Here is a 72,089-nt window from a genome sequence, read left to right on the forward strand (position 1 = left end):
GTCACCGGATCATAACAGTACAACTGGCCAACAATGAGTTAAATGCATCTCAGAAGAAGGGAAGAAAGAGCCATTTTTTTTTCTGTAACCTGCTTTGTCATTTCTTTCCTCTTTTTCTCTGGGTGGCTGAGGAGCCTTGTGCTGGCATGGATGTTCAGGGATTAGCTTCTCGTGTAGACCAGCTTGCTGCTAGGGTACAGGGTATTTCTGATTATATTGTTCAGACTCCAGTTTTAGAGCCTAAGATTCCTACTCCTGATTTGTTTTTTGGGGACAGATCCAAATTTTCATATCCATATTTAAGTGTAAAATAAAGAATCAAAATAAAAAATATTGATATACTCACCCTCGGACGCACCCTGGTACTAATCGGCAGGCTTCCTTCCTAAGAATGAGCGCGTGAATGACCTGCGGTGACGTCGCGGCTTGTGATTGGTCGCGAGCGGTCACATGGACAAGCCGCAACGTCATCTAAGGTCCTTCACGCGCTCATTCTTAGGAAGGAAGGCTGCCGGAATGAAGCAGGGCGCGTCCGAGGGTGAGTATATTCCTATTAGGTATATACTCACGGTCGGATGCGCCCTGCTTCTTTCCGGCAGCCTTCCTTCCTAAGAATGAGCGCGTGAAGGACCTTAGATGACGTCGCGGCTTGTCCATGTGACCGCTCGCGACCAATCACAAGCCGCGACGTCACCGCAGGTCATTCACGTGCTCATTCTTAGGAAGGAAGCCTGCTGATTAGTACCAGGGCGCGTCCGAGGGTGAGTATATCAATATTTTTTATTTTGATTCTTTATTTTACACATTAATATGGATCCCAGGGCCTGAAGGAGAGTTTCCTCTCCTTCAGACCCTGGGAACCATAGTATCCCATTGCACTGCATTGGGTTTCGTGTTTCGGTCGACCCCGACTTTTTTATAGGATCGGCCGATTTCACTCGACCCGACTTTTGAGAAAGTCGGGTTTCGTGAAACCCGACCCGATCCTATAAAAATAAAAGTCGCTCAACCCTACTTAGGATTATTATATGATGAACCAAATTCTGTGGATCAAGCGGAGAAGACCTTGTTGGTCCTGTCTCAGGGTCAAGAAGCGGCAGAATTGTATTGTCAGAAATTTAGAAAATGGTCTGTGTTGACTAAATGGAATGATGATGCTTTGGTGGCAATTTTCAGAAAGGGTCTTTCTGAATCCGTTAAAGATGTTATGGTGGGGTTTCCCACGCCTTTCGGTCTGAGTGATTCTATGTCTCTGGCCATTCAGATTGATCGGCGTTTGCGGGAGCGCAGAACTGTGCGCGCTGTGGCGTTGTCCTCAGAGCAGATACTTGAGTCAATGCAGTGTGATAGGATTCTGTCTAGAACTGAACAACAGGGATTCAGACGTCAGAATAGGTTGTGTTTTTATTGTGGCGACGCTTCTCATGTAATTTCAGTCTGCCCTAAGCGTACAAAGAGGATCGCTAGTTCATTTTCCATCAGTACTGTACAACCTAAATTTTTATTATCTCTGTCCTTGATCTGCTCATTGTCATCATTTTCTGTCATGGCGTTTGTGGATTCAGGCGCCTCCTTGAACTTAATGGACTTTGAGTTTGCCAGGCGTTGTGGTTTTCCCTTGCAGTCTTTGCAGAACCCTATTCCTTTAAGGGGGATTGATGCTACACCTTTGGCTAAAAATAAGCCCCAGTTCTGGACACAGGTGACCATGCGCATGGCGCCAGCCCATCAGGAAGATTGTCGATTTCTGGTGTTGCATAATTTACATGATGCTATCGTGCTGGGTTTTCCGTGGTTGCAGGCACATAATCCTGTGTTGGATTGGAAGTCTATGTCTGCGACTAGTTGGGGATGTCAGGGGGTTCATAATAACGTTCCTTTGATGTCAATCTCCTCTTCTTCCACTTCTGAAATTCCAGAGTTTTTCTCTGATTTTCAGGATGTATTCGATGAGCTCAAGTCCAGTTCCCTTCCACCGCATAGGGACTGTGATTGTGCGATTGACTTGATTCCAGGCTGTAAGTTTCCTAAGGGCCGACTTTTCAACCTGTCTGTGCCTGAACATACCGCCATGCGGAGTTATGTTAAGGAGTCTTTGGAGAAAGGACATATTCGGCCATCTTCTTCACCGTTGGGAGCGGGATTTTTTTTTGTTGCTAAGAAGGATGGCTCCTTGAGACCCTGTATTGATTATCGCCTCTTGAATAAGATCACGGTCAAGTTTCAATACCCTTTACCTCTGCTTTCCGATTTGTTTGCTAGGATTAAGGAGGCTAGTTGGTTTACGAAGATTGACCTTCGGGGGGCATATAATCTTGTTCGTATTAAGCAGGGTGATGAATGGAAAACTGCGTTTAATACGCCCGAAGGCCATTTTGAATATCTTGTGATGCCATTTGGGCTCTCTAATGCTCCATCTGTTTTTCAGTCCTTCATGCACGATATCTTCCGGACTTATCTTGATAAATTCATGATTGTATATTTGGATGACATTTTAATTTTTTCCGATGATTGGGAGTCTCATGTGAAACAGGTCAGGATGGTATTTCAGATCCTTCGTGATAATGCTTTGTTTGTGAAGGGGTCTAAGTGTCTCTTTGGAGTGCAGAAGGTTTCTTTTTTGGGCTTCATTTTTTCTCCCTCATCTATAGAGATGGATCCGGTTAAGGTTCAGGCCATTCATGATTGGATTCAACCCACATCTGTGAAGAGCCTTCAGAAATTTTTGGGCTTTGCTAATTTTTATCGCCGTTTCATTGCTAACTTCTCCAGTGTGGTTAAACCCTTGACCGATTTGACGAAGAAAGGCGCTGATGTGACGAATTGGTCCTCTGCGGCTGTCTCTGCCTTTCAGGAGCTTAAACGCCGATTTACTTCTGCTCCGGTGTTGCATCAACCGGATGTTTCACTTCCGTTTCAGGTTGAGGTTGACGCTTCTGAGATTGGGGCAGGGGCCGTTTTGTCTCAGAGGGATCCTCTTGGTTCCTTGATGAAACCGTGTGCCTTCTTTTCCCGTAAGTTTGCGCCCGCTGAACGCAATTATGATGTCGGCAATCGGGAGTTGTTGGCTATGAAGTGGGCATTTGAGGAGGGCGACATTGGCTCGAGGGAGCTAAGCACCGTATTGTGGTCTTGACCGATCATAAAAATCTGATTTACCTCAAGTCTGCCAGGCGGCTGAATCCTAGACAGGCTCGATGGTCCTTGTTTTTTTCCCGTTTTGATTTCGTGGTCTCGTATCTTCCGGGTTCTAAGAATATTAAGGCTGATGCCCTCTCTAGGAGTTTTTTGCCTGATTCTCCTGAGGTCCTTGAACCGGTCGGCATTCTGAAAGAAGGGGTGGTCCTTTCTGCCATTTCTCCTGATTTACGATGGGTTCCTCAGGAATTTCAGGCTGACAAACCTGACCGCTGTCCAGTGGGGAAACTGTTTGTTCCTGATAGATGGACTAGTAGAGTGATTTCTGAGGTTCATTGTTCTGTGTTGGCTGGCCATCCTGGTATTTTTGGTACCAGAGATTTGGTTGGTAGGTCCTTTTGGTGGCCTTCTTTGTCACGTGATGTGCGTGCTTTTGTGCAGTCCTGTGGGACTTGTGCGCGGGCCAAGCCTTGTTGTTCCCGTGCTAGTGGGTTGCTTTTGCCTTTGCCGGTCCCTGAGAGGCCCTGGACGCATATTTCTATGGATTTTATTTCTGATCTTCCGGTTTCCCAGAAGATGTCTGTCATCAGGGTTGTTTGTGACCGGTTCTCTAAGATGGTCCATTTGGTGCCTTTGCCTAAATTGCCTTCCTCTTCTGAATTGGTTCCATTGTTTTTTCAGCATGTGGTTCGTTTGCATGGTATTCCGGAGAATATTGTGTCCGACAGAGGTTCCCAGTTTGTTTCTCGGTTTTGGCGGGCCTTTTGTGCTAAGCTGGGCATTGATTTGTCTTTTTCTTCCGCATTCCATCCTCAGACAAATGGCCAGACCGAGCGAACTAATCAGACTTTAGAAACTTATCTGAGATGCTTTGTGTCTGCTGATCAGGATGATTGGGTGGCTTTCTTGCCATTGGCCGAGTTTGCCCTTAATAATCGGGCTAGTTCAGCTACCTTGGTTTCGCCCTTCTTTTGTAATTTTGGTTTTCATCCTCGTTTTTCTTCGGGGCAGGTTGAGCCTTCTGACTGTCCTGGTGTGTATTCTGTGGTTGACAGGTTGCAGCAGATTTGGGCTCATGTGGTGGACAATTTGGTATTGTCTCAGGAGGAGGCTCAACGTTTTGCTAACCGTCGTCAGTGTGTTGGTCCCCGGCTTCGGGTTGGGGATCTGGTCTGGTTGTCTTCCCGTCATGTTCCTATGAAGGTTTCTTCCCCTAAGTTTAAGCCTCACTTTATTGGTCCTTATAGGATCTCTGAGATTATTAATCCAGTGTCTTTTCGATTGGCCCTTCCGGCTTCTTTTGCTATCCATAATGTCTTCCATAGATCTTTATTGCGGAAATATGTGGTGCCCGTTGTTCCCTCTGTTGATCCTCCGGCCCCTGTGTTGGTTGATGGGGAGTTGGAGTATGTTGTTGAGAAGATTTTGGATTCTCGCTTTTCGAGGCGGAGGCTTCAGTACCTTGTCAAATGGAAGGGTTATGGCCAGGAGGATAATTCTTGGGTTTTTGCCTCTGATGTCCATGCTGCTGATTTGGTCCGTGCCTTTCATCTGGCTCGTTCTGATCGGCCTGGGGGCTCTGGTGAGGGTTCGGTGACCCCTCTTCAAGGGGGGGTACTGTTGTGAATTCTGCTCTTGGGTTCCCTCCGGTGGTTGTTGATAGTAATGCAGTTGTCCCTGGGTTGCAATCCTGGGCAGGTGTCCCTGCTGATTGCAGCTCTGACTGAGATATTTAGGTGTACAGGATTCATTAGCCCTTGCCAGTTGTCCATTGTTCTTGGAGGTTTTGCATCTCTGTCTGGTTCCTCCTGCCCTGCTGCCAAATCAGATAAGATAAGTGTCTGGTTTTGTTTCTGCAGCACACATGCTGTGTGCTTTACAATTCAGTACTATTCAATGTTTTTTCTTGTCCAGCTTAGACTGTGTTTGGATATTTCAGTCAAGTTGGATTCTCAGGAGATGCAGATATACATTCCATGTCTTTAGTTAGATGGTGGAATTTTTGTATTATCTGCTGTGGATATTTTTAGGGTTTTAATACTGATCGCTTAGTATTCTGTCCTATCCTTTCCTATTTAGCTAGCGTGGCCTCTTTTGCTAAATCCTGATTTCTGCCTGTGTGTGTCTTTCCTCTAATACTCACAGTCAATATTTGTGGGGGGCTGCCTATCCTTTGGGGTTCTGCTCTGAGGCAAGATAGAATTCCCATTTCCATCTATAGGGGTATTTAGTCCTCCGGCTGTGTCGAGGTGTCTAGGATGTGTTAGGTACACCCCACGGCTACTTCTAGTTGCGGTGACAGTTTAGGGTTTGCGGTCAGTACAGGTTCCACCTACTCCTGAGAAAGTTTCATGCGGCTCCAAGGTCACCGGATCATAACACCAGAGCCAGCATGGGTTTGCAGAAAACAAGTCATGTCAGACTGATCTAATTTCCTTCAATGATGGAATCACTGACTGGGTGGATCCTGGAAATGCAGTAGATATAGTATATCTCAACTTCATCGTACCAAATCAAATAAGTTAAGGACATTTTAAATCAATATATGAACATATATTCCCTTTAAAAATAACCTTTAATAATCAAATTTCTAAAAAACACCAACCCATTGAATAGTTGGTAAAATACAAAAAATGCAAATAACCATACAATTGCCTACAAAAAAACCCCTCCAATAGGCCTGATAATGCCCCTGCCTGGCTGTGGAGGTTGGCACACTAAAAGACTTTTTTTGGCGCCCTCACTCAACATGGACTATCCCTCATTCCCTTATAACAGCCCTAACAATAAACATTGTGTCCGTAAAGTCATGGTGTATTTTGACCAGTCACTGGAAAGCAACAAAAAAGATAGAAATGTGAAGTCTGCTCCAAATAAAATAAAAACTCTCCCAGTTTCATACCTATTTAGTGCAGTTCGATGTGGGCTCCATTTGTCGCCCTACACACATCCAAACGATAACATAAGCTTGTGGTTGCATGATGTCACAGACCTGGCATTGTATTAATCAGAGTTCAGTTTATCAGGGGTCAATCTGACTGGGGGCTCAGCAACAGCTTAATTGAGTATGTGTTGTTTGATTGGTTCTTGTTATCTCTCCTCATGAACAGGTCTGATATGATTGGGCCAGAGAAAGGGCGCCAAAATGTAAACTATAAAAGTGCACCATGACTTTACGGACACACTGTAGGTGGGAAAACAATATCTTATAGAGCAGAGATGAAAGGGATGTTTTGATATTTAAAAAAAAAACTGCAAGAATTCCATGTAGGTATCATGTAGAGCAAAAACAGATAGTATCAAATCCCATCCAGAATCATGACCAAAACTCCACAGATGCAAGGCATAACATTATACACTTGGCCTGCCAGATAATAATCCAGGCCAAATATTCCCACAGCCAGATAAACATTCAAATTAGTATGTAAAATAAAGCATGGAATATGACTTAGCATGAGTCGGATGCACCCGACGCGTTTCCCCGTTGTCACGGTTCATCAGGAGGTAGCATGGATATTCAAGATGCCGGATGCCATGAGGATAGATGAAAATGGTCATGATTCTGGATGGGTTTTGATACTATTTTTGCTCTACAGGATACCTACAGGGAATTCTTATAGGTTTTTTTAAATATCAAAACATCTTTCTTTCATCTCTGCTCTATAAGATATTGTTTTCCACCTATATTATTAGGGATGTTATAGGGGAGTGAGGGATAGTCTACATTGAGAGGGAAGCCAGAAAACCATCTTTTAGGGTGCCAACCTCCACAGCCAGGCAGGGTCAATATCAGGCCTATTGTAGGGTTTTTTGAAGGCAATTGTATGGTCATTTGCATTTTTGGTATTTTACCAACTATTGACTTGGTTGGTGTTTTTTTTAAAAATTTGATTACTGGATACACGCCTTGTAGCTCGCCTAAGCCCTACGTTGGGGGTTGATAATGGCTCCCTCGCATCGTTGCTGCTGTTGAAAAGTTATTGACTTGAATATCATTTGCATCTTTAATTGCACTACCTCAGTAAAGAATGTTGACCTTGTTGCACTGTATTAAAGGGATAGTGTTTGATATTGTGAGAGAAATTAGTCAGAGTAATAGTTTAAACATCAGATAGTTAATATATGCAGATAATATTGAGCATTGCAGAGAAGTAAGCAGATAGCATTGAATATTAAAGTGAGAATTTTCAGATAGTATTAAATATTATAGTGAAGAGATAGTGAATGAAAATAAAGTTGGTGTTTATTTTGCACTTTGAAGTCTTAAAAAGATAGTATACCCATAAGGGTAGTCGCCGTTACATAGTACAGAAAGTTATTTACCTTATTGTAAATATGTTTGTAACGTTAAAGAATTAATTGCTCCCATAAAGGGAAGCTTAAGTTATATTAATATACCTGTTTATAATGCATATCAAAACTTTGCATGTCTTTTAATACCTGTTAATTGTTCTTTTCTTTTCCCAGTCCGTGAGTACTGAATTTAATGGGGGGAGTGTGAAGCCCCAGGGTACTGGTCGTTACAGTGGCATTGCTTTCCCCATGGGGAGAGTGATGTCACGCTTGGAAGCGATGAAGGATATCTTTCACCAGGTAATCACTACATACAACACGTTCACACTCCAGGCCAGAAGGGAGAGCTCTATACCCAGATTAAGGGTGAACTCCCCTATAAATACATTCTGGTCTGGAGGGAAAGTAGTGAAGGGACCGTGTAGTCCAAGGTACTACAGCTCCTGGAGGAAGAAGGAAACAACACAACAACAGAGAACAACACCAGTGGAGCAAAGCTGAGAAGTGGCTACCTCCCCGGCTAGTGCAGATTCTGATAGCCGGAAGACCGTGGCCATGCTGAACTCTATAGTGGCATAGCTGAAACCAGCAGGACAGCTGGATTATACATCACCTGTCCGCATTGATACCCAGGAGACACAGTGATATCTATAGTGTTCGGGTCGTGATAGAGACCCTGTAAAAAGGCCCAGTTCACCTGTCATACGGGTTGTGTCCTAATCTTTATGGTGGACAGAGAGGAACTGTGGAGGGACCTTATTGGAAGCCTTAGGCAGTAAGGGACTACAAAACCACCGCACTTGTCACAACAAATCCTACCGATTACTCGTTAGTGGCAATCAGACCAGACCCTTCAACGTTTTTGCGATCATAATTAATTTGTCAAGGTTCAATCTAGTGGTGATCCCGTCAGATCTTATAGTCAATGACACCAGGATGTGTGCTTGCTTACACATTTAGATTCATTATTGCTTTTTTGCCTTTTTTTATTCATCATGTATTTCATTTGCGCCTTATTTTTCTTTTCATTTTCACCTTTTTCTAAATCTATTTTATATGCGTTCATCTATTTTTTTATGTTCCCCATTGTGTGCATGGTTTGGGGTTTCCAGATTTTTTTCACCTGATTCATCAATTGCGACTTTCTAAAAAGTTGTAAGATGTGTTGCAAATGTACTCCAGTCACCCCTTTCCCCCTCGGCTTAACTTAGAATATCCCATATATTTTTGTTGCAGTTTTGGTCCATTTTTGCTAAACATGCAACTTTTTGCTCTGGTTAAAGACAAAAATAAAAACCATTTAGGGGTATGTGTCCACGTTCAGGATTGCATCAGGATTTGGTCAGGATTTTCCATCAGTATTTTTAAGCCAAAACCAGGAGTGGAACAATTAGAGGAAAAGTATAATAGAAACATATGCTCCACTTTTGCATTTATCACCCACTCCTGGTTTTGGCTTACAAATACTGATGGAAAATCCTGACCAAATCCTGATGCAATCCTGAACGTGGACACATACCCTTAGACTCTGTATGAAAATCATGACTTACATGCACCATTTTTTAAGAATTTACCGAAAAAACTTTCAACGAACACCACAAGAGAGAAAAGAAAAGTTGCTTCAAAGCAACCTCAAATAATGAATTGGTGCTTTTGTTTTCTAATTCCAAAGCTAATAATGTTAAAAAATAGAAGTCTAAGTACCTGATTCATAATTGCATTTGTTACTTTTTAGCGTGATTTTTGGTGTTTCACCTGTTCAGCATTTGCATATTTTTCTTTAAGCACTTTTTTAACGTCTGTTTTATATTTGTTCACCTGTTTTCGTTTTTTGCTTTTTGCTTTTTTTTTTTATGTTCGTCATTGTGGGCAAAGCTTGAGATTTCCAGATGCTTCCTCCTGATTCACGAATTACAACTTTTTGAAAATTCACAATATTTATTGCAACTGTTCTCTAGTTTTTCACCTGGAGTGATTTTATTCATGCTAGTTATTTTGCCACCATTTTTGTACTATTTTGCTAAATGTGCAACTTGTACCACATGCCAAAAAAGAAAAGTGGTTTAAAAAAACAAAAACTCCTAATGCCGAATAAGTCTTTCATTTATGATCCAAAACTGCAGAAAAACCCTGAATGTGGACACATACCATTAAAGTGGATCTGTCATTAGATTTTACAATTCAAAATCCAAGTACATACAGTTAGGTCCATATATATTTGGACAGAGAAAACATTTTTCTAATTTTGGTTATAGACATTACCACAATGAATTTTAAACAAAACATATCAGATGCAGTTGAAGTTCAGACTTTCAGCTTTCATTTGAGGGTATCCACATTAAAATTGGATGAAGGGTTTTGGAGTTTCAGCTCCTTAACATGTGCCACCCTGTTTTTAAAGGGACCAAAAGTAATTGGACAGATTCAATAATTTTAAATAAAATGTTCATTTTTAGTACTTGGTTGAAAACCCTTTGTTGGCAATGACTGCCTGAAGTCTTGAACTCATGGACATCACCAGACGCTGTGTTTCCTCCTTTTTGATGCTCTGCCAGGCCTTCACTGCGGTGGTTTTCAGTTGCTGTTTGGTTGTGGGCCTTTCTGTCTGACGTTTAGTCTGTAACAAGTGAAATGCATGCTCAATTGGGTTGAGATCAGGTGACTGACTTGGCCATTCCAGAATATTCCACTTCTTTGCTTTAATAAACTCCTGGGTTGCTTTGGCTTTATGTTTTGGGTCATTGTCCATCTGTAGGATGAAACGATGACCAACCAGTTTGGCTGCATTTGGCTGGATCTGAGCACACAGTATGGCTCTGAATACCTCAGAATTCATTCGGCTGCTTCTGTCCTGTGTCACATCATCAATAAACACTAGTGACCCAGTACCACTGGCAGCCATGCATGCCCAAGCCATCACACTGCCTCCGCCGTGTTTTACAGATGATGTGGTATGCTTTGGATCATGAGCTGTACCACGCCTTCGCCATACTTTTCTCTTTCCATCATTCCGGTAGAGGTTGATCTTGGTTTCATCTGTCCAAAGAATGTTCTTCCAGAACTGTACTGGCTTTTTTAGATGTTTTTTAGCAAAGTCCAGTCTAGTCTTTTTGTTCTTGATGCTTATGAGTGGCTTGCACCGTGCAGTGAACCCTCTGTAGTTACTTTCATGCAGTCTTCTCTTTATGGTAGATTTGGATATTGATACGCCGACCTCCTGGAGAGTGTTGTTCACTTCGTTGGCTGTTGTGAAGGGGTTTCTCTTCACCATGGAAATTATTCTGCGATCATCCACCACTGTTGTCTTCTGTGGGCGCCCAGGTATTTTTGCATTGATGGGTTCACCAGTGCTTTCTTTCTTTCTCGGGATGTACCAAACTGTAGATTTTGCCACTCCTAACATTGTAGCAATTTGTCGGATGGGTTTTTTCTGTTTTCGCAGCTTAAGGATGGCTTGTTTCACCTGCATGGAGAGCTCCTTTGACCGCATGTTTACTTCACAGCAAAACCTTCCAAATGCAAGCACCACACCTCAAATCAACTCCAGGCCTTTTATCTGCTTAATTGAGAATGACAAAACGAAGGGATTGCCCACACCTGTCCATGAAATAGCCTTGGAGTCAATTGTCCAATTACTTTTGGTCCCTTTAAAAACAGGGTGGCACATGTTAAGGAGCTGAAACTCCTAAACCCTTCATCCAATTTTAATGTGGATACACTCAAATGAAAGCTGAAAGTCTGAACTTCAGCTGCATCTGAATTGTTTTGCTTAAAATTCACTGTGGTAATGTCTATAACCAAAATTAGAAAAATGTTGTCTCTGTCCAAATATATATGGACCTAACTGTATATTACTAAATAGATCTTAGACATGCTGAAGCTGGCGTACTTACTTTGAATATCCATGTAAGAATTTTTGTAAACGTTTTCTGCCTAAAATATCACAAATTCAGTCTTATCTGAACTCGTAAAATACGTATTTTCATCTGAGGATTATACTAGCATACTGACTTGGATTTTCAAAGAAAGTACACCTGATTCATGAGGTCTACATGATCTATTTAATAAGATATGAAAGTCTGTATTGTAAAATCTGGTGGTAGATCCGCTTTTACCGGTAGTTGTTCACCTGTGCAGCTCAATTCACAGCATTCCAACATTACAGTAAATAATGATGCCATATTCAGTAACAGTAGATAATAAAAATGTTAAAGGGAACCTGGCACGTGAAAAAAACCCACTATTAACCTGCAGAAATGAGATTAATGTGCAGATTGATAGCGTTCTGAACCCGCCCGGCACCTGCATTTAGAGCCCCGCTGCTGGAAGGAAATCAACTTTATTCCCCCCCAGGAGCGTTGTGGTGAAAGTCATAGGGGCGGCGCCAGCATGGGTCCAGTCACCACTCTGTGTAACCATGCCCCTGGCACTGACTGACAGCTGTTCCTAATGCCGAGCGAGCTGTCAGTCAATGCGGGGAGAGCAGTTACACCTGACGCTCTCTATGCACAAAGCGAAGATTGAGCCCACTCCAGTGCTATCGCCATGACTGAAATATGAATTCAGCCAGAGGCAATAAAATTCATTTCCTCCCAGCAGCGAGGGCCTAAGTTCTAGCACCGGCAGGTTCAGATTGCTATTAATCTACAGATTAACCCCATATCTGAAGGTAATAGCATTTTTTTCAGGTGACAGGAAGGACAAGAACTTCATAAATGTGGCAAACAACTGGCGCAAATTTATTGATTAGCCTGCACCAGAGGGTTTCACAGTGATGCCCCCATGCAATAAAATAAGAGACAATGCAGCTTCAAGTGGCCGAGACTTTTTTTTTCCATAGAAAAACAGCTGGTTCTAATCCTGTGGTTTTGCCAAGGCGCGTGGGGCGAATGACCTGACACTGCGGCAGCGCTCTAGTGTTATAGATGTAGGACAAGTATCTGCTGGCTGCAGACTTGGGGGAGATTTGGGGTACGTCTTGTCAGTGCGGTAACATAATAAAGAACTGTGGGCGGTGATTTCTTACTTTAGGCTCCACTATCCGGACACAAATGCTGCTGATCATGAACTTATTATTCCCTATTTGGCTACAAGTCTTGTTATTTGTTACATTGTATCACGTCAGCCAATTGTGTGGGATTCTACATTTGAAGCCACAGTGACACCTGTCAGATTTTTCTGTGGACTGTAACATTCTTGGCAGGCAGCACTGCCCTTTAGGATAAGGCCCAGGCACAATTTACATTGGCATTTATTGCTGCACACAGGGAGACGAGGCCTGAACCTCTCACATCTGGTAAAGTGTTATATGGTAACGATGCTGCGGCCCGGCTGATATTTATAGCTCCAAGCGTCGCTGGGACTGTACGGGACATAAATTTCCTCCATCGTCATTGGACTTGGAGTCAGTGCGGTTTATAGACTTTTTTCCCAAAGCAGAAACCTGATGTTACTGGTTGTTGGTTTATCAATCACGATCAGACCCAAACTTCCTTTTCAAAGCCACAAAAATCCCCCAAACACTCAGAATTGTTAAACCCATTCTTCTTAAGAGGAAGCGGAATTTTACTTTCAGAATGAGTATTTCTCTAAGCCTGGAGCACAGCCGTGGACTGGAAGACATCCACAAGTAGCCTTTTCAGAGAACAAGATGGACTTGAACTCTGTAGTCACCTATTGGATGAAGCAATCTTAAAAGTCAATATCGACCCTTTAACGAGCTTTGCACATGACTTAAGGATGTCAGAACTCTGTTGTCGGGCGTCCCAGGAAAGGGTGTTCTAATGCTAGGGGAGCCCTAGCTCTACCTGTTCCCCGGTTTACTTCTGATGGTGAAGATGCCGGGGCCACATACCTTGCCTTAGCTCCTAAATCCACCCTCAGTCTGTGCCCTTCCTCCACCCAGGTAAGAGGGGAGTAGTAGTGTACAGTGATACACCAACCAGAATAACAAGGTAATACAACAGGGGTAATGAAAAATACCAAACATACAAGTATACACACACAAATAACAGAGGGATGCACCTGGGAGTGGAGGATGGGGTTAAACCAAAGTAGGAGAAGAAAAGGGAATTATCACACACTCAAAACCTAATAACAGTCACAGATAATCTCGCCAAATGCCTTCTCCTATAATAACCAACAACCTCCAGCCATGCAGCAAAAGCTATCTCTGACAATGAATGCTAGCCAGGGCCTAGTTTATATAGGAGATGGGAGTGCCTAACAGTGCACAGCTGAGAGCCTAAATGCTCCAGGAGCTCTCATCTGAGCAGATTAACCCCTGCACTGTCAAAATAAATTTACATGGTTTAAAAGGAAGGTGAAGTGCTTCTAACCAGTGCAGGACTAGGAAGAATCAGACGTTGCAATCTTATGGCTCCTCTCTGTTGTTGTAAACCTGTGAAGGAAGCCAAACTAGATACTCCATTTGCAGACATGTGTTTCAGAGTGTTTGCCCCTCATCAGTGCAAAGCAAGAGATCTGATTTGGCTAGGTTAGAGAACTCTGACAGGGCAATGCTTCACCAATTGTTATGTCTGTCAGAGGACGTGGGATCAAAATGACCTCAGACAGACTGGGCACAAGACACTCCATCTGGCAGATTCCAGAGAAACCCTGGCCTTCACCCTTCAACCCCCATATAGGGATCTGGACTTAAAACAGGGTCTACTGGATTGTTTACATGGAAGAGCTGCTCTCCGGAAAAGCAAATGAGAGGCAAGAGAATTGACCAGAAGCCAGGTCAGAATCAGGAGGTCAGTGTAGGGACAAAATAGCAAATAATGAGAATAGTCAAAGAACAAGTCAAAGTCAAAAGTCTGGACTGTGCACTGGGAGAAATATTAAGGCAAGTTACATAGAAGCAACTCAGAATATACAGGTGCTTCTCACAAAATTAGAATATCATCAAAAAGTTAATTTATTTCAGTTCTTCAATACAAAAACTGAAATTCATATATTATATAGAGTCATTACAAACAGAGCAATTTATCTCAAGTGTTTATTTCTGATAATGTTGATGATTATGGCTTACAGCCAATGAAAACCCAAAAGTCATTATCTCAGTAAATTAGAATACTTTATAACACCAGCTTTAAAAATGAGTTAGAAATCTGAAATGTTGGCCTACTGAAATGTATGTCTCACGCTGCTACAATGCAGGTAGGTGCAGGCTCCACTAGATGGCAGTACAGTGGAAGCAGGACTGAACCTTAACAGAGCAGTAAGGCCATGTGCACACGTTCAGTATTTTTTGCTTTTTTTTCCGCGTTTTTTCGCTATAAAAACGTGATAAAAACGCGAAAAAAACGCGTACATATGCCTCCCATTATTTTCAATGCATTCCGCATATCTTGTGCAAAGTTGCATTTTTTTCCGCGAAAAAATCGCATCGCGGAAAAAAAAGCAACATGTTCATTAAATTTGCGGAATTGCGGGGATTCCGCACAACTAGGAATGCATTGATCTGCTTACTTTCCGCATGTGGCTATGCCCACCATGCGGGAAGTAAGCAGATCATGTGCGGTTGGTACCCAGGGTGGAGGAGAGGAGACTCTCCTCCACGGTCTGGGCACCGTATAATTGGTAAAAAAAATAAGAATTAAAATAAAAAATAGTCATATACTCACCTTTGATGGCCCCCGCAGTCTTCCCGCCTCTCAGGTGCACGCTGCCGCTTCGGTTCCTATAGCTGGTGTGTGTGAAGGACCTGTGATGACGTCGCGGTCACGTGACCGCGACGTTATCGAAGGTCCTGCACACACCATCTATAGGAACGGACGCCGCTGAGGAGATTGGCTGTCTGCAGAAGGTGAGTATAACCATTTTTTAAATTTTTTTAATTATTTTTAACATTCTATCTTTTACTATTGATGCTGCATAGGCTGCATCTATAGTAAAAAGTTGGTCACACTTGTCAAACACTATGTTTGACAAGTGAGACCAACCTGTCAATCAGTTTTCCAAGCGATGCTACAGATCGCTTGGAAAACTTTAGCATTCTGCAAGCTAATTACGCTTGCAAAATGCTAAAAAAAACGAGAAAAAACGCAAAAAGAAATATGCGGATTTCTTGCAGAAAATTTCCGGTTCTCTTCAGGAAATTTCTGCAAGAAATCCTGACGTGTGTACATACCCTAAGGCTACCACAGGTGGCAGCAGAAGAGTAAACAAGCCGGGTCAGATCCTACACTGTAGCGCAGTTCCAAAGGAACAAGCAAACTCATGGTCAGAGATACAAGCCTAGTGAAAACCAGGGAGTCAGAACAGTAAAGGGAAACACTGAGTCACGACGGGAATAGGGGAAAACAGAGAAATGGGTTCAGACAGCAAATGCAGCAGGTCAAATCAGAGCAATCAGAGTCAGCTACAGCAGCACTAGGCGAAAACTAAAACTGACATCGCCTGCAGTAAGCAGCGGCAATAAATAGCCAACCTGAACCCAGACAGAGTCTGAGGCCGGAGACACACTGGTGCGAGAGACGGCCGAGTCTCGCTGGTTAAAAGCAAGCTGTGGCACCTGCATTCTGGAGCTGAGCGTGCAGCTCCATGTATTGCTATGGAGCCGCACGCTCCGCTCCGGAGTGCAGGTGCCACAGCTTGCTTTTAACCAGCGAGACTCGGCCGTCTCTCGCACCAGTGTGTCTCCGGCCTAAGAAAGGTTAACGCTTTACATGACCAGACTAGGAAAAAGGGAAAACAGGACTCAAAACCCAGTCTGGATCATGGCAGTATGTTCAATAAATGCACTCAATACTTGGTTGGTACTTTTGGCAGTGTGGACAGGTGCCAAGTCCTGCTGGAGAATGAAATTGCCATCGTCAAAAAGCTTGTAGGCAGAGGGAAGCATGAAGTGCTCTAAAATTTCCCGGTAGACGACTGTGCTGACTTTGGTTTGGTCTTGATAAAGCACAGTGGACCTACATCAGCCGATGATATGGCTCCCCAAACCACCACTGATGGTGGAAACTTCACACTAGACGTCAAGCAGCTTCGATTGTGGCCTCTCCACTCTTCCTCCAGACTCTGGGACCTTGATTTCCAAATGAAATGCAAAATTTACTTTTATCTGAAAACAACACCTTGGACCACTAAGCAACAGTCCAGTTCTTTTTCTCCTTGGCCCAGGTAAGATGCTTCTGGCATTGGCTATAGGTCATGAGTGGCTTGACACAAGGAATGCAACACTTGTAGCCCATGTGCTGGATATGTCTGTGTGTGGTGGCTCTTGAAGCAATTACTCCAGCAGCAGTCCACGCCTTGTGAATCTCCCCCAAATTTTTAAATGGCCCTTTCTTAACAATCCTTTCAAGGCTGCGGTTATTTCAGTTGCTTGTGCACCTTTTTCTACCACAATTTTTTCCCTTCCACTCAACTTTCCATTAATATGCTTGGATACAGCACTCTGAACAGCCAGCTTCTTTAGCAATGACCTTTTGTGGTCTACCATCCTTGTGGAGTGTCATTGACTGCCTTCTGGACATCTGTCAAGTCAGCAATCTTACCCATGATTGTGGAATTGTGGAGCCTATTGAAACAGAATAAGGGACCCTTTTTACACACTTAGGAAGTCTTTGCAGGTGTTTTTTGTTAATTATTCTAATTTACTGAGATAATGACTTTTGGGTTTTCATTGGCTGTAAGTCATAATCATCAACATTAACATAAATAAACACTTGAAATAGATCACTCTGTTTGTATTAACTGTAGATAATATATGAGTTTGACTTTTTGTATTGAAGAACTGAAATAAATTACCTTTTTGATAAAATTCTAATTTTGTGAAAAGCACCTGTAGCTGGCTGTGGACAGCAGGATTTCAGCATCTTATATAGCTTGCAGCTCCACCTAAACCACACAGCAGTTAACAGTTTAATGTTTTCCAGTATGGATGGGACTACAAGAAGCAGAGGCGAGAAGGGCAGGCGCTGACACAGATGTCACAGGAATATTACGAGCCCCAATATGGGCAGTAATGGAGTAAAGCGCTGCAGAATAGGATGGTGTTATATAAGTAAACAATTTAGGCTACTTTCACACTAGCGTTAACTGCATTACGTCTCAAATCGTCTTTTTTCAGAAAAAACGCATCCAGCAAAAGTTTTTGCTGGATGTGTTTTTTCCCCATAGACTTGTATTGGCGACGTATTGTGACGGATTGGCATACGTCGTGTCCGTCGTACGACGTATGTGTCGAAATTTGGCGACACGTCGTCGGCAAAAAACGTTGATTGTAACGTTTTTTGTCTCCGCCTAAAAAACGTGTCACGACGCATCCTGCGGTATACGTTGTTAGCTACAATGGAAGCCTATGAGCGACGGATGCGTCGGGACACGTCGTACGACGCAATGCAGCGCTGCAATACGTTTTTTTTACACTGAGCATGCTCAGAAGAAGGATTTTGTTGCCAATTGGCCAGACACCCCCAAATCTATATAAACCTGGCCTGGGCCTTCAACCCCACATATGCCAGCAAGACCCAGATAGGAGAAGAGACTGCCAGCAAGAGCCAGCCAGCCACAAGACCCCAGCCAGCAACAGGACCCCAGCCATAAGACCCCAGCCTGACACAGGAGCCAGCCACAGGAGCCAGCCACAGGACTCCAGCCACAAGACTCCAGCCACCATAGAGCCAGTGTGAGTATTGCAATTTTTGTGTGCATCTGTGTGCCTGTGCATTTATGTGTGTATGAGGTACTGACTACAGCAAGAGCTTAAAACCTGAAGAGAACCTGAGGCCTGCCATCGTCCTGCACCAGCCAGTGCCATGCTAGAGTCCAGATCCACCATGATGCCAGCCACTGTGAAGACATGCAGCTCCAGCCAAAGGATTGTCAGCCTTTTTTACGTGTGTGTGTAATGTGTGTGTGTGTGTATGCGTCTTCTGATTGCGTTCACCTTTCTGCCTTTGTTGTACATATGTGTATTTGCATAAAGCTTATGTGCGTGTGTGTGTGTGTCTATTTTTGTATGGCTGTGTGCTTTTGTAAGTATGTCTTCATGTGCCTGCACCTTATTATGCCTTTGCCAATCTTATGCCTGTTCATGTGGGAGGGTATGTGTCCACGTTCAGGATTGCATCAGGATTTGGTCAGGATTTTTCATCAGTATTTGTAAGCCAAAACCAGGAGTGGGTGTAAAATGCTGAAGTGGTGCATGTTTTTTTTATTATACTTTTCCTAATTGTTACACTTCTGGTTTTGGATTACAAAAACTGCTGGAAAATCCTGACCAAATCCTGATACAATCCTGAACGTTGACACATACCAAGCATGTTAGTGCGCATCTTGTTGATTGAATGTGCATTTGTCCATGCCTTAATTGGTTAATTGCCTTTTCCTGATGTATTTACGAAGTATAGTGGTCTGTGCAGCATGTGGTTTAAATGTGTTTTTTTTTTTTTAATCGGATGTATTTTTGCAAAGTCTAGTGGTCTGCAGCTTGTGGTTTGAACGTGTGAGCGTGTTTTTTTTTTTTTTTTTATATTTCAAAGTGTTGATTTTATTATTACTGTTGAAACCATTCGCAGTTGATGTACTTGTATTTAAAATAAAGAGCATTTCTGCTCCTAATTGTGATAAGAAAAAAAAAAAAAAAAGAGAGAAAAAAAAGAAAATAATAAAATGTTTGTTAAAAAAATGTCCGTGGTATCATTTCAGAAAGGGAAATTTAAAACTGGTGTATGTACCAATGGTTACACATGCAATACAGAGTTGGTTGAGGGCTCTTTTTTTAATAAAGGTTACACTTAAAGGTTTTTTGGGGGAGGTGATTTTTGAAAATAAAATGTGGTAAATATATGTTTAGGGCTGTCCCACACGTCCAGATAATTCCGGTACCGGAATAAATCGGTACCGGAGTTATCCGTGTCCGTGTGCCTGGGAACTCACGGAGGCCATACCTGCGGCACACGTGTGCCGCCCGTATGGCGAGTGGGTACCACACGGAGCGTGTGGTACCCACTCTGCATGGTGCTGAAGCTGCGATTCATATCATCCCTGCAGCAACGTTTGCTGCAGGGAAAATATGAAGAATAGTGTTTAAAATAAAGATCCATGTGTCCGCCGCCCCCCCACCCCCTGTGCGCCCCCCCCGCTGGTCAGAAAATACTCACCCGGATCCCCCGTCGGCAGTCGCTCCTTCCTGGTCTGGCCGCGGCTTACTGTATGCGGTCACGTGGGGCCGCTCATTTACACTCATGAATAGGCGGCTCCGCCCCTATTGGAGGTGGAGCCACATATTCATGAGTGTAATCGGCCGCATACAGTAGGAGGCGCGGCCAGACCAGGAAGGAGCGACAGCCGACGGGGGACCCGGATAAGTATTTTCTGACCAGCGGGGGGGGCGCACAGGGGGTGGGGGGGCGGCGGACACATGGATCTTTAGTTTAAACACTATCATTCATATTTTCTCTGTAGCAAACGGTGCTACAGGGAACATATGAATGGCGGCTTCAGCACCATGTGGGGGGGACAGCGCTTACTGTAGCGCTGTCTCCGGCACGCCACACGGACCCCAGACGGAGAATGTCCGTGTGAGGTGCGTGTTTTACACGGACCCATTGACTCTATTGGGTCCGTGTAATCCGTGCGCTCCCACGAACACTGACATGTCTCCGTGTTTGGCACACGGAGACACGGTCCGCACACGGTCCGCACAAAATCAATGACATCTGAACAGATGCATTGATTTTTATGGGTCTACGTGTGTCAGTGTCTCCGGTACGTGAGGAAACTGTCACCTCACGTACCGGAGCCACTGACGTGTGAAACCGGCCTTACATGGTGGGTTCACATTTAAAAATATTTTTTTTGGAACATGGAAATGAATGGTATAACGTGCACCTGTTTTTGGGTTTTGGTGTTCACATTTAATGAACTTTTCTCACATCATTTTAGCAGGGTGTTTATTAAAACATTACCTAGTTCAGGGGGTGGTCTAACTATAAATCCATTATACTTATTATAGATAAACCAGGGACCAGGTCCATAGCAGCCGCCTGTGTTCCATACCAGGACCAGCCCACCAGGCCAGCCCACCAGGACCACAGCCACAAATCTTGAAAAGTAAGTTTTGAAGACCCCATATCTGCTACTTCAATGTGTAGAGCAGATTGCAAGTGTCTTTTTAACTTACAGAGACCCCAGGACCACAACAGTCGCCTGTGTTCCATACCAGGACCAGCCCACCAGGCCAGCCCACCAGGACCACAGCCACAAATCTTGAAAAGTAAGTTTTGAAGACCCCAAATCTGCTACTTCAATGTGTAGAGCAGATTGCAAGTGTCTTTTTAACTTACAGAGACCCCAGGACCACAACAGTCGCCTGTGTTCCATACCAGGACCAGCCCACCAGGCCAGCCCACCAGGACCACAGCCACAAATCTTGAAAAGTAAGTTTTGAAGACCCCAAATCTGCTACTTCAATGTGTAGAGCAGATTGCAAGTGTCTTTTTAACTTACAGAGACCCCAGGACCACAACAGTCGCCTGTGTTCCATACCAGGACCAGCCCACCAGGCCAGCCCACCAGGACCACAGCCACAAATCTTGAAAAGTAAGTTTTGAAGACCCCAAATCTGCTACTTCAATGTGTAGAGCAGATTGCAAGTGTCTTTTTAACTTACAGAGACACCAGGACCACAACAGCCGCCTGTGTTCCATACCAGGACCAGCCCACCAGGACCAGCCCACCAGGACCACAGCCACAAATCTTGAAAAGTAAGTTTTGAAGACCCCAAATCTGCTACTTCAATGTGTAGAGCAGATTGCAAGTGTCTTTTTAACTTACAGAGACACCAGGACCACAGCTGCAGGCTTGCTACATCAACAATGTCCTCTTCTGACAGCCCTCCTCCACAGCAACAGCGTGTATCGGTAAGTTAACACAAAAAATGTTGTTTTTTTTTAGTTTTTTTAATTTACATTATTGTTGATCACTACATGCATAAATTATGTTTCAACAGGAAGCTGAATCAGATGAGGAGCTGTCAGAAGGGGGCGAGACGGGTGGAGAGATGCAAGTGGAGGAGGAACCAAGTGTAAGTAGCGGTGAAACAGTTGCTTCGCACATCACACTGCACCATACCGTACACAAAACAGATTTTCATACATAACTAAACACAGAAAATATATGCCTACATTACTGAGAATTTGTTTCCTTTATTTCAGTCTCCCGCTGCTGCTGCTGCTGCTCCTGCTGCTGCCGCTGAAGGTCCTCCCAGCCGCTCCTAGAGTCGGCGTAATCGTCGCCGCGGTCGGCCATCAGTGAGTTTTTTTTGTTGGGAGGGGGATTCTATTGGTACTTTAGTGTTTCAGTGTACTAATTTGTTTGTTTTTCTTCTTCTTTTTGTTTTGGCACAGGCTTCACAGCGTGCTCCCGCTGAAGGCTATGATGACGACATAGACATCGAATGTCTCATCGAGGAGGTTCGCGAGCGGGAGCCGCTGTGGAACATGGCTGACCGCAAACATGCCGATACTAGTGTCACCCGCCGGCTCTGGGACGAAGTGTGTCGGAACATCTTTCCAAGGTGGGAGGACCTTCATCCACAGCAGCAGAGCAAACTATGTAAGTATTCACTTTTCAGTGATGTTTTGAGCTGACTGTAATGTATTGCATTTACCAATTTTTTTTTTCTTTTCATTCTTGTCTTCACAGGTGGAAAGGTTAGGAAGCGGTGGCGGTCACTGAGGGATCGCTTTAAGAGGGAATTTAACGAGGAGATGCAGGCCCCGAGTGGCTCAGCAGGAAGGAAGAGGAGCAGGTATAAATATGGCACGGCCCTCTCCTTCCTGAGGCAAACCATGCTGAGTAGAGTGTAAGTATTCTACAGCCCACTAATAACCATGTTAACCTGTCTAACTTAGTTTGGTTTCAGTCAGGGCTTTTTCATATCAATATATTAATTGTTTTTGTTTTTTCTTTCACAGCACCTTCTCCAGCCACCGGGCGCCTGCATCTGCCTCGGCGGCCTCTGGAGCGATCCCTCCTGAGTCCGCCACTGAGGGCCACGTCGGTAGGCCCCACACCTCTGACCCCTCCTCTGACCCCTCTGTCCCCTCCACTTCATCCGCCCCAAGCACTGGAGCATTATTGCAGCCTTCATTGCTCACATCTGATGCTGAACAGATAGCGTTTCCTTTACCCCACCCCTCTGATCCTGCCACCTCGAGACCACCATTAGGTTCGTGGCGGCAGCGACAGAGGGGTCAGGAAAAGAGCTATGCTCCTGAGTTCTTACATCTGAATGCATCCTTCCAAAGCTCTTTCAAAATTTTGGGAGAGCAAGTGACTGCTGGTTTCAACATGGTGCAATCACGCATCAGTGAAACAAGCCATGAAACCAGCAGTCGCTTGGATAGGCTGCATTCAGATGTAAGTCAGTCTCCGGCCAATCTTTTTTTTCAATCCATGCTCAGGAGCATGGAGAAGCTTTCTCTTCAGCAACAGATGCGGGTAATGAATACCTGCCATAATGCTCTAATGAAGGCCCTTAATGAAACAGAATCTACCCACACATCCAGTACAATCCCACCCCAGGCCCCATTTCCACACCATGCCCCACCCCAGGCCCCATTTCCACACCATACCCCCCATTACCAAACCCAGCCCCAATACCCACACCAGCCCCATTACCAAACCCAGCCCCAATCCCCACACCAGCCCCATTACCAAACCCAGCCCCAATCCCCACACCAGCACCATTACCAAACCCAGCCACAAACCCCACGCCAGCCCCATTACCCAACCCAGTCCCACTACCCAACCCAGTCCCACTACCCAACCCAGTCACAATACCCAACCCAGTCCCAACACCCAACCCAGTCCCCATACCCATCCCGGCCCCCAAACCAAATTCCTTCCCCACTGTTTTCTTCCTTGCCCAGCTTACCTTCCCCAGTAAGTATTCCCCCTACCCCAACACCACCCCCCTCTGGTCAGCCTCCTGGTTTTACCCCCCCTTCCACTGCACCCCAAACAATTAGGTTTTCCCCACCTATCGACGTGGTCCAACCTTCCAGCCCCTCCTCCCCTCGTATCTCCACCCCACACTTTCAAGATTTATAAATGTCTGTTTATGTTAAAAAGTTATTTTCTAACAAAAACTTTGAAAATTTTTTTAGAAAAAGTTTGAACATAAAAAATATATATGTTTTTTGGTAAACAAAAAAATTTTTGAAAAAAAGAGTTCAAATAAAATTCAGTCTGATTAAAATTCTACTCTGTGTGTGTGTGGATTTATTAAGGTCATATGGTAACTAATAACAAAGGTAAAATAAAAATAAACACCAGACGTGTGAAAGGTATAACATATTGGTTTTACTAGCAAGAAAACCACGCTTTTGTAATTTTTTTTTTTTTTTTCTGAAGAAACACATTTTTTACATAAACAAAACACATGGAAAACAGGTTACACAATCATGTCTTGCCATGGGATCCGCCCGACAGGTGACACAAAATAATCCGCAAACTGGTCCCTCATCCTTGTAACAGAACCTGTAGAGCGAACCGAGCTGCTGCGGTAGTCCCACAAGGTTGTCTCCAACTCTTCGTCATCCAAGGAAACGGGCTCCTTTGAAAGGACAAAGTTGTGGAGCACCACACAGGCTTTAACTACCTCGTCTATAGTTGTGGTTTTCAGTTTGATAGCCGTCAGCAGAACTCGCCACTTCGCCGTCAATATGCCAAAAGAACACTCCACTACTCTTCGTGCCCTAGTAAGCCGGTAATTAAATACCCGCTTGGTATGGGTTAAGTTCCGGCTACTATACGGTTTCAGTAGGTGCGGCGACAGTTGAAAGGCTTCATCACCTACACAAACATATTCCATGGCTGGTTCACTTGTTCCTGGCAGTGGTCTGGCTGACGGGAAATCGTAGCTCTCTCCATAAAGGCAACGACCCATTGGAGAGTTTTTAAGAACTTGCGAATCGTTGGACCGTCCATATGCTCCTATGTCCACGGCAAGGAACTTGCAGTTGGCGTCTGCAATAGCCATAAGGACGATGGAGAAATACTTCTTGTAATTATAGTACTCCGATCCTGTTCCTGCCGGTTTCGCAATCCATATGTGTTTCCCGTCAACTGCACCAACACAATTTGGGAAATTGCAAATTTGCTGAAACTGTTCTGCACTTCGCAACCAGATTTCCATGGATGGTTGGGGGATATACTCTGGCTGTAAAATGGTCCAAATAGCCCGACATGTGTCCTTCACTATTCCGGAAATAGTGGAAATGCCCAGCCTGAATTGGTAATGGAGCGTAGTCATAGATTCACCCGTAGCTAGGAAACTTTAAAAAAAATAAATAAATAAATGTTAGAAAAAATTGCACAGACCAACAAGTCTCAATAAATGGCACTGTGAAATTTTTTTTAAGGACGGGACACACAATAAAACCTGCATGAAACCGGTGTAAAAAAGCAGTGGAATGTCCGCAAAGAAAACCAAAATTACATGCTGCAGAAAATAGTGCGCAGTATGTCAGCGCAGTATTGTCTGCAGCATGTAATATAACATTAAAAATGACCAATGACAGAAAAACAAGCAGTTGCATGTCAACAAACCACCCCCCCCAAAAAAAAAAAACTGCAGAAAATGCAACGCAATATTTCAGCACAGTATTTTCGGCAGTCTGTTATAGAGCATTCAATCTCAGCAATAACATTAAAAAAAAGCAGTGGAATGTCCGCAAAGAAAACCAAAACTACATGCTGCAGAAAATAGTGCGCAATATGTCAGCGCAGTATTGTCTGTAGCATGTAATATAACATTAAATATGAGCAATGACATAAAAAAAAGAGGCTTACCGCAGGGTCACCATCAGCCGCTCCGCCGGTGTGATGGCAAGCCTCATCCTTGTGTCCTGTCTTCGGATGACATCCTCCATTTTTGCAAGCAAAAAGTCAAAATTTTCCATCCTCATCCGCACGTAATTGTAGAATTTGTGTGGATTGTGCCGCAACTCCAGGTACAGAGTGGACTGGACACCCCGGGTCATCCATAGTTCATTAATCGGATGTATCCAGAGTCGCCTCCGTCTCCGTTGCTGCAGAAGCATCCTACGTCTTTCCGCTGCCGCCTCCTTCTCCCGCACTATGATATCCAGGCGATTCATCTCAAAGATAACGTCGGTAACCAAACTCGCAATCCTCACAAGAACACCTTCCATCGCTGCCACAAAACTAAAACCCTCAAAGATGGGCTGTAAAAACAGTACTATATAGTTTTCCATATTTTCCAGTAGCCAATCAAATTTGGGAGCCTCCCATTTTAAAAACGGATCCGTCGGAAAAACGGATGCAACGGATGGTAAAAACGGATGCAACGTATGCAACGCATCCAGTATTTTCGACGGAAACGTTTAGCGGATTTGCAACGGATCCGTCGAAATGCTGTATGCATGGCATACGTTTGTCACCGTTTTTCACTTTTTTGACGCATCCGTTTTTTCGGCAAAAAAGACGTTTTGAGACGGTTTGCAGTTAACGCTAGTGTGAAAGTAGCCTTATAGAGAAAAATATATAATGAAAGAATGACAGCACTGCAGAATTACATCCAATGGTGGATAATGCATCATCACACGTAATCGATATACCATAGGTACTCTGGAGGGTAAGTCGCATCATTATAGTGATTGAGAAATTGAGAGTGTTCTGCTGCATCCAGCAACACATTTGCATGTCATAATAATGGCACTAACAATTTGACACAAAGCAACTCAGCAGCTCCTAGAGACCATGGATGGACAGCGCTGCTTGGAACATATAGCCACACTTACTGTTCCAAACCAAACTGACAGTAAGTATGTATGGAGGCAATGAATGGCAATTCTATCATTTTTCTCCAAAAGATACACGGTCCCCCCCAGATTTCATGAACTTGTACCGTTGTTTTACCCTCTCTGTTGGGAGTTTGGGATCTGAAAGAGGCACAATTCTACATATATTGTACATTCACACTGAAGGCATCAAAACTATGAATTAACACATGTGGAATTATATACTTAACAAAAAGTGTGAAACAATTGAAATTATGTCTTATATTCCAAGTTCTTCAAAGTAGCCACCTTTTGCTTTGATGACTTCTTTGCACACTCTTGGCATTCTCTTGATGAGCTTCAAGAGGTAGTCACCAGGAATGGTCTTCAATTCACAGGTGTGCCCTGTCAGGTTTAATAAGTGGGATTTCTTGCCTTATAAATGGGGTTGGGACCATCAGTTGTGTTGTGCAGAAGTCTGGTGGATACACAGCTGATAGTCCTACTGAATAGACTGTTAGAATTTGTATTATGGCAAGAAAAAAGCAGCTAAGTAAAGAAAAACGAGTGGCCATCATTACTTTAAGAAATTAAGGTCAGTCAGTCCGAAAAATTGGGCAAACTTTAAAAATGTCCCCAAGTACAGTGGCAAAAACCATGAAGCACTACAAAGAAACTGGCTCACATGAGGACTGCCCCAGGAAATGAAGACCAAGAGTCACCTCTGCTTCTGAGAATAAGTTTATCCAAGTCACCAGCCTCAGAAATCGCAGGTTAACAGCAGCTCAGATTAGAGACCAGGTCAATGCCACACAGAGTTCTAGCAGCAGACACATCTCTACAACCACTGTTAAGAGGAGACTTTGTGCAGCAGGCCTTCATGGTAAAATAGCTGCTAGGAAACCACTGCTAAGGATAGGCAACAAGCAAAAGAGACTTGTTTGGGCTAAAGAACACAAGGAATGGTCATTAGACCAGTGGAAATTTCAGTTGTTTCACACTTTTTTGTTAAGTATATAATTCCACATGTGTTAATTCATAGTTTTGATGCCTTCAGTGTGAATGTACAATATTCATAGTCATGAAAATACAGAAAAATCTTAAAATGAGAAGGTGTGTCCAAACGTTTGGTCTATATATATATATATATATATATATATATATATATATATATATATATATATATATATATATTAGTATGTAAAATCTTGATCAATTTTTTAAAAATTGCTAATCTCAATAGTCTCCTTCTCCTTTGGCAGGATTCTAGTCGATCAAGGCACAGAAATGCAGCAGTAGGGCACAAAGAGACTTCAAAGAAGAAGCAACAGCAGAGAGGTTGCACAGGGACAGCAGAGACATCGCAGAGGGGCAGCAACAAAGTTACTGCCTCTCTTTGTGGATGTCATTTCTATCAGTTTACATCACATTTTGAAAAAAGAATATTTTCCATGTTTGAATGAAATCAGTGCACATTTTACAGCGGAGCCATTGGAAATATTTCGGAAATATTCCCCAGCGCATCTGCAGTTGGCAGCGCTTGTATCCAGAAATGCTTCCACGTCTTGATCCGCAGCCAATATCAAGTCAAGGCAGAGGAGATTAAGGTTGCAACGAGCCACCTGCTCAGTCCACTCGCTTAGTCCCTAATATAAACACACTTTGTTAGAGTCCTGCACGGTTTGTGTTGCATATCAATTTCAGCTTGGAATAAGTGGTAGCATTTAAGTATTAGGTAACAAAGGAAGTGCTTAACCCCCAGCTCCAGCGCCCGGATACCACGTCCATACAGGCTGTTATAAATGAGCAGCCTCCTCTATTGTTCTCAGATCACTGGCTTGATCGGGGTTTCTGCCAGTCGCCCCACATTTCTTAGCTCACAAATGGGACTTTAATGACCTTAAAAACATCTCATTAATTTCACAAGAATTCATGTTGGAGGCCCCAACAAATTATCAAGTCTCTGAATAAGCTAAACTAAATGCTCCATCCTAAGGGCACAAATTAGCTTTTTCTTAGATTATGGCGGTAGGTTGTAGGGGCAGCAATACGTTTTTGGACATTTTAGCAATAAAAAAAAACCATTAGGAAAGAGTCAAAGGGCCGTATAGATCGCACTAGGAAAGCAACGCAACGTTCGGATGAGTTGGCGGCTCTCCTGACCCAAGCAGAAAAAAGAAAAAAGAAATGGAGGGCACCATCACATTATCACTAACTGGGATCCACCCGGAGTATGTCATAACCGAGTAATGTCAAAGGAAGAGAAGAGACATACACATATCCAGGGATCACCAAGAAAAAATATATATAATAATAGAATAATAAATTTTATTATGATCAAACAAGGCACAACAAACAATTAAAAACATTTAAAAACCAAAAGTGGTACATACCCCAAAAGAGGGGACCCAAGCGTGACAGCATGTATTTCCACAAATAGAGAACAAGACCAGCACATCCAAGCTAGTGTGGACAGGCACCAACCAAAAAAACATATAAGTTGAAAAACGATAAAAGTTGCACCATTATTTACCAAGAATGATCACTCTAGAACTTTGAAAATACATTACTGCCATAGGAAATAGGAAAAAGTGCTGTATAATGTACACATGAAATATTTATCTGCAAAAATTGCTATGAAAAAAGGAAGGTACTTCGCACATAAATTGGCCAATGTATGTGAGCCCAATTGCCATGTCAAGGCGTCCTTCACAATTGGGTTCCTGTCCTATTTTCACCTCTCCTGATCAAAAAAGCCTACAATTTATGGGTCAGGAGTGGACCAGCTAACTACTTAACCCCTTAACGACCTTTGACGCATACGCTGCGTCATGAAAGTCGGTGCCAAAGCGACCTATGACGCAACGTATGCGTCATGGAATGATCGCGTCCCTGCAGATCGGGTGAAGGGGTTAACTCCGAATTTACCCGATCTGCAGAGACAGGGGGAGTGGTGCTTCAGCCCAGGGGGGGTGGCTTCACCCCCCCGTGGCTACGATCGCTCTGATTGGCTGTTGAAAGTGAAACTGCCAATCAGAGCGATTTGTAATATTTCACCTAAAAAACTGGTGAAATATTACAATCCAGCCATGGCCGATGCTGCAATATCATCGGCCATGGCTGGAAATACTCAAGTGCCCCCCCCCCACACCCACCGATCGCCCCCCCAGTCCTCCGTTATGGGGTCCGGTCCCCTCCGTCCGCCTGCCGGCTCCCCCGTCCTCCTGTCCGCTCCCTCCTTGCTCAGATCCCCCCCCCCTGTGCTCCGATCACCCCCCCTGTGCTCCGATCCACCCCCCCACCACCCCTTCATACTTACCGATCCTCCCGGTGTCCGGCCGTCTCCTCGCTGGGCGCCGCCATCTTGGAAAATGGCGGGCGCATGCTCAGTGCGCCCGCCGAATCTGCCAGTCGGCAGATTCCTTACAAGTACATTTTGATCGCTGTGGTAGGTTCTATCACAGCGATCAAAATAAAAAAAATAATAAATAACCCCCCCCCCTTTATCACCCCCATAGGGACAATAATAAAATAAAGAAAAATTTTTTTTTCTTTTTCCACTAGGGTTAGGGTTAGAACTAGGGTTAGAACTAGGGGTAGGGTTAGGGGTAGGGTTAGGGTTAGGGTTAGGGTTACGGGAAGGGTTAGGGGTAGGGTTATGGCATGTGCACACAGAGCGGATCGGCCGCGGATCCGCAGCGGATCCGCAGCGGATCGGCTGCGGATCCACAGCGGATCGGCCGCGGATCCGCAGCGGATCGGCCGCGGATCCGCAGCGGATCGGCCGCGGATCCGCAGCGGATCGGCCGCGGATCGGCCGCGGATCCGCAGCGGATTGGCCGCGGATCCGCAGTGGATTGGCCACGGATCCGCAGTTTTCCATCAGGTTTACAGTACCATGTACACCTAAGGAAAACCAAATCCGCTGTGCCCATGGTGCGGAAAATTCCGTGCAGAAACGCTGCGTTGTATTTTCCGCAGAATGTCAATTCTTTGTGCGGATTCCGCAGCGTTTTACACCTGTTCCTCAATAGGAATCCGCAGGTGAAATCCGCACAAAAAAACACTGGAAATCTGCTGTAAATCCGCAGGTAAAACGCAGTGCCTTTTACCTGCAGATTTTTCAAAAATCGTGCGGAAAAATCTCACACGAATCCGCAACGTGGGCACATAGCCTTAGGGTTAGGGTTGGAATTAGAGTTAGGGTTGGAATTAGGGCTAGGGTTTGAAATAGGGTTAAGATTAGGCTTGTGGTTAGGGTTACGGATAGGGTTAGGGGTGTGTTGGGGTTACAGTTGTGGTTAGGGTTGGGATTAGGGTTACGGTTGGGATTAGGGTTAGGATTAGGGTTGGAATTAGGGTTACGGGTGTGTTGCGGTTAGGGTTGTGGTTAGGGGTGTGTTGGGGTTAGGGTTGTGATTAGGGTTATGGCTACAGTTGGGATTAGGATTTGGGGTGTGTTGGGGTTAGTGTTGAAGTTAGAATTGAGGGGTTTCCACTGTTTAGGCACATCAGGGGTCTCCAAACGCAACATGGCGCCACCATTGATTCCAGCCAATCTTGCGTTCAAAAAGTCAAATGGTGCTCCCGCCCTTCCAAGCCCCGACGTGCACCCAAACAGTGGTTTACCCCCACATTTGGGGTACCAGCGTACTCAGGACAAACTGGGCAACAACTGTTGGGGTCCAATTTCTCCTGTTACCCTTGCAAAAATAAAAAATTACTTGCTAAAACATAATTTTTGAGGAAAGAACAATTATTTTTTATTTTCACGGCTCTGCGTTATAAACTTCTGTGAAGCACTTGGGGGTTGAAAGTGCTCACCACACATCTAGATTAGTTCCTTGGGGGTCTAGTTTCCAAAATGGGGTCACTTGTGGGGTGTTTCTACTGTTTAGGCACATCAGGGGCTCTGCAAATGCAATGTGACGCCCGCAGACCATTCCATCAAAGTCTGCATTTCAAATGTCACTACTTCCCTTCCGAGCCCTGACGTGTGCCCAAACAGTGGTTTACCCCCACATATGGGGTATCAGCGTACTCACAACAAACTGGGCAACAAATATTGGGGTCCAAATTCTCCTGTTACCCTTGTGAAAATAAAAAATTGCTTGCTAAAACATCATTTTTGAGGAAAGAAAAATGATTTTTCATTTTCACGGCTCTGCGTTGTAAACTTCTGTGAAGCACTTGGGGATTGAAAGTGCTCACCACACATCTAGATTAGTTCCTTGGGGGGTCTAGTTTCCAAAATGGGGTCACTTGTGGGGGGTTTCTACTGTTTAGGCATATCAGGGGCTCTGCAAACGTAACATGATGCCCGCAGACCATTCCATCAAAGTCTGCATTCCAAAACGTCACTACTTCCCTTCCGAGCCCTGACGTGTGCCCAAACAGTGGTTTACCCCCACATATGGGGTATCAGCGTACTCACAACAAACTGGGCAACAAATATTGGGGTCCAAATTCTCCTGTTACCCTTGTGAAAATAAAAAATTGCTTGCTAAAACATCTTTTTTGAGGAAAGAAAAATGATTTTTTATTTTCACGGCTCTGCGTTGTAAACTTCTGTGAAGCACTTGGGGATTGAAAGTGCTCACCACACATCTAGAGTAGTTCCTTGGGGGGTCTAGTTTTCAAAATGGGGTCACTTGTGGGGGGTTTCTACTGTTTAGGCATATCAGGGGCTCTGCAAACGTAACATGATGCCCGCAGACCATTCCATCAAAGTCTGCATTCCAAAACGTCACTACTTCCCTTCCGAGCCCCGGCATGTGCCCAAACAGTGGTTTACCCCCACATATGGGGTATCAGCGTACTCAGGAGAAACTGGACAACAACTTTTGGGGTCCAATTTCTCCTGTTACTCTTGCAAAAATAAAAAATTCTGGGCTAAAAAAATATTTTTGAGGAAAAGAAACACGTTTATTATTTTCACGGCTCTGCGTTATAAACTTCTGTGAAGCACTTGGGGGTTCAAAGTGCTCACCACACATCTAGATAAGTTCCCTTGGGGGTCTAGTTTCCAAAATGGAGTCACTTGTGGGGAGTTCCTACTGTTTAGGCACATCAGGGGCTCTGCAAACGCAACCTGACGCCCGCAGAGCATTCCATCAAAGTCTGCATTTCAAAACGTCACTACTTCCCTTCCGAACCCCGACGTGTGCCAAAACAATGGTTTACCCCCACATATGGGGTATCAGCGTACTCAGGATAAACTGGACAACAACTTTTGGGGTCCAATTTCTCCTGTTACCCTTGGGAAAATAAAAAATTGTGGGCTAAAAAATCATTTTTGAGAAAAGAAAAATTATTTTTTATTTTCATGGCTCTGCGTTATAAACTTCTGTGAAGCACTTGGGGGTTCAAAGTGCTCACCACACATCTAGATTAGTTCCTTTGGAGGTCTAGTTTCCAAAATGGGGTCACTTGTGCTGGAGCTCCAATGTTTAGGCACACAGGGGCTCTCCAAACGCGACATGGTGTCCGCTAATGATTGGAGCTAATTTTCCATTCAAAAAGCCAAATGGCGTGCCTTCCCTTCCGAGCCCTGCCGTGCGCCCAAACAGTGGTTTACCCCCACATATGGGGTATCATCGTACTCAGGACAAACTGGACAACAACATTTGGGGTCCAATTTCTCCTATTATCCTTGGGAAAATAAAAAATTCTGGGCTAAAAATAATTTTTGAGGAAAGAAAAATTATTTTTTTATTTTCACGGCTCTGCGTTATAAACTTCTGTGAAGCACCTGGGGGTTGTAAGTGCTCACTATGCATCTAGATAAGTTCCTTGGGGGGGTCTAGTTTCCAAAATGGGGTCACTTGTAGGGGAGCTCCAATGTTTAGGCACACAGGGGCTCTCCAAACGCGACATGGTGTCCGCTAACGATTGGAGCTAATTTTCCATTCAAAAAGTCAAATGGCACGCCTCCCCTTCCGAGCCTTGCCGTGCACCCAAACAGTGGTTTACCCCCACATATGAGGTATCGGCATACTCAGGAGAAATTGCCCAACAAATTTTAGGATCCATTTTATCCTGTTGCCCATGTGAAAATGAAAGAATTGAGGCTAAAAGAAATTTTGTGTGAAAAAAAAGTACTTTTTCATTTTTGCGGATCAATTTGTGAAGCACCTGGGGGTTTAAAGTGCTCACTATGCCTCTAGATGAGTTCCTTGGGGGGTCTAGTTTCCAAAATGGGGTCACTTGTGGAGGAGCTCCAATGTTTAGGCACACAGGGGCTTTCCAAACGCGACATGGTGTCCGCTAACGATGGAGATAATTTTTCATTCAAAAAGTCAAATGGCGCTCCTTCCCTTCCGAGCCTTACCATGTGCCCAAACAGTGGTTTACCCCCACATGTGAGGTATTGGTGTACTCAGGAGAAATTGCCCAACAAAATTTAGGATCCATTTTATCCTGTTGCCCATGTGAAAATGAAAAAATTGAGGCTAAAATAATTTTTTTGTGAAAAAAAAGTACTTTTTCATTTTTACGGATCAATTTGTGAAGCACCTGGGGGTTTAAAGTGCTCACTATGCTTCTAGATAAGTTCCTTGGGGGGTCTAGTTTCCAAAATGGGGTCACTTGTGGGGGAGCTCCAATGTTTAGGCACACGGAGGCTCTCCAAACGTGACATGGTGTCCGCTAAAGATTGGAGCCAATTTTTCATTCAAAAAGTCAAATGGCGCTCCTTCCCTTCCGAGCCCTGCCGTGCGCCCAAACAGTGGTTTACCCCCACATATGAGGTATCAGCGTACTCAGGACAAATTGGACAACAACGTCCGTGGTCCAGTTTCTCCTTTTACCGCTGGGAAAATAAAAAAATTGTTGCTAAAAGATCATTTTTGTGACTAAAAAGTTAAATGTTCATTTTTTACTTCCATGTTGCTTCTGCTGCTGTGAAACACCTGAAGGGTTAATAAACTTCTTGAATGTGGTTTTGAGCACCTTGAGGGGTGCAGTTTTTAGAATGGTGTCACTTTTGGGTATTTTCAGCCATATAGAACCCTCAAAATGACTTCAAATGTGAGGTGGTCCCTAAAAAAAATGGTTTTGTAAATTTTGTTGTAAAAATGAGAAATCACTGGTCAAATTTTAACCCTTATAACTTCCTAGCAAAAAAAAAAATTGTTTCCAAAATTGTGCTGATGTAAAGTAGACATGTGGGAAACGTTATTTATTAACTATTTTGTGTCACATAACTCTCTGGTTTAACAGAATAAAAATTCAAAATGTGAAAATTGCGAAATTTTCAAATTTTTTGCCAAATTTCCATTTTTTTCACAAATAAACTCAGAAATTATCGACCTAAATTTACCACTAACATGAAGCCCAATATGTCACGAAAAAACAATCTCAGAATTGCTAGGATCCGTTGAAGCGTTCCTGAGTTATTACCTCATAAAGGGACACTGGTCAGAATTGCAAAAAACGGCAAGGTCATTAAGGCCAAAATAGGCTGGGTCATGAAGGGGTTAAAATCACCTCCATGTATTTCTATGCAGCTGTCACACTCAGTTTGGAAGAGCCGTCAGCCAGTCCAAGCATTGCGTTGCGATTCTTGTTATATTCTGACTCTTCCCTAAGGCAATAAGAAAAAAAATAGATGTAAAAGTGCAGATAAAATTACAGTAGAGTCACAAGGTGCACATGCCATGTATGCAGGTATATGGTTTACACCAGGGGTCTCACATTCGACCAAGCAAATGGGACGCACGTAGAAAATATTTGAAAGTGACTGGCTGCATGGCTTCAGAGATACCATTGTTTTACGACTTATTGATCACTTATTACTCCAATTTTTTTGTGTCATTATAATGAAAAAACTACATTTTTGGTGTTTTCTTTTCTTTACAGTGTATGAGTTATGGTACAATTTCACAGCTTGGACCAATACGGACATAGCAATACCAAACATGTACCTTTTTAATTTTCATTTGTTTTTACATATAATAGTGTTTATTGCCAAAATATTTTTCCATTATTTTTCAGATTTTCTTGTATTTTTTAACATCTTTTTTTACTTAGTCCCTATATAGGACTATACTGTATATATTGACTTATATAACACTATATATATTTACTTGCTTGATCTCTGATCATAATTTAGTAGTGCATAATACTAGATCTGTAAGTTTTACACTGACCCTTTGCCTGTTAGAACCTGTTTATTGCAGGGTCTTACAGGCCATTGTAGCTGGCTGGCCATAACTTGGCCTCGATTTGCCATGGGTGCCAATAGGCTTAAAAAGGGAGCCTTCCATTCCCTAAATAACCATCTTGATGCTTCTGTCAAACTGAAAGAAGTTAAAAGCTATGACATATATTTGACACCTTCTGGTTATGGTGCCATAATTGTATAGTCACTTCCCATTGCACTGTACGACAGGTGTAGAGAAGGAGTTAAAATAAAAATTCTCCTTTCAATTTTCACCTACCACCATCGATTCAGATGCCTCCACTCTGACATGCTGTGCTCTGACACAGCTCCAGTGTGACGTCATTAAAGAAGTTGTCCACTACTTGGACAACTTCTTCTCATATCCGTCGCTTGGCCCCTATAAAATAATAAAGCCTATACTCACCTCCTGTGCCGGCATTGTTCCAGTGGTGTTGGCACTAGTTCTTCCAGGGTTCCTGTGCTATTGTTGTGACATGTGACGCCAGCGCCCAGTCACTGTCTCCACCTTCAGACAAATTGAACATGAAGAGGAAATCTGGGCTGCAGCCTAGTCTTCATCTCCACCTTCAGACAAATTGAACATGAAGAGGAAATCTGGGCTGCAGCCTAGTCTTCATGTCTGAAGGCGGAGACAGCCCTTATTGGGCGCCTGCATCACGTCACAACATTGCATGAGACCCCCAGGGAGAGCGAGTGCTGACCCGCCCTAGCTCGCCCTATTCCCCGGGATAATTCTGAAGGTGAAGATGCCGGGGCCTCCACCCTTGCCTTATCTCCTGAATCAGCCCTCCGTCTGTTCTCCCCTCCAGGGAAGATGGGCACTACTGTGCACCATAGTACATCAACCCCACAAACGAGGCAACACAAAACAAGGGTTAACAGAAAACTCCAGGCATACAAAATATTCACTCACATATAACAAATGAATTCACCAGGAAGTGGAGGTAGAGGAATAAACCAAAATAGAGAAGGATAGGGAATTACCACACTGACAAACCAAGCAACAGTCACAGATAACTCCTCCAACACTCTTTCTCATATGTACACCTCTCCCTCCGAAAGCCATGCAGCAAATGCTAGCTCTGACACGGATTTGCATCAGAGCCCAGATCATAAAGGGGAAAGGAGTGACAAACTAAGTTCAGCTGCGAGCTCAGGGATTTCCAACATGGCAGATCAACCCCTGTTCTTCCAGAAGGAAAAACACCATTAAAATGAAGGAGAAGTGCTTCCTCTCAGTGCCGGAGAAGGAGTAGTCAGACACTGGCTCCACACTGTAGTGGTAACCCTGTGACAATAGGCTTTCTTATATAAATTGGGGCCAAACATTTTGATCAATTGGGGCCAAACATATTGATCAATAGTAGTGGACAACCCCGTCATGGAGCCTCAGCATGCTTCTCCTTCCCAAGGATGTCTCAGGAGCTCTGGATCCCATGGACCACAGATGTCAACCTCAGGGGCTGCATGCAGCCACCGGACTACGTGTTTGAGACCCCTGGCTTACACTGCACTCATACACTAAGCCTCTCTGCTGCATTCATGGCTGACTTGCAGTGATGATCAGTAAGAGATGGGAAATTGTTCTGATTTTTCCTTGTTGTGAAGCAATAAGTGAAAATTATTAATACGAGTCCTTACAGTAGCGAAATTGTCAATCACACGTGGAAAGACAGAAGCAAGAAAAGAACAGAAAAATTCCCAGTAATGGACAATGGGATCCGACTGAATAAACGAAAGATGACATCACTGCATTACATCACACAGTTCCCTCTTCACAATGCGAAGCATTAATTAGGTGCTAATAAGGAATGAAAAAACAAACGCTGAGATATACCATGTATTACAGTCTATATGGACCTCAACATCTCAGGTGACAGAATGATGTCATGGGGCCGATTCATCAAACTGCAAAATAATTGAGTAATAATAAGCAGATTCTGGAAGTTTTACCCCAGTGGCCCTAATGTTTTTAAAACAAAACAATCCTAAACTAATATGAGCAACAAAAGTGCTGTAAATTTAGATAGAAATGTACGCCAACCGATGCCCATGGCTGGTGCACACTATTCATTATAGTGAAAAGCATCTGAAAGAGATGCGCACCTCATGATAAATTTGGTGCGTCTTAAGCTGCACCCACTATTCTGCTCGTAAAGTACATACATTTCATTAGTTATCCTGTACTGATCCTGAGTTACATCCTGTGTTATACTCCAGAGCTGCACTCACTATTCTGCTGGTGCAATCACTGTGTACATACATTACATTAATTATCCTGTACTGATCCTGAGTTACATCCTGTATTATACTCCAGAGCAGCACTCACTATTCTGCTGGTGCAGTCACTGTGTACATACATTACATTACTTATCCTGTACTGATCCTGAGTTACATGCTGTATTATACTCCAGAGCTGCACTCACTATTCTGCTGGTGGAGTCATTGTGTACATATGGAGTGCCCCCATGGGGCTGTGGGGTACTCGGTACCGGGTCCTTCGGTTCACAGGGGGATGTCACGGTGGCTGACCCAGTCCGTGGCCCTGGGACATCCGTGTAAAAGGAAAAGGTCTTTAAAGGGGAAATGTTCGTGACGCCACCTGTGGTATTCGGTCAGGGTGACCGACGCTGCTTTAAGGGGTCTGCTGGAATGATGTTATGGCAGCTAGATGGTATACCTTCCCACAGGTGAAGTATGTCCCCAGGGCTTTCCAGTATGTAGGTGGTGGATGGTGAGAGGCGCAGAGAAGAATGAGGACACAAGGTTGCAGTCTCTTTACCTTTACTGAAGACTTCAGCATCCACAGTCCAGAGCACCGGATCACAGGGCAGGCAGAATCCGGCCAGTTTGGAGGCAAGTCCAGAGTCCCCTTGTCCAGGTGGAAACCAGTAGCCTTCCCTTGCACTGCAGTGTTGTAGTCCCTTACTGCTAAGCTTCTCATATGGTCCTCACAACCGTTGTAGATGTTGTCTTTCTCTCTCCCCCGGATAGGACAAACCCGTATGACAGGTGGCTTGAGGCGGTTTATAGGGACTCTATTATGCCCCAGCCTCTAAGGGGTGCCACCGTGCCTCCAGGGTGTAGGGCGGACAGATAACGTGAAATTAGCTGTCCTGCCGGTCTCTGGAGCAAGGCACAAAGATCATTACTCCCTCGGTGTTCCGGCTACCAGGCTTCTGCTCCTCAGAAGGAGGCAGCCTGTGTAGGGCTGGTCCCCTTCTGATATCCACTCCTTTGCTACGACTTCTTTTGCACGCTCGCTGCAATACAATTCTGCCTTCGATGTCTCTTTCTAAGAGCTGCAGCTCTGAGGGCATGCACAGCTCCGTGTCCTTCTCCTTCGTTCTCTGACAGAATCCCACCCCTGTCAGGGACCAACTACTTGAGCGGAGCTCAGCTGGCAACTAACTAACTTTCCCTACAGTCGACCAGTTTTACCAATGTGGGGAGTGACCTAATAAATAAGAGCAAGAGCTCCCCCTGGTGGCCTGGAGTGTGAAATGTGTTGCATGTTTGTGATACCTGGATGCAGTTATCCTTCTTTGCCTCCAAATGTAACATCACTCTCCCCGAGAGGAAAGCAATAACACTGCGACGACCAGGACCCTGGGGCGCCGCACTTACATTACATTACTTATCCTGTACTGATCCTGAGTTACATCCTGTATTATACCCCAGAGCTGCACTCACTATTCTGCTGGTGGAGTCACTGTGTACATACATTTCATTAGTTATCCTGTACTGATTCTGAGTTACATCCTCTGTTATACTCCAGAGCTGCACTCACTATTCTGCTGGTGGAGTCACTGTGTACATACATTACATTAGTTATCCTATACTGATCCTGAGTTACATCCTGTGTTATACTCCAGAGCTGCACTCACTAGTCTGCTGGTGCAGTCACTGTGTACATACATTATATTACTTATCCTTTACCGATCCTGAGTTACATTCTGAATTAGGTGGTGCAATCAATATTCTGCTGGTACAATAAATGCAAACATACAGTATATTACTTATTTAATTTGATATTCCATAGCTGCTGTTGGAAATAGTCAGAAAGCTTGGCCTGGAGTGTAGATACAAGGAGTGCAGGTGTAGCAGTCAGATCCAGATCCTATTTGCAACAAAAAAGGCACGGTATTGTATAGTGTTGCTACATGTTAGATCTGCATATATATTCCATTTTGTCATATGTCTATTTAAGTAGTGATAGGGTAAGTGTATGACCCTACATCAGACACTAGACGGGGCACCACATTATTCAGGGTGAACCATGTATCCATGGATACACCTAAATAAAATGGTAATGGTTGGTGATATCAACTTCCTGTCTGTAGCACATTAGTATATGGGAGGGGGAAAACTTTTCAAGATGGGTGGTGACCATGGCGGCCATTTTGAAGTCGGCCATTTTGGATCCAACTTTATTTTTCCAATGGGAAGTGGGTCATGTGACACATCAACCTTATTGAAAATTTCACAAGAAAAACAATGGTGTGCTTGGTTTTAACATAACTTTATTCTTTATTCTGCGCTGAATTTGCAGAATGGGCAAAACAAAAATTGGAACAGGACAATCAGTTTACACAGAACATTATGTTCAGTGATGAAGCAAACTTTTTTGGGTGGGCCATTTATATGGACACCTAAATAACATGGGAATGGTGACAGATTTCTTGCATAGGGTGTCTTGCATTGAGATCTGCTGCAATGACCTGGGTACTGTGTTCACCAGACATCAACACAATTTCTATCCGCTCCTCACGTGTTAACCTCTGCGACATGTCAATGGCAGTAAACAAAGAGAAACTTGTAAATAACTCATGAAAGAAGAAAGTTATATTAAAACCAATCACACCATTGTTTTTCTTGTGAAATTTTCAATAAGTTTGATGTCACATGACCCTCTTCCCATTGGAAGAAAATAAAGTTGGATCCAAAATGGATGCCTTCAAAATGTCCGCCATTGTCACCACCCATCTTGAAAAGTTTTCCCCCTCCCACATACTAATGTGACACAAACAGGAAGTTGATATCACCAACCATTCCCATTTTATTAGGTGTATCCATATACATGGCCCACCCTGTACATAGTTATGTAGGAGGGGCTGTCTTCCTGTTTGTAGGCAATAGGGGCCTAGCGCCCCTATTGGGCAGACAGCTCGCAATGTTAAGCCTGATACCCAGCCATTCAGAGTCCAAATGGACAGAAGTACAGCTGAGGCAGCAGCGTTACCGCAGTTTCGGACAGGAGCTTGAGAAGTGGTCCTGGACCAGTACAGGGACACAGGTCGCTCACCATGTGGCAGATCATTACTTGGGCTCGCACAGGGAGGACTCTGTGTTATCGCAAAAGGTGACACGACCCCGTAATGTACTGCAGGACGTAGGAGAAGGCATAGGGAGAGCGGAGAACATGAACTGTATGGAACCTAATGCTGATGATGTCACTGACAAGAATATGCTGCGACAAGCAAATAGTAAAGCTCATCGTTTTAAATTTGAAAAGGACTCTGCCTCTTATTGTACAACAGAAGCAGCGGAACTTCAGCCAGCCCGATGGGACCTAGATGGTGCAGAGGGTGAAGTGAAAGGTATGCTGCAGAAGGGACATTGTATGTAACTGGTGGCCAGGGTCGCGTAACCAGTTATCCTCAGCCACGAATACGGCTATGCCCCTGCCTTTTACACTGCCACAGATTTTTGTATTGGGGCTTTCCCAGCCTCTCTTGTTTTCATTACACAAACTGATAACATATTTTATATGTTGGAACGTGCGGTCCCATGGAGCCTTACACAGCGGTTCAGATACAGGGCAGCTTATGGTTTAAATAAGGTAATGTCGGTTACTTCACTTTGCGTAATAATCACAGCTTTATACCAAGAAAGCAACTACTAAATCCCATATAAACACTATTCACATTGTATCATTAGTACGATTTCTCAGGCCGGGCACAGTCCTAAGTAAATGAAGCTTAATCAGCTTTTTATCATATCTTCAATTCTTCAACATCTTTAAATAGAATTATGTCACCAGGTGTCATGTCCAGTTTTTGCTATTATTTTATTCCCATTGCTCCCAAGTGTTCTTTTTTTTTCTTTTTTTCATACTGTTCCTTTGATATGGGCCTTTTTAGTTAGTGTTAGTCTTTATAGGTTTTTCTTTTATCAAGGGGGCGTGGCTCACAGATCCTCTGGGGCGTGTCTTTAGGATGCTCTGCATTATTACCCTGTGAGCCATGCTGTCTTGTAAACACCATAAAAATTAGCACTAAATAAAAAGGCCTCTCTCTGGAACCATATGATGGATTGTAAATAAGAAAAAATAATCAAGGCAACAGCAGGAATTAATTAAAAGCATAAAAATGTCCACTTCTGACCTGGTGATAGATCCTCTTTAAGGTTTCTGCTTACTACCAATGACTATAATAATTCTTGATCAGATGTAAAGGCTGAAAAATTATCTTGATCCTCTATTTTTCACAGCTGAGTACTTGTTACAATGTGTCAGGGCAGTACTATCAGCCTGGAGACCAGGACATGATTGAGATTAGTGCTGTTGCTCTGTCTAGGGAATTGAGCATTGTCTACACTGATACATTGTGAGACCTCTGCACAGTCTAAGTACTCTTTGGACAGGAAATATAGCAGGCACAGCAATAGGAGGTGTAGAGGTAACATTCCAGCTAAGGACCTGGTGCAACATGGACACCCTGTGACCTAAGGAGATACAATTTTTGTAGTTGTCATAGAAAGGTGCACAAAATTGAAAATAAATAAAAAAGGGGAGCATAATAACTTAACTAGGGTTGATCTCTCCCTAGGATAGCCCTAGATTCACCCTTCCTACCAGTGGAGGTTGGAACCCTAGTTTGTTGACGTAATGGCGCCCCCGCTCAACGTCGGTAGCCCTAAAGGCCCTAGTGCACCCTAAAAATATTACACACTATATTATACAAAGAAAAAACACACATACAAAAACGTTGGACAGTGATAGCCAGTTGAAAATTATCTTGTAGTAGATCTCAGGAGAGATACTGCAAAAAATCGCAGAGTCACATAAGTAACCTGTTTAAATATTAGGGCCAAAATCTGTAGTCACATTAGTGATCGTTTTTAGGCTACAGTTCAGAAAATAATATACTCAGGTCAATATCCCTATTGCACAATGCCTATAAGGTTTATATACTGTAATCCTGTGACATGCACGTCCATAGTCTAGTGACATATACACCAATAGTAGATGCATGACCAAAAAATAACAAATGCAGGGATCAATATCTCTATTGCACAATGTCCATATGTTCATGTAATCTTATGTCATATACATCAATAACGAATGCATGACCAAAAATGACAAACAACAGGTACTATCAAACTGAACATAGTTCAGATCTCCCACAAATAAATAAGTGGTCTCATTTCTCTCCTGATTAGACAGACCAGCACATCAATGGTTATACAGTCAAAAAAAGTTTCCACATAGTCGTGGGACTTATCAGCCATTGTTCAGCTCCCTCTATTTCCCAACGCTTTTCCCCCTTAGATGTAAGGGTTCATCAGGGGATTTAGGGTTGTGGGCTTCAATGTCCCCTCTGGCCATGGTCAGTGCTGTGTGCGTCAGCGGTAGTCACTGAGGCTGCGCAGACTCCCCGCCTGATGCGGTGAACTTGACAGCGTGGGAAAATGTTCAGAAACCTTCCCACGCTAATGAATTCATGTCCATTCAGGCGGGGAGACTGCGCAGGCAGCTTTTCATTAATTCCTCCATGGTTTACAGCCCGGCCGGTAGCTTTAGCACTGCTCCCGGTTGTAAACTATTTAACCCCTTCCCGACCTTTGACGCCACGTAAGCGTCATGAAAGTCGGTGCCAATCCGACCTGTGACGCCTATGTGGCGTCATGGAATGATCGCGTCCCTGCAGATCGGGTGAAAGGGTTAACTCCAATTTCACCCGATCTGCAGGGACAGGGGGAGTGGTACTTCAGCCCAGGGGGGGTGGCTTCACCCCCCCCCATGGCTACGATCGCTCTGATTGGCTGTTGAAAGTGAAACAGCCAATCAGAGCGATTTGTAATATTTCACTATGAAAACTGGTGAAATATTACAATCCAGCCATGGCCGATGCTGCAATATCATCGGCCATGGCTGGAAACAATGGTCTGCACCCCCCACCGCCACCGATCACCTCCCCAGTCTTCCATCCTGTTCTCCGCTCCCCTCCGTCGTCCTGTCCGCTCCCCCGTCCTCCTGTCCGCTCCCCCCGTGCTCCGATCCCACCCCCCTGCTCCGATCACCCCCCGTGCTCCGATCCCCCTCCCTCATACTTACCGACCTTCCCGGTGTGGCCGTCCGTCTTCTCCATGGGCACCGCCATCTTCCAAAATGGCAGGAAGTGCGCCCGCCGAATCTGCCGGCCGGCAGATTCGTTCCAGCTACATTTTGATCACAGTGATCAAAATTAAAAAAAAGTAAATGACACCCCCTTTATCACCCCCATACGTAGGGACAATAATAAAATAAAGAAAATATTTTTTTTTTCCACTAGGGTTAGAACTAGGGTTAGAACTAGGGGTAGGGATAGGGGTAGGGTTAGGGGTAGGGTTAGGGTTAGGGTTAGAGTTAGGGGTAGGGTTAGGGGTAGGGTTAGGGTTAGAACTAGGGTTAGTGTTAGATTTAGGCTATGTGCACCCGGTGCGGATTTGGCTGCGGATCCGCAGCGGATTGGCCGCTGCGGATTCGTAGCAGTGCTCCATCAGGTTTACAGTACCATCCGCTGTGCCCATGGTGTGGAAAATACCACGCGGAAATGCTGCGTTGTATTTTCCGCAGCATGTTAATTCTTTGTGCGGATTCCGCAGCGTTTTACACCTGTTCCTCAATAGGAATCCGCAGGTGAAATCTGCATAAAAAACACTGGAAATCCGCGGTAAATCCGCAGGTAAAGCGCAGTGCCTTTTACCTGCGGATTTTTAAAAAATGGTGCGGAAAAATCTCACACGAATCCGCAACGTGGGCACATAGCCTTAGGGTTGGAATTAGAGTTAGGGTTGGAATTAGGGCTAGGGTTGAAAATAGGGTTAAGAATAGGCTTGTCGTTAGGGTTATGGTTAGGGGTGTGTTGGGGTTAAAGTTGTGGTTAGGGCTGGGGTTAGGGTTGGGATTAGGGTTAGGATTAGGGTTAGGGTTGGGATTAGGGTTAGGGTTGTGGTTAGGAGTGTGTTGGGGTTAGGGTTGTGATTAGGGTTATGGCTAGAGTTGGGATTAGGGTTAGGGGTGTGTTGGGGTTAGTGTTGGAGTTAGAATTGAGGGGTTTCCACTGTTTAGGCACATCAGGGGTCTCCAAACGCAACATGGCGCCACCATTGATTCCAGCCAATCTTGCGTTCAAAAAGTCAAATGGTGCTCCCTCCCTTCCGAGCCCTGACGTGCGCCCAAACAGTGGTTTACCCCCACATATGGGGTACCAACATACTCAGGACAAGCTGGGCAACAACTATTGGGGTCCAATTTCTCCTGTTACCCTTGCAAAAATAAAAAATTGCTTGCTAATACATAATTTTTGAGAAAAGAAAAATTATTTTTTATTTTCACGGCTCTGCGTTATAAACTTCTGTGAAGCACTTGGGGGTTCAAAGTGCTCACCACACATCTAGATAAGTTCCTTGGGGGGTCTAGTTTCCAAAATGGGGTCACTTGTGGGGGGTTTCTACTGTTTAGGCATATCAGGGGCTCTGCAAACGTAACATGATGCCCGCAGACCATTCCATCAAAGTCTGCATTCCAAAACGTCACTACTTCCCTTCCGAGCCCTGGCATGTGCCCAAACAGTGGTTTAACCCCACACATGGGGTATCAGCGTACTCAGGAGAAACTGGACAACAACAACTGTTGGGGTCAAATTTCTCCTGTTACCCTTGGGAAAATTAAAAAATTCTGGGCTAAATAAATATTTTTGAGGAAAGAAAACACATTTATTATTTTCACGGCTCTGCATTATAAATTTCTGTGAAGCACTTGGGGTTCAAAGTGCTCACCACACATCTAGATAAGTTCCTTTGGGGGTCTAGTTTCCAAAATGGGGTCACTTGTGGGGAGGTTCTACTGTTTAGGCACATCAGGGGCTCTGCAAATGCAACGTGACGCCCGCAGAGCATTCCATCAAAGTCTGCATTTCAAAACGTCACTACTTCTCTTCTGAACCCTGATGTGTGCCCAAACAGTGGTTTACCCCCACATATGGGGTATCAGCATACTCAGGAGAAACTGGACAACAACTTTTGGGGTCCAATTTCTCCTGTTACCCTTGGGAAAATAAAAAATTGTGGGCTAAAAATTATTTTTTATTTTCATGGCTCTGCATTTTAAACTTCTGTGAAGCACTTGGGGGTTCAAAGTGCTCACCACACATCTAGATTAGTTCCTTGGGAGGTCTAGTTTGCAAAATGGGGTCACTTGTGGAGGAGCTCCAATGTTTAGGCACACAGGGGCTCTCCAAACATGACATGGTGTCCGGTAATGATTGGAGCTAATTTTCTATTCAAAAAGCCAAATGGCGTGCCTTCCCTTCCGAGCCTTGCCGTGCACCCAAACAGTGGTTTACCCCCACATATGAGGTATCGGCAGAAATTGCCCAACAAATTTTAGGATCCATTTTATCCTGTTGCCCATATGAAAATGAAAAAATTGAGGCTAAAAGAATTTTTGTGTGAAAAAAGTACTTTTTCATTTGTGAAGCACCTGAGGGTTTAAAGTGCTCACTATGCATCTAGATAAGTTCCTTGGGGGGTCTAGTTTCCAAAATGGGGTCACTTGTGGTCCAGCAAGAGCCTGCCAGCTAGAGCCTAGCCTGCCTTCCAGCAAGAGCCTGCCTGCCATCTAGAGCCTGCCTGCCAGCTAGAGCCTAGCCTGCCTTCCAGCAAGAGCCTGCCTGCCAGCTAGAGCCTGCCTTCCAGCAAGAGCCTGCCTGCCTGCAAGAGCCTGCCTGCCATCAGCCATGTCTTCTTCTGGGAGCCCTCCCTCTCGTCGGTAGCGCACTGAGGTAAATATATATGTTTTTTATATAATTTTTTTCTCTCTCGCTATCTCTCACGTGCTCTCGCTCTCTCTCGTGCTCTCGTTCTCTCTCTGTCTCAATCCAAGTGAAGCCCTTGTACTTCTGTAAAAAAAAGCAAAATAAAAAAGCAACAATATCCCACACCTGTCCACTGTACAGTCAAGTCCCACGCTGAAATCCATCTCAAGGGGTTAAATAGTTTACAACCCGGAGCGGTGCTAATGCTACCAGCTGGGCTGTAAACCACAGAGGAATGAATGAAAAGCTGCCTGCGCAGCCTCCCCACCTGAATGGACATGAATTCATTAGCGTGGGAAGGTTTCTGAACATTTTCCCACGCTGTCAAGTTCACCGCATCAGGCGGGGACTCTGCACAGCCTCAGTGACTACCGCTGACGCACACAGCACTGACCATGGCCAGAGGGGACATTGAAGCCCACAACCCTAAATCCCCTCTCACGCACTCGCTCTCTCTTTGTCTAGCTTTCTCTCTGTCTCGCTCTCTCTCTCGTCTAGCTCTCTCTCTCTGTCTAGCTCTCTCTCTCTGTCTATATATATTAATGTATTTCTATTAATGTATTTCACCATCTTTAATTTTTGTAGGAAGCTGCTGCAGCAGAAGAGATGCTTCCAGAAGAAGACCGAAGGGGTGGAGAAAGACCTGGAGCGGGATCACAATTGGTATGTTTCTTTCATGCATCGCTGAACCACAAACCACACACTACACCCAACACATAAAAACAAAAGATCCTTACAGAAAGAACAATGGACACAACACATAGAAACAGATCATTGGACACATCACACAACATAAACAGAATGATCATTATAGATACCAAAATGTACACAACACATAAAAAGGCTAACTACAAGCACATAATTTTTATGTTATTTTTCTTTTAGAGTTTGGATTCTGGTGCTCGATCCAGAGGTCCTCCGAGTGGCTCCCAGGGTCGTCGGCGTGAGAGTCGTGGCGGCCGTCATCGTATAAGCAGCATTTTTTTGGGGGGGAATTTTCTTTATGTTGTTTTGAATCTAATTTTATTTTTCTTTGGCCTTTTTTATAATAGGCTTCACAGCATGTTCCTGATTCAGACGGTGAGGAGGTTGGCCTCAATTATTGACCTTCTCATCGATCTGATCCGAGACAGGGAGCCGCTGTGGAACATGGGTGACCGCCGCCATGCTGATGTCATAGTGACCCATCAACTCTGGGAGCAAGTATGCCAACAGCTAGTAGAGAACTGGGAGGACCTCGATGTTTGGGCCCAGAATCAAGAACGTAAGTATACACAGTTCAGTTATGTTGATGCATTCTAAGTATTGTATCTTAACCAATTTGTGTTTCTCCTTTTTTTACAGGTGAGAGGATTGTGAAGCGTTAGCGGTCTATCAGGGATCGCTTTAAGAAGGAGTTCAACAAAGCGATGCGGGCCCTGAGTAGTTCTGGAGGATGCAGGAGCAGATACAAATATGCCCAAGCCCTGTCGTTCCTCAGCTCACGATGGTGACCCGAAGGTAAATATTACCCACCACATGTAATAACCAATGTTTTACATGTCTAACCTTCTTTTGCTGTTTCAGCCAAGGCCATGCAATATCAGTATATTACTTACATTTTTTTCTCTTTGTTCCACAGCACTGTCGGGAGCACTCGGGAGCCTGCAGCTGAGTCGAACCCTTCTGGGGCGATCCCTCAGGAGTCCGCTGAGGGACACTTTGACAGTCCTGGCCCCTCTGCACCTTCCCACTCTGCACCTTCCCAGCCTTCCCACCCATCTGATCCCTTGGACCCATCCACCAGCGCTGGAGCATACTGGCCGGTTCCATTGCATGAATCTGCTGGTGAGGATGTAATAGAGTGCAGGGTTGCGTATGTCACCACGGAACAGACAGACCAACTGTTGAAGGGGATTTATTAACAGGGGTAAAATTCTCCTCGCAGGGAGTAAACGGGGTTAATAGAGTAAAGTAAAACAGTAAACAGTTAAGCGGAATCAAAGGGTTAACGAGTGTTCTTGTAACTTATCAGCCCAGGGAGATCCTGACTGGAGGGTCCTTTTCCCAATGTGGATACAGTCACCAGCAGGGCTTGAGATCCTGAAGTCTCTTCTGTGTCTCTTGGAAAGTCCGGGGTTAAGTCTCTCTGCAATCTGTTCTTCGCAAAGTGAAACTGAAACCAGGAAATAGCACAGTCTCCGTCGCTGCTGCAAGAGCCTCTATGCACCAGGCTGACAGTCTCCCTGTATTAACGCTGTGACACACACTCTGGGTAGCTACTTATCACACTCAGGGATTCTTTGCTTGTCACTGCGGTCACCAGGGATTCTTTGCTTGTCACTGCGGTCACCAGGGCTGCACAGTCACTGTCTCTGATTCTGGAGGCTTCCAAATCTACACCCTCACATCCAGCCTTCACTCTGGTGGGTATCTCAGCCTCAGTGCCCTCACGGGGAGCACTACTTTTAGGGGAGCGCGGCGCTGCAGCCTGCCCTCTCTTTGGCACGCTGCTTTCTCTCTGCTCTCCCGCTCTTTTCTGACCACACCTCTCTTTTCCCAGCAGTCCCCTGGTCCCCTCTATTTTATTTGTTGTTTATTGTTTATTATTTGTTGCCTCTGTCCAGGGCAGAAAGTCTTCCCCCCAGCAACCCAGCTGTCTGACCAAGTGGTTCCAGGCAAGGAGCAGGGAAAGCAACCTCCTTACAAGGATATAGCTTTTCCTGTACCCCACCCCTCTGCTGCTGCCACCTCTAGTACACCTATGGCTTCGGGGTGCCAGTGGCAGAGGGGTCAGGTACAGAGCTATGCGCCCGAGTTCTTGTACCTGAATGCATCCTTCCAGAACTGTCTCATCCGAGCAAATGGCTGCAGGTTTCAATTTAATAAATAAAAGCATACCCGAGTTGCATACACTTCTGCTAACGATGCGTTCAGAGGCAAGTCAGTCACCGAACCACACTTTTTTCCGGTCGGTACTCGAGCAAATGGAGAAGCTATCTACTGATCAGCAGATGCAAGTAATGGAAGCCTGCCAGTCTACTCTAACGCTCATTGCCTCCAAAGCCACCACACTTGCCACCCCTCCTGCACCTGCCCCCCTTCAGCCACTGTCCTGTTGTGAATTTATCTTTTTGGCTCCCTCTAGTGGTTACTAGTGATTTGACTCTGGGAATGTCTGCCTTCCCTTGTATGCTCACCTGGGTCGTTAGGTCAGGGGTGTTGCTATATAAGCTCCCTGGACCTTCAGTTCAATGCCTGGCAACGTTGTAATCAGAGCTAATCTGTTGTGCTCTTGTCTACTGATCCTGGTTCCTGCTAAATTAAGCTAAGTCTGCTTTCTTGCTTTTTGCTATTTGTTTTTGTTTGCATTTTTGTCCAGCTTGTACATAATCTGTATCCTATCCTTGCTGGAAGCTCTAGGGAGGCTGGAGTTCTCCCCCCGGGCCGTTAGACGGTTCGGGGGTTCTTGAATCTCCAGTGTGGATTTTTGTAGGGTTTTTGTTGACCATATAAGTTATCTTACTACATTCTGCTATTAGTAAGTGGGCCTCTCTTTGCTAAACCTAGTTCATCTCTGTGTTTGTCATTTCCTCTTACCTCACCGTTATTATTTGTGGGGGGCTTGTATCCTACTTTTGGGGTCTATTCTCTGGAGGCAAGAGAGGTCTTTGTTTTCCTCTTCTAGGGGTAGTTAGTCCTCCGGCTGGCGCGAGACATCTAGCGACCAACGTAGGCATGTTCCCCGGCTACTTCTAGTGTTGGCGTTAGGAGTAGATATATGGTCAACCCAGTTACCACTGCCCTATGAGCTGGATTTTTGTACGTCGCAGACTTACTTGTTCCTCTGAGACCCTCGCCATTGGGGTCATAACAGTTTGCCAGGCCAGTATTAAATGTTAAATGCATTGCAGAAGCGGGATTATAAGAAAGAAAGTTCTGAGTTTTTTTTTCTCTCTCTCATTTTTTTTTTTTCTTTTCCCCTTTACCTCTGAGTGGCTTGTGTTTGCTGCAGACATGAATGTCCAGACCTTGATTACAAGTGTGGACCAGCTTGCTGCTCGTGTGCAGGGCATACAAGATTGTGTTATCAGAAATCCTATGTCAGCCAGCCTAAGGGTACCGTCACACATTGAAATTTTCATCGCTGCGACGGCACGATTCGTGACGTCGCAGCGTCGTATAATCATCGCTCCAGCGTCGTAGACTGCGGTCACACGTTGCAATCACGGCGCTGGAGCGATGCCGAAGTCCCCGGGTAACCAGGGTAAACATCGGGTAACTAAGCGCAGGGCCGCGCTTAGTAACCCGATGTTTACCCTGGTTACCAGCGTAAACGTAAAAAAACAAACAGTACATACTCACCCGTCGGTGTCCTTCAGGTCCCTTGCCGTCTGCTTCCTGCTCTGAGTGCAGCCGTACAGTGAGAGCAGATCGCAGCACCGCTGCGCTCTGCTCTCACTTTCCGGCCGGCACTCAGAGCAGGAAGCAGACAGCAAGGGACCTGAAGGACACCGACGGGTGAGTATGCACGGTTTGTTTTTTTACATTTACGCTTGTAACCAGGGTAAACATCGGGTTACTAAGCGCGGCCCTGCGCTTAGTTACCCGATGTTTACCCTGGTTACAAGCGAAGACATCGCTGGATCGCTGTCACACACAACGATCCAGCGATGTCAGCGGGTGATCAAGCGACGAAAGAAAGTTCCAAACGATCTGCTACGACGTACGATTCTCAGCAGGGTGTCTGATCGCAGTAGCGTGTCAGACACAGCGATATCGTAACGATATCGCTAGAACGTCACGAATCGTAACGTCGTAGCGATGGAAATTTCAATGTGTGACGGTACCCTAAGATACCGATTCCTGAACCGTTTTCCGGAGACCGATTTAAATTTAGAAATTTCAGGAATAATTGTAAATTGTTTTTGTCCCTGAGACCCTGTTCATCTGGAGACTCCGCTCAGCAAGTAAAAATTGTTATTTCTTTTTTACGGGGCGACCCTCAGGATTGGGCCTTCTCGCTGGCGCCAGGAGATCCGGCATTGGCTGACATTGATGCGTTTTTTCTGGTGCTCGGTTTGCTTTATGAGGAACCCAATCTTGAGATTCAGGCAGAAAAAGCCTTGCTGGCGATGTCTCAGAGCCAGGACGAGGCTGAAGTGTATTGCCAAAAATTTCGGAAATGGTCCGTGCTGACCCAGTGGAACGAGTGTGCATTGGCTGCAAATTTTAGAAATGGCCTTTCTGAAGCCATTAAGAATGTGATGGTGGGTTTTCCCATTCCCACAGGTCTGAATGATTCTATGGCCCTGGCTATTCAAATCGACCGGCGGTTGCGGGAGCGCAAAACCGCAAATTCCCTCATGGTGTTGTCTGAACAGGCACCTGATTTAATGCAATGTGATAGAATCCTGACTAGAAATGAGCGGAAAATTCATAGACGCCAGAATGGCTTGTGTTACTACTGTGGTGATTCTACACATGTTATCTCAGCATGCTCTAAACGTCTTACTAAGGTTGTTAGTCCGGTCGCCATTGGTAATTTGCAACCTAAATTTATTCTATCTGTAACTTTGATTTGCTCACTGTCATCGTATCCTGTCATGGCGTTTGTGGACTCAGGTGCTGCCCTGAGCCTTATGGATCTGTCATTTGCCAAGCGCTGCGGATTTGTTCTTGAGCCATTGGAAAATCCTATCCCTCTTAGGGGTATTGATTCTACGCCATTGGCAAAAAATAAACCGCAGTTTTGGACACAGGTTACCATGTGCATGACTCCTGAACTTCGGGAGGTAATACGTTTTCTTGTTCTGCATAAAATGCATGATTTGGTTGTTTTGGGTTTGCCATGGTTACAGACCCATAATCCAGTCTTGGACTGGAAGGCTATGTCAGTGTCAAGTTGGGGCTGCCATGGAATTCATAGAGATTCCCTGCCCTTGTCTATTGCTTCTTCTACGCCTTCGGAAGTTCCGGCGTATGTGTCTGATTATCAGGATGTCTTCAGCGAGTCTAAGTCCAGTGCACTGCCTCCTCATAGGGAATGTGACTGTGCAATAGATTTGATTCCTGGCAGTAAGTTTCCTAAGGGGAGACTGCTTAATCTGTCGGTACCTGAACATACCGCGATGCGTTCATATATCAAGGAGTCTCTTGAGAAGGGGCATATCCGTCCTTCTTCTTCCCCTCTTGGTGCGGGATTCTTTTTTGTGGCCAAAAAGGACGGATCTTTGAGGCCTTGTATTGACTATCGGCTTTTAAATAAGATCACTGTCAAATTTCAGTATCCTTTGCCGCTGTTGTCAGATTTGTTTGCCCGGATTAAAGGTGCCAAGTGGTTCACCAAGATAGACCTTCGTGGTGCGTACAACCTTGTGCGCATTAGGCAGGGCGATGAATGGAAAACCGCATTCAATACGCCCGAAGGTAATTTTGAGTACTTGGTGATGCCATTTGGGCTCTCTAATGCACCTTCAGTTTTTCAGTCCTTCATGCATGACATTTTCCGGAAGTATCTGGATAAATTTTTGATTGTTTATCTGGATGATATTCTGGTTTTTTCTGATGATTGGGACTCGCATGTGGAGCAGGTCAGGATGGTTTTTGAGATTCTGCGTGAAAATTCTTTGTTTGTAAAAGGCTCAAAGTGTCTCTTTGGTGTACAGAAGGTTCCCTTTTTGGGGTTCATTTTTTCCCCTTCTGCTGTGGAGATGGATCCAGTCAAGGTCCAAGCTATTCATGATTGGACTCAACCCTCGTCAGTTAAGAGTCTTCAGAAGTTCTTGGGTTTTGCTAACTTCTACCGTCGTTTTATCGCAAATTTCTCTAGCGTTGTTAAACCGCTGACGGATATGACCAAGAAAGGCTCTGATGTAGCTAACTGGGCTCCTGCTGCCGTGGAGGCTTTCCAGGAGTTTAAACGCCGGTTTACTTCGGCGCCTGTTTTGTGCCAGCCTGACGTCTCACTTCCCTTTCAGGTTGAGGTGGATGCTTCGGAGATTGGGGCAGGGGCCGTTTTGTCGCAGAGAGGCCCTGGTTGCTCTACTATGAGACCTTGTGCCTTTTTCTCGAGGAAGTTTTCGCCGGCAGAGCGAAATTATGATGTGGGCAATCGGGAGTTGTTGGCCATGAAGTGGGCATTTGAGGAGTGGCATCATTGGCTCGAGGGTGCTAAGCATCGTGTGGTGGTCTTGACTGATCACAAAAATCTGATGTATCTCGAGTCTGCTAAACGCCTGAATCCTAGACAGGCCCGCTGGTCATTGTTTTTCTCCCGTTTTGACTTTGTGGTCTCGTATTTACCAGGTTCTAAGAATGTGAAGGCCGATGCTCTGTCTAGGAGCTTTGTGCCTGATGCTCCTGGAGTCGCTGAACCTGTGGGTATTCTTAAGGAAGGAGTTATCGTGTCTGCTATTTCTCCAGATCTGCGACGTGTGTTACAGAGATTTCAGGCTGGTAGGCCTGACTCTTGTCCACCTGACAGATTGTTTGTGCCTGCTAGATGGACCAGCAGAGTCATTTCCGAGGTTCATTCCTCGGTGTTGGCAGGGCACCCGGGAATTTTTGGCACCAGAGATCTGGTGGCCAGGTCCTTTTGGTGGCCTTCCTTGTCAAGGGATGTGCGGTCATTTGTGCAGTCCTGTGGTACTTGTGCTCGAGCTAAGCCTTGCTGCTCTCGTGCCAGCGGGTTGCTCTTGCCCTTGCCTGTCCCGAAGAGACCTTGGACACACATCTCTATGGATTTCATTTCTGATCTTCCGGTGTCTCAGGGCATGTCTGTCATCTGGGTGATATGTGATCGTTTCTCCAAGATGGTCCATTTGGTTCCTTTGCCTAAGCTGCCCTCCTCTTCTGATCTGGTTCCTGTGTTCTTCCAGAACGTGGTTCGTTTGCACGGCATTCCTGAGAATATTGTGTCGGACAGAGGATCCCAGTTTGTTTCCAGGTTCTGGCGATCCTTTTGTGGTAGGATGGGCATTGAGTTGTCGTTTTCATCCGCTTTCCATCCCCAGACTAACGGACAAACGGAGCGAACTAATCAGACTCTGGAGGCTTATTTGAGGTGTTTTGTCTCTTCTGATCAGGATGATTGGGTGACCTTCTTGCCGTTGGCTGAATTTGCCCTTAATAATCGGGCTAGTTCCGCCACCTTGGTTTCGCCATTTTTCTGCAACTCTGGTTTCCATCCTCGTTTTTCCTCGGGACATGTGGAGCCTTCTGACTGTCCTGGGGTGGATTCCGTGGTGGATAGGTTGCAGCGGATCTGGAGTCATGTGGTGGACAACTTGAAGTTGTCACAGGAGAAGGCTCAGCGTTTTGCCAACCGCCGCCGCGGTGTGGGTCCCCGACTTCGCGTTGGGGATTTGGTGTGGCTGTCTTCTCGATTTGTTCCTATGAAGGTCTCCTCTCCCAAATTTAAGCCTCGCTTCATTGGTCCTTACAAGATATTGGAAATCCTTAATCCTGTATCCTTTCGCCTGGATCTTCCGGTGTCGTTTGCCATCCACAACGTATTTCATAGGTCCTTGTTGCGGCGGTACGTTGTGCCTGTGGTTCCTTCTGCTGAGCCTCCTGCTCCGGTGTTGGTTGAGGGCGAGTTGGAGTACATGGTGGAGAAGATCTTAGATTCTCGTCTCTCCAGGCGGAGGCTTCAGTACCTGGTCAAGTGGAAGGGCTATGGTCAGGAGGATAATTCCTGGGTGGTCGCCTCTGATGTGCATGCGGCCGATTTGGTTCGTGCCTTTCACACCGCTCATCCTGATCGCCCTGGTGGTCTTGGTGAGGGTTCGGTGACCCCTCACTAAGGGGGGGGGGTACTGTTGTGAATTTATCTTTTTGGCTCCCTCTAGTGGTTACTAGTGATTTGACTCTGGGAATGTCTGCCTTCCCTTGTATGCTCACCTGGGTCGTTAGGTCAGGGGTGTTGCTATATAAGCTCCCTGGACCTTCAGTTCAATGCCTGGCAATGTTGTAATCAGAGCTAATCTGTTGTGCTCTTGTCTACTGATCCTGGTTCCTGCTAAATTAAGCTAAGTCTGCTTTCTTGCTTTTCGCTATTTGTTTTTGTTTGCATTTTTGTCCAGCTTGTACATAATCTGTATCCTATCCTTGCTGGAAGCTCTAGGGAGGCTGGAGTTCTCCCCCCGGGCCGTTAGACGGTTCGGGGGTTCTTGAATCTCCAGTGTGGATTTTTGTAGGGTTTTTGTTGACCATATAAGTTATCTTACTACATTCTGCTATTAGTAAGTGGGCCTCTCTTTGCTAAACCTAGTTCATCTCTGTGTTTGTCATTTCCTCTTACCTCACCGTTATTATTTGTGGGGGGCTTGTATCCTACTTTTGGGGTCTATTCTCTGGAGGAAAGAGAGGTCTTTGTTTTCCTCTTCTAGGAGTAGTTAGTCCTCCGGCTGGCGCGAGACATCTAGCGACCAACGTAGGCATGTTCCCCGGCTACTTCTAGTGTTGGCGTTAGGAGTAGATATATGGTCAACCCAGTTACCACTGCCCTATGAGCTGGATTTTTGTACGTCGCAGACTTACTTGTTCCTCTGAGACCCTCGCCATTGGGGTCATAACACTGTCCCTCACTACAGCCACTACCATCCTCCTGACCCGTTCCAGCAACCTGCCCGTGCCCCGTCCCAGCAACCTCACCATTACCCACATCGTGCCCGTGCCCCGTTCCACCATCCAGACAACTACTAGCATCCCACCCATGCCCCTTCCCACCATCCAGACCAGTATGAACATCCCTCCACATACCAGTTCCCAACATCTTCCGCACCTCCTCTCCCTGCCCACTACCACCAACCTCCTTCACCCGTCATGTCCCAACCCTCTTCACCCATCACCGCTTCTGCCTCCCAATCCTCCCAAACCATCAGCTACACCCCTCCAGCATACCAAATTCCTAACCCAACTCCCAGTTTCCTGTCCACCCATTCACTTACTTTCTCCACCCCTTCACCACTACCTATTGATCCTTCCCCACCACCACCACATTCCTCTCTCCACACTCCCACTGTCAAAGTGTCCCTATCTGACAGCCCCTCCACCACTATCTCCACCCCGAACTTATTCAAACCTCTAAGTTTTTGGCGCAGCCAAATAAAGTTTTTTTTGTGTTGCCAAAGAGAAGTTTATTTTTCTTTTGTTAAAAAAAAATTGTAATAAAACTGTGTTTTTAAAGTAAATTTGTATTTTCTTTATAAGGTATAGTTAACACTTGGGTTAAACAAGGTTTATTGGTTAGAGTTAAAATACTATGGGTATAACCCAAACAGGCACACAACTTGCGTAAAATAAGGTAATATACTTTGGGTAGAACCCAAACAGGTACACAACTTGGGTAAAAGAAGATAATATACTTTGGGTAGAACCCAAACAGGTACACAACTTGGGTAAAAGAAGGTAATATACTTTTGGTAAAACCCAAACAGGTACACAACTTGGGTAAAAGAAGGGAATATACTTTGGGTAGAACCCAAACAGGTACACAACTTGGGTAAAAGAAGGTAATATACTTTGGGTAGAACCCAAACAGGTACACAACTTGGGTAAAAGAAGGTAATATACTTTGGGTAGAACCCAAACAGGTACACAACTTGGGTAAAAGAAGGTAATATACTTTGGGTAGAACCCAAACAGGTACACAACTTGGGTACAATATGGTAAAATACTGTTACAAGGTCAAACTCTCTCATCCTGCCAGTCTATTCTTCCTTCCGGTGAAATAAAGTATTCTGCGAATTGGTCCCTAATTCGGGAAACTGTCGCAGAACTTCTATACGTAATGTTGTTATAATCAGCCAAGGTGGTTTCTTCAGAGTGGTCCTCAATGGAAATCTGTTCCTTGAATATCACATAATTGTGCAGGACAACACAAGCTTTCACCACCTCGTCAACAGTGTCTGTCTTCAAGTTTATAGATGTCAGTAGAACTCTCCATTTGGCGGTCAAAATCCCCAAATATTCTGATCCCGAACCAGCCGGTTTCACGATACGGATATGTTTCTCGTCCACCGCGCCCAAGCAATTGGGAAACTGACACACTTGCTGGAATTTCTCGGCTACTTCCAACCAACTCTCCATTGTGGGATGTGGTATAAATTCATCGTGCAAAGAGTCCCACAGTGCACGGCAAGTGTGCTTTACAATTCCGGAGATGGTGGAAATTCCCAGTCTGAACTGGAAATGTAGTGAGGAAAGGGATTCTCCAGTAGCAAGGAATCTGTGAACAAAAGCAAGACAGATATTACTACAAAATCAATTTACAATCAATTAAACTGTGCTACAGGAGTACATACAATAAAAGTGGCTTACCGAAGAGTGACCATCAGATGCTTGGCCGGTGAAATAGAGAATCGGCAATACGTATCACTCCTACGGATGAGATGTTCAATTCGGTCCTCCAATAGATCAAAGTTCTCCGCTTTCATCCGCACATATTAGAAAAATTTCTCAGGGTCTCCTCATAGTTCCATGTGCAGCATAGAAAACACCCCACGTGTCATTCTCTGTGCGGTGATGGGGTGGATCCACAAACGGCGTCGGCGCAGACGCATAATGCGTTGTCTCTCTCGCTCCTTCTGCAGAACAATTGCTTTCAAGCGATTTGCCTCCACAATGAAATCCACATTGTTCTGCAGAATATTCGCAATAACGACATCCATCTTTCTCGCCAAACCTCTTGCTCCTCTCCAACCTGTGACTGATGGGCGGTAGGAAGACTGTATATATAGTTTTGAGGGGGCCAATCACATTTTGGAGCCTCCCAGGGGCATTCTGAAAAACCTGATCCGTCAAAAACCGGATGGAAAAACGGACGAAACGGATGCCAACTGGATGGGACGGATCCTGTTTACCGCCGGATCCGGACATCGGATCTGGACATCGGATCCGGCAGAAAACTGAATCCGTCCCATCCGGTTTTCACAAATTACGCCGGATCCGGCACTGCGGCGCAACGCCGAAATCGGCATGGCGCGAAAAACCTGATGTGTGAAAGTAGCCTTACCTGAACTTCTGTGAGACAGGTCACAGAAACACATCACTTATTCCTTTGGCTGCTACCAGAACAGTAAACAGGTTTCCCACAATCTCCATGGGGCTCTGCTAACCAGTCCCTGTGACTGTGTTAACCCCTCTAGTTGCTGGATGCTTTTGAAGAAACAGCAGATAGCACTATTTCTGCAAGTCACAAAGGTTTTGGTGACATAAGGAGATACCAGTATTTTACATGGCACATGGTAGGTGAGGTACTCATACAGATTTTGTATTGGGGCCCAGAAGTCTTTACCCCAGGTTACCCCAGTAACATAACCAGAGGCCTATGGGTCCCAGTGCAAAAATTGGACTTGTTCTCTCACCAGTATGTTGGTCAGATGTACTGGACCCTGTAATAATGTCCTCTGTCCTGGCCCCTATCCTGTAAAAATGTCCTCCAATCTGTAATAATTTTCTCCATCCTGTAATAATGTCCCCCATCCTGTAAAAATGTTTCCCATCATATATTAATGTCCCCCATCCTGTAATAATGTCTTCCATTCGGGCCTCCATCCTGTAATAATATCCCACATCCTGCTGGTCTTCTTCCTGCAATAATGTTCCCCATCCTGTAATAATGTCCCCCATCCTGTCTACTTCCTGTAATAATGTTCTGGGCCCCTTCCTGTAATATTCCCCATCCTGGCACCTTCCTGTAATACTGGCCCTATCCTGTAATAATGTCCCACATCCTGGCTCTATCCTGTAATAATGTCTCTCATCCTGGCCTCTTCCTGTAATAATGTCCTCATCCTGGCCTAATTCTTTAATAATGTTGCCCTTCTTGATTCTGTAGTAATGTCTCTCATCCTGGACCCTTCCTGTAATAATGTCCCTTGCCTGGACCCTTCATGTAATATTGTCCCCTATCCTGGACCCTTACTGTAATAATATGCCCCTTCCTGTAATGATGTCCTGTGTCGTGGACCCTTCCTGTAATAGTGTTGGATATCCTGTCCCTCATGCTTTACTAATATGTCCCGTCCTATAATAATGTCCTCCATACTGTAATAATGTCCGAGGGCCTGGCGCTCTTCTGCAATACATGTTTAAGAAAAAAATAAACTATTCCTCTTACCTCTCCTTGCACCCACCATCCTTTTTATCCTACATAGCCAGCACAGGGGACGTGTGGCACACGGCAATGACTTTACACACCACACCCGCAACGGGCATGACAACGTCACCTGAAGGCCTGTATAGCAATTGCTGTGCAAGGAGCGTGTGGTTTTCTGTGCCGCAATACACTTCAGCTGAATTTACGTCCGAGGAGTAGTAGTACTAGTATAAGGGCTCATTTCCACATGCGAGGCACACGTCCGTATCTCGCATGTGGAAACCAAGCTCTGGCGCCGGCACTTTGGAGCGGAGCGTGCAGCTCCATGTGTTCCTATGCGGCCGCACGCTCCGCTCCTGAGTGCCGGCTCCACAGCTTGGTTTCCACATGCGAGATACGGACGTGTGCCTCGCATGTGGAAATGAGCCCTTAGAAGGGTGAACGCAGACATAATGGACCCTACAGGACGGTGTTCATGGAGCGGAATGGTGATGCCACATATGAAGCACAGCTGCTTGCTCGCTCCATTATGTACAGGGCAGGATGAGAAATGTCCTCATTAGGTGGCTGGCAATAATGCACAGTTTGAGGAGTTTTGGGTTGGAATCATAAACTAATGAGTTGTACTCTCAGTTACAGTTTACTCGTTGCCACAGAAACTCAACATCAGATAAGAAGTTGCGGACCACCAAGGAGACCGTTAAGTTACTGCAGCCCTCCGCCCAGACACAGGGAGTACATTAGGCTGGGAAAATGCTCACAAAATATCTGTCGCAGTTACTGTAGACCACCCCACTGAGCATGAGACAATCATTGCATTCAATTACAGGCATGCATGGTGGGCTCCAGGGAATGTGCTACGACTTGGAAACAGATGCCCCCCAAATCATCACTGCATATTCTGTGTACAGACTGAGCTGTGAGCAATGGTGGTAAAATGCTCAGTGTGCAAATACAATGCCTTGAAAAAGTATTCGTACCCTGTGAGCTTTCCCCCACTTTTTTCATGTTACACCCACAAACTTAAATGTTTTTGTACGGATTTTATGAGATATACTGACACAAAGTAGCAGGTATTGTTGAAGTGTAAAGGATAGATAGTTTTCTAAACATTTTAAAATTATATATCTGAAAATTGTGATGTGTGTTTGTTTTCAGCTCCCCTGAGTCAATACTTTGTAGGACCACCTTGTACTGCAATTACTGCTGCAAGTCTTTTGGAGTCTGTCTCTACCAGCTTTGCACCTTGTGAAGCTGAAATTTTTGCTCATTCTTCTTTGTAGGCTCGCTCTAGCTCAGTGAGATTGGATGGAGAAGTCTGTGATCAGCAATTTTCAAATCTTGCCAGAGATTCTCAGTGGGATTTGGTCTGGACTGTGACTGGGGCATTCACACACATGAGCATGATTTGACCTAAACCATCCACTGTAGCTCCAGCCGTATGTTTAGGGTCGTTGTCCTCCCGAGAGGTGAACCTACGCTCCATTCTCAAGTCTTTTGCAGCCTCTAACAGGTTCCCTGTCATTGCTGAAGAAAAGCATTACCACAGCATGCTGCTGCCACCACCCTGTTTGACAGTGGGGATGGTGCAGTGTTACTTTTCCGCTACATGATTTTTTGCAAACTGTAAATGGGACTTCTTATGGCTTGCTTTCAAAAATTGCTCTCTTCTTGCCACTCTTCCATAAAGGCCAGACTTATGACTTATAGTTGTCCTGTGGACAGATTCTTCCCCCTGAGTTGTGGATCTCTGCAGCTCCTTCATAGTGACCATGGGCCTCTTGACTGCTTTTCGAATTAATGCTCTCCTTGCTTGGGATACCAGTTTAGGTGGATGGCCATGTCTTGGTAAGTTTGCAGTTGTGCCATATTCCTTCCATTTTTTAATTATGGAATGAACAGTGCTCTGTAAGATGTATAGAGCTTAGGCTATATTTTTTGTAACCTACTCTTTTCCACAACTTTATCCCTGACCTGTTTGGTGTGTTCCTTGGTTTTCATGATGATGTTTGATCCCTAATATTCTCAAACAAACCTCTGAGGCCTTCACAGAACAACTGCAGTTATACTGAGGATAAATTATGCACAATTTTTAACAATAATTTACTTATTATGTAACTTCAGACCACCCTCCCGCACAGGCACTGTCGCAGTTGTACCCTCTGCGACCTCGATCGTTACACACCTGTAAATTGGGCAACTGCTATTGCGGGTTGTAAAGGTCCACTATAGCAAGGTCCCTGTTTGGTTCTATCTCTAGGTCTGCATTTTTCCACCTTCCCAGGAAGACCAGCAGAACAGGAGCCCTGCTCCTAGCACCTAGCCAATAATTTCACCTTAATGGGGAAGATATTGCTTATCACCTCTGAGAAATAATAGTGTCATTAGCACATTACTTTAATTCTCTTTTATATATTACATTATCCACTTTTTTTGGTAAACATCGCAGCGTCTTCTCGAAGAAGTGGCTTCCAGCTCGTCACTCGCCTTATTGTGGCTCAGATGTTTAGACCCAATCTAATTAACACGTTCCAAACTTCATTTCCACTGAAACACAATCAATTGTAACTCATTTTCAAATCACGCTGCTTTCTCTAATTGTGAGCCGCGTCTCCGATGACTGTGCGAGTAAGTAAATTATTCTGCCCTGTATATGAGAATTGCGATATTTACGCTGACAGGCACGGGCATTACTGATGAGGGTGCAGCCGCTGATTGAATCATGCAAACACAAAGCAGATTTCCAGCCCCTAATAAACGAAAAATACAATGAAGGCAAATTAAACCAGAAGGAACATTGTGCTCATCAATACTGAAAATCGGGCAAAAATAACAAGAATATATGAAGAAATGGCACAAATGGATATTGTATTCTATCAGGAATGGACATTTTCTATGGTGACATGAATTGGGCAGAAATTGTAGGAACCATTGATGATAGGTCAGTTATTCCTAGTACAAATGTGTACCCTACAGACAAACAGCTACACATACAAAAAAGCAATAACTTTTTTATTTTTCTTTTGGCATAGCCATAAAGGGACTTGTTGTTTTTTTTTTTAGTGATATGAGTTGTTCTTTTGAATGACACCATCCATTTTATCATGTGATACACTGGAAATCGGCAAAAAAAATCCGAGTGCGGTGAAATTGCAAAAAAAGTACAATTCCACAATTGTTTTTTCATCTTCTTGATTTACCATGTTCACTTTCCGGAAAAAATGACTGGCAATATTATTCTCCATATCAGTACGATTATGGGTATACCAAACATGTATAGTTTTTTTTCACTTATTTAGAGAAACATTTTTGGGAAATTTCCTCAATGTTAATGGGCTAGTAAATGAGTAATCAGTGTTCGTTAATGGTCCACAATTGGCTCATTTAAATGGACCTAAGACTATATTCATATATCTGTGTTTAGCAGTCTGAGTGTGATATGCGGATTAGGTCTCCTGAGCCAAATTTAACAGCCTCATACATGTCTATACAGTCTGTGCATCGCGGCCCATACTCGGATCTCAACACACGGATGTATGATTGTAGCCTTAAAGGGGTTGTCTACTTTCGGGAACAATTTTATTTACTAAATGCATGTATTTAGAGCTAAAAAAAAACCCAGTCATTCAATTATTTTCATATTTTTGCACCATTTTCCTTTTTTTTTTTTTTTACAGCCTCTTCAATGCCCTGCAACTATTATATTCAACTAGGTGAAAGGAGTTCTGAAAAAGACAGAGAAAAGACTTGAAATCTCTCCCATTTGACCTTAAAGAAGTTGCCCACTACTTGGACAACTTCTTCTCATACCCCACACTTGGCCTCGATAAAATAATAAAGCTTACACTCACCTCCTGTGCTGGCACCGCTCCTGCGGTGTTTGCACTCCGCCTCCCATGGCTCCATTGCTGTTGTTGTGACACATGATGCTGGCGCCCAATTGGTGTCGGCATAACTGTCTCCGCCTGCTGTCGAATTGAGCAGGAAGAGAAGGTCAGAGATCATCTGCAGCCCAGACCCTCTTCATGTTCTATTTGTTCGAAGGTGAGGACAGTGACGCCAGCACTGATTGGGCACTGGCGTCACGTGTCACAACAATGTTTTTAAAAGCAGACCAGGCTTAGCGGATGGGATGGGACATAGGTATGATGAAAATCTACACCTGATAATAGTGTAAGTTTAAAGGGAATCTGTCACCCCTGAGACTTATATGACCTATTAATATGGGCATACAAGTAATAGTAATATTACATAAGTCCTTCCTGTATGCCTCATATTAATGGTCTTGTTGCTGAGAAATCTTATATTCTTTCTTTATGTTAATGATTTCTTCCAGGCTCCAGGGTGTCACAGATTTCCTTTAACCACAAATCTACTCAAGCTCATAGCTGTAATACATTATTGTTATTTATTATTATAGCACCCTTTATTCCATGGCACTTTACACGTGAGGAGGGGTATACATAATAAAAAACAAGTACAATAATCTTAAACAATACAAGTCATGACTGGTACAGGAGGAGAGAGGACTCTTCCCACGAGGGCTTGTAAGGCGGCCAGGGTGGTAGTTGTGGACACGAGCTGTAGTGTTTCCACACCCTGGCACCCCACAAATGAAGCATAATGTCCCTTCTGCTGTATGTCCAACGTGCGCAGCAGAACACTGACATTCATTGCCGGAGTGCCCTCTGCTTCTGTCCTTCCGGCTCCACTCCAAATCCATGGGTCTCACAAACAACTCCAGACTCTATGTCCACTCTTAACAGTTCAACTTTACTTATCAACATGATTTTCATTACAGATGCGGCACAGTGCGTACACAGTGACAGTCCTGGGGTTTTCCCTGTCTACCCGGCAATCTCTGCTCTTCCAATCTCCGCCTCGCTGGACAATCCCTGTCCTATCCTGACAATTGCTGCCTTGCTGGACAATTCCTGTCCCGTCCTGGCATTCTCTGCACCTTCTGTGACTTCCGTGCCTTTAGGTCCACCTGCTTCCTCCCATTCACCTTATCCAGCTTCAAAAGTAAAAGGTAAAAAGCTTGCCGTTTCAGCTCCACCTAATCCCGGCCGTAGGCCCCAGATCTTCTTGGAATGGTTACCGTTTAAGATGGTTACCGCCTGCACGCCACTCAGCCTGGTGTCCCTTCTTGCCTCAGCAACTTCACCCCCATGGCTATCTGTCTGCCGTCTTTCACTGCTGCATCACTGCTCCTCTCTAACCAGGTAGTCGCTTCACTATATCCCCCTGTTCTTTTCTACATGCATCTGTAACTCCTCCCAGCATGGAAAACCCCTTATACTAACTAAGCCTATTCTCACACTCGCATCCCCTATCTCTAATGTGCCCCACTATTCTATCCCTAAGATTGTCTACCCTTTAATTCTATCCTATATACCTTTCCCTAACCCTAAGCATAACACACGTATAGTACATACACATTACAGCAACATTACATGAATACATAAACAGTCATATACACTATAGAACCGCACACATTCAATGTGAATACTGTTCAAAGAGGGGGAGGTATATGACAGCCTCTGTCACCCGCTTACAAGCTCACAATCTACAAGGGATGATGAGGATACAGTGGGTGAGGGGAGAGCTGGCTGTGCAACAGTTTGGTGGATCAGTTGGTACTGCTGGTTGTTGGCTTGTCGGAAGAGGTGGGTCTTCAGGTTCCTTTTGAAGGTTTCCATGGTAGGTGAGAGTCTGGTACTGTATGTTGGAGATGAGAGGGGGATGCACGGGAGAAATCTTGTATGTGATTGTGGGAAGAGGAGATAAGAGGGGAGTAGAGAATGAGACCTTGTGATGATTGGAGGTTGAGTGTAGGTAAGTACCGGGAGACAGGGTCACAGATTTATGGAGGAGACAGGTTGTGGATGGCTTTGTATGCCATGGTTAGGGTTTTGAACTAGAGTCTCTGAGTAATGGGAAGCCAGTAAAGGGATTGACATAAGGGAGAGGCCGGGGAATAGTGGGGATATACCGTAAGTGGATTTGACTTTCTCTGGAGGAAATGGAATCTAAAATGCTAATGGTAATATATTCCCCATGAAAAGGTTGCAAAGCCTATTAATTTACATAGGACTGCCTGACGCTCTTTATATTGACAGTTGGGTCATTTTGGATACATTTCGTAAAGGTATGGTCCACCATTAGGGCTCGTGCACACAACCCATTTTTTGAGTAGTCCGTGGAAAATATAGGAGAGGTGTCTGATTTTGATCTAGTTGTCAGATCAAAATTGGCACTTCAAGTCTGTGGGTCTGTCAAAAACATTGGACTGCACTCGGATGCCATCTGCGTGTGGTTTGATTTTCATGGACTGACACAATTGAAATATGGAGAAACTTTTTTTCCCTCCATATCCAAGAAAAACTGATGTCACTCTGATCAATCCCTGATTATAATAATTTGCTTGTTTAAAAAATTTAAAAAATGGTTGTGTGACCTTGTTCTTAGGGGTATTTTGGCAATTGGGTTTCATTAAAAATATTGCACCATTTGCCTTCTATAGTCTTATGTGTTGCACTGTCTATTGCTGGCTGTGTAATCAGGTGACTGGGTGCAATGCGCAGTTGAGCACGAGACAGAACAGACAACAAACTATATTGCTTCCGGGATGGCGGAGACTTGCAGAATTTGGGAAGCAGTAAAGCAATAGAAAACAGAGTAAACACAAGTGGGTTATACAATGCAGAACATACAATAAATGTTAACGTTCAATCTGTATTAGAGGGAAGTCTCTTAAAGGATTATATTGGTGTCTCTGTCTGGCAGGGGTGGTACACCTGTTCCTTGGAGAGCTGCTACGCTGGCTCCTTTTGACACAATGGCCCTAGTGGGAGTCACCAGGTTTTCTCTCTAGACCGCAAGTCTTCCTAACGAAGTCTATCAAGGGAAGCTGAGTTTCCTTTGCCCCAGCTGACCCCCACTCCACCTGTTGTTCTAGCCCAGGCCAACCCCTGTGCCGTACGATGGTGCCAGAAGCGATGGCCCCGCTCATTCGTGTCTCCCTTCCATGATCGCAGGAGTCCTCCCCTGGGTGAAGTCTCCTCTTGGATCTTTGGTGTTTGACTGACGGCGAGTGTCTCCGGGCCCATGGGAAAGAAGGTTGGGCTCCAGCTCTCTGCTGGCATCATCTGGACTCTGCAACTTGACCGGCGTATGGTAGGGATTTAGACCTTGACCAGCACTGTCTGGGCTCTGCGTCTTGACCGACATAGATCTGGTCCTCTTTGAACAGTGTAGTCGGGATTTTGGATCTCACTTGGCGACGTACGGATGCTGTCTGATGGCGGCCAGCATCCTGCTTGCACACGCTTTTCACTAAGGCCTGTCACTCTGACTTCAGTGTCGTCCCTGGTCCACGTCCACACCTCTCACTCCAATCACACCAAGATTTGCAGCCGGACTTTTATATCTAGGAATTTTGTCATCAAAGGCACATGACCGGGTGCTGATTTGGATCTCGTCCCCCCTGTAACTCTTCCTGTGGTGGTTGGTTCTGCATGGTACCATTTAGCCAGTAGGTGACAGCCTCCCCGAACTAATGGTACGTCCCGCAGGAGCTCTTCAGGAGTACCGTCGCCTCCTCTTACAGAATAAATTAACTGAGAATCTGTCAGTCAGATTGCCACACAGTTTATTAGTCTTTTATCTGTCTTTTTCTAAGCTCCTCTCAGCTGATTTATGACATCAAAGTTGAATGTGCCGTGAAAAAAAAGAGCCTGTAAAAGCCAAATGGTGCAACATTTTTTAACTAAACCCTATTGCAAAAAATGATTTTAGCTCCCAGTACATGCTTTTAAGTAAATTAAAAAAATTGTTCCCAAAGGTGGACAATCCCTTTAATTTCTTCAGATTTCCCCCTGATAAATGCAGTCCAATAAAATACCACCAGCGGACCTTAAAAAGGCAGATTCTTGTCAGACCCCTTCTCTCTAATAGTTTTCCTGAGAAGTGAGTGCAGTGCCGGGATTTCTGGCATTGTGCCGAAAAAGAGCAGGATATAACCCCAGGAATATTTGCTCAAGACATTAATAAATTTGAAGTGCTGACTTAATGCTGCGGGCCCTGAGCTCAGCTTCCTGCTCTTTCCTATTATCTGCAGTCCGGCCTCTGAGCTGCTGAAATCATGGAGGAATTACAAGGATGGGGATGATTCATGGGCTGTAATGTGACATAGTTTTACTGAACGCGGCATTATACAGTGTCGGCTCCGTGGCCTTATAATAATAAGGGAAACCTCAGAGGAATATTGGTAAAACTCGCATTATTAATATATGAAATACCATTATTGCTCATTTATTGTTAAATCCACACATAACCCTGTGAACACTACAAATCCCAGTTTTACTTACGATATCTAGTCCTAATATTCTTCACTCCAGTCACAGCCAGAGCTGCATCCACAATTCTCTTGTTAGATAATATCTTAGAGTACATTCACATGGTGCACATAAACTGCAGATTTTCCATCCCGATTTTCCAGGAGAAAAATTAATACTGTATTATGGTAGCAGCGAAGTGCGTGAGATTTTACCAAATCCTCGCTGTGTGTAAAAAAACTCTGATCAAAAGCTGCATGGAAATTGACCAGCGGAGCGTATTAGAAATCCACAGCATGGCGCTTTATGTGGCAGATTTTACCCTTTGCATTACACAAGGTGAAATCTGTGACAAATCCACATGCAACTCATGTAAATTATGCTGTGGGCTGTATCAGCACAAATGACATCTCTGGTGGATCTAATTTTAGGGCTTGTTCACAAGTAGTGTTTTTGTTGTGCTTTTTTCATGCGGAAAACAAACAGCATTTTATAGTAGTAGAAAAATAAATGAGATTTCTAAAATTTCATTCACGTGGTGCGACTTTTTTGTCTCTTGTGTTTTTTTGTGGTGCAGTGTGTTTTTTCTAACTGCAACTTGTTGATTCTTTCTTCATTTTTGCTGCTGTTATTTGCCCATTCAGTTAAAAGCATAAAAAGTATCAAACCACATTCAAAATGCGTGTAATGTATGCAGTGTTTTTTCTAATGACACTTTGCGTTTTCATGAGGAAAAAATACTGCAAAAAGCACTGTGTGAACATTTTCTTAGGGCTCGCTCACACTTGCTATGAAATCGGACCAGTGCAATCTGATAAAAAAAATCGGCTTTCACTCGACCCAATATTAATATTACCCCTTGTTTAATGACAGAAAAACCCATACTTGTCACAGAAATAACTTGAATCTGACAAAAGTAATAATAAATAAAAGATCTATGAAAATGAATAAATGAAAGTCAGACATTGCTTTTCAACCATGCTTCCACAGAATAAAAAAAATAAATAAAACTCATGAAATAGGCCTGGACAGAAATGATGGTACCCTTAACTTAATATTTTGTGGCACAACCTTTTGAGGCAATGACTGCAATTAAACGATTCCTGTAACTGTCAATGAGACTTCTGCACCTCTCGACAGGTATTTTGGCCCACTCCTCAAGAGCAAACTGCTCCAGTTGTCCCGTGTTTGAAGGTTGCCTTTTCCAGACGTCATGTTTCAGCTCTTTCCAGAGATGCTCAATAGGATTTAGGTCAGGGCTCATAGAAGCCACTTCAGAATAGTCCAATGTTTTCCTCTTAGCCATTCTTGGGTGTTTTTAGCTGTGTGTTTTGGTCATTATCCTGTTGCAAGACCTGTGACTGAGACCAAGCTTTCTGACACTGGGTAGCACATTTCTCTCTAGAATCCCTTGATAGTCTTGAGATTTCATTGGACCCTGCACAGATTCTAGACACCCTGTGCCAGATGCAGCAAAGCAGCCCCAGAACATAACAGAGCTTCCTCCATGTTTCACAGTAGGGACAGTGTTCTTTCCTTGATATACTTCATTTTTACATCTGTGAACATAGAACTGATGTGCCTTGCCAAAAAGTTCCATTTTTGTCTCATCTGTCCATAGGACATTCTCCCAGAAGCTTTATCAAGTTTTTCTGGGTTCTTTTATTACCATTCGTATTATCCGTCTCTTTGATTTGTCAATTTTCCTCCTGCGGCCACGTCCAGGGAGGTTGGCTACAGTCCCATGGATCTTAAATTTCTAAATACTATGTGCAACTGTAGTCGCAGGAACATCAAGCTGCTTGGAGATGGTCTTCTACCTTTTACCTTTAACATGTTTGTCTATAATTTTCTTTCTAGTCTCCTTCGCTTCCTCTGGTCCATGTTGAGTGTGATACCCACCATGTCCCCAAACAGCACAGTGAGTATCTGTAGCCCTATAGACATGCCCACTCACTGATTCCAAGATTGTAGACACCTGTGATGCTAGTTAGTGGACACACCTTGATTTAACATGTCCCTTTTGTCAGTTTATTTTCAGGGGTACCATCACTTCTGTCCCGGCCTATTTCATGAGTTTTATTTATTTATTTTTTAATTCTGTGGAAGCATGGTTGAAAAGCAATGTCTGACTTTCAATTGTTCATTTTCATAGAACTTTTATTTATTATTACTTTTGTCAGATTAAAGTTATTTCTGTGACCATTGTGTTTTTTCTGTTATTAAACGAGGGGTACCAACAATGACCACGTGTGTATTTGTGATTATTTTCTCATGCCAATTTGGCATGCTGCAGTTATATCCAAGAATCAGACTGCACACCCCCATACACCCCCATACACGTGTGTGTGTGTGAAATATCGCACTGCACTCTGATTACACCAAGTGCAGTGCGATTCCCGCCTATGCCCTCAACGGAGGAAACAGAGAAATTACTTTCTCAGCCTCTTCCGCAGCTGGGCTCCAATTCTATGACGAGAGAGCACAGAGCAATGACACTCTACCCACACTCCCAGCAGAGCAGGAGCTGAGGGTCCTTAGCATATTGCATCAGATGCCATACGCTAGTGTGACTCCATTCATAATGAGTTTCTTTGCTGAGTTTTCAGAGCACAAACTCTCCAAGACTAAGTGCACATAGAGTTTTCCGAGGAGATTTAGGAGCAGAAACGGGGTTCTCTCACACTGGTGTATATAAAATCAGTTTATTCTCATCCAGAAAAGTGGTACGATTTTCTTCTCACTTTTCATTCATTTACAGGACCATTTACAATTTCCCATCTTACAGAATTGCAATGTATCTGTAATAATCAGATGCCATCCTGATGGTCCGCATGACATGCAATTTTTTTCTCACACCCATCAGATATTGAAGTGATTCCACAGCATGCTGTGATTTCTTTTCTCATGTCAAATACAGCTGAGAAAAAATACACAAATCTGCACTGCCTGACTGAATAACATTGGTCCGAGTGCAATACCTCGTCTGATTTATGCACTAATGTGAGTGCAGGGCCGCCATAAGTGCATTACTGCCCTGACTGACATATGGGGCCCGATGACCGGAGGGGACCCGCATCGGGCCCCCTCTCTTCCGGTCATCGGGCATCAGCAGCAGGACCCTGACGCTTCAGTAACTTCAGTCTGAGACGCAGGTTCAGTTAAACTGTATTGACGTGCGGGCAATAGTTAAAAGCTGCCAGCCAATCGGAGGCTGGCAGGTGACGTCAGCGCGCACGTCGCCAGCGTATGACGTCATTGTCGTTTGTCGGCGAGTGCGAACTGCGAGGAGGGAACTTCGCCGCAGGAGCGCGGCCAGTTAAGGAGATTGTATTTATTTCTATTGAAAGCGGTATGGGGGGCAGGATAGGAGTCACGGGGGAAGAATAGAGACACAGGGGGCAAGAATGGAGAAACAGGGGCATTAATGGAGACACGGGGAAGAACAGAGACACAGGGGGCAAGAATGGAGACACAGGGGGCAAGAATGGAGACACAGGGGCAAGAATGGAGACACAGAGGGCAAGAATAGAGTCACAGGGGCAAGAATGGAGACACAGGGGAAAGAATGGAGATACATGGGCAAGAATGGAGACACAGAGGGCAAGAATAGAGTCACAGGGGCAAGAATGGAGACACAGGGGAAAGAATGGAGACACGGGGGAAATTAGAGACACGGGGCAAGAATGGAGACACGGGGAAAAATAGAGACACAGGTTGCAAGAATGGAGACAAAGGGGGTAAGAATGGAGACATGGGGAATAATGCAGACACAGGGGGCAAGAATAGAGACAGAGGGGGCAAGAATGCAGACACAGGGGGCAAGAATGGAGTCACAGGGGCAAGGATGGAGACACAGGGGCAAGAATGGAGACACAGGGGGCAAAAATGGAGACACAGGGGGCAAGAATGCAGACACAGGGGGCAAGAATGGAGACACAGCAGGCAAGAATTGAGACACAGGGGGGCAAGAATGGAGACACAGCAGGCAAGAATAGAGACACAGGGGGCAAGAATGGAGTCACAGGGGCAAGAATGGAGACACAGTGGCAAGAATGGAGACACAGGGCCAAGAATGGAGATACAGGGACAAGAATGGAAACACAGGGCAAGAATAGAGACACGGGGCAAAAATGGAGACACAGGGGGCAAGAATGGAGACACAGGGGGAAAGAATGGAGACACAGGGGGACAAGAATGGAGACA

At 44.6% G+C, this 72,089-nt stretch overlaps 1 protein-coding gene across 1 annotated transcript; it reads left to right on the plus strand.

Annotated features, from left to right (window-relative positions):
• Positions 1-21,641: 21,641 nt before the first annotated feature.
• LOC143768127 (uncharacterized) lies at positions 21,642-47,827 on the plus strand. Its single transcript, XM_077256814.1, has 3 exons — positions 21,642-22,252; positions 22,365-23,383; positions 47,805-47,827. Exons 1-3 carry the CDS (start codon positions 22,158-22,160, stop codon positions 47,825-47,827), a joined length of 1,137 nt encoding a protein of 378 aa, XP_077112929.1. The 5' UTR covers positions 21,642-22,157.
• Positions 47,828-72,089: the final 24,262 nt, after the last annotated feature.

The sequence above is a fragment of the Ranitomeya variabilis genome, chromosome 4 (assembly GCF_051348905.1).
Source record: "Ranitomeya variabilis isolate aRanVar5 chromosome 4, aRanVar5.hap1, whole genome shotgun sequence".
NCBI classification, from domain to species: Eukaryota; Metazoa; Chordata; class Amphibia; order Anura; family Dendrobatidae; genus Ranitomeya; species Ranitomeya variabilis.

What these genes read in the sequence shown, in the direction of transcription:
- LOC143768127 (XM_077256814.1), top strand. Translation starts at nt 22,158, where the DNA reads ATGCAGGCCCCGAGTGGCTCAGCAGGAAGGAAGAGGAGCAGGTATAAA. An exon ending in CAAACCATGCTGAGTAGAGT is followed by an intron (nt 22,253 to 22,364) that starts GTAAGTATTCTA and finishes TTTCTTTCACAG; the next exon opens with CACCTTCTCCAGCCACCGGG. An exon ending in CCCCTCTGGTCAGCCTCCTG is followed by an intron (nt 23,384 to 47,804) that starts GTTTTACCCCCC and finishes CTTTTTTTACAG; the next exon opens with GTGAGAGGATTGTGAAGCGT.